General features: G+C 41.3%; 2 protein-coding genes across 2 annotated transcripts in view; both read right to left on the bottom strand.

Moving 5' to 3' along the window:
• The window catches only part of LOC147884082 (RING/U-box superfamily protein), a 3636-nt gene extending 874 nt beyond the window's left edge, over window positions 1-2762 (bottom strand). Inside the window, exons 1-8 of the mRNA XM_087399082.1 lie at window positions 2392-2762; window positions 1999-2173; window positions 1791-1880; window positions 1489-1590; window positions 1314-1396; window positions 1119-1235; window positions 853-955; window positions 1-648 (exon numbers count right to left, since the gene is read on the bottom strand). The exon at window positions 1-648 is cut by the window's left edge and continues 58 nt beyond it. Of these exons, the coding sequence (XP_087255208.1) occupies window positions 1-648; window positions 853-955; window positions 1119-1235; window positions 1314-1396; window positions 1489-1590; window positions 1791-1880; window positions 1999-2173; window positions 2392-2498 (1425 nt within the window). The 5' untranslated portion in view covers window positions 2499-2762. The remainder of the gene's footprint in view (window positions 649-852; window positions 956-1118; window positions 1236-1313; window positions 1397-1488; window positions 1591-1790; window positions 1881-1998; window positions 2174-2391) is intronic.
• Window positions 2763-26412: 23650 nt separating this feature from the next.
• On the bottom strand, window positions 26413-56908 carry LOC147884083 (carbon catabolite repressor protein 4 homolog 2-like). Its single transcript, XM_087398511.1, has 11 exons — window positions 56298-56908; window positions 37123-37867; window positions 36881-36967; window positions 36651-36734; window positions 35919-36005; window positions 35718-35810; window positions 30403-30456; window positions 30114-30205; window positions 29847-29961; window positions 27388-27538; window positions 26413-27276 (listed from the first exon to the last, which is right to left on the bottom strand). Exons 1-11 carry the CDS (start codon window positions 56453-56455, stop codon window positions 27134-27136), a joined length of 1809 nt encoding a protein of 602 aa, XP_087254637.1. The 5' UTR covers window positions 56456-56908; the 3' UTR covers window positions 26413-27133.
• Window positions 56909-72089: the final 15181 nt, after the last annotated feature.

The raw sequence follows: 72089 nt of genomic DNA on the forward strand, positions 1-72089 counted from the left end.
TATTGGAAAGGAACCTTCCCCAAGAATTTCTAAAGAGAGCGGACCATCTAATATGACTGAGACTGAAACCGGGCTCTCTGGACTCTCATGGTTATTCAATGTAACAGCCTGACAGGCCTGTCTATTTTGTGGTTCCTTGTGCACTGTAGAATTTCCCTCAAGATCTTGTAAAATCGTATCTAAATGCCCATCGATACGGACTCCATGCAAAGAGCCAGCGCCTGCCCTTTCATCCATGCAAATGTTCTGCTTCCCTGCAAGGTTTGAAGGCTGCATCACATCCTCTTTCTTTAAGGTGTGGTGGGATTCCCCGGTGATATCATGGTTGTCAACCTTATGTAGATTTACTTTTTCCTCATATGGATGAGAATTCTTCATCACTTTGTAATCATTTTCCAAGTCAAACACTTCATGGTCTGCCCAATTCTCATATTTAGAAAGGGTTGCAGTTTGAGGTAAAGGCTGTACAACAGAAGGCAGTTGTACATTAGCATTGGTTTCGCAGCTAATACCCACCTTATTCCTTGATTGGAACAAGTGATTTGATGGATCGCTATACCGTTTGCAGGAACATGAGCCTGCCTTAAGCAGGCGCAAGTCTGCATTCTCCTTATCTTCCAAACTCTTCTCTAGCTCCTGCACTCTTGCCTACTACACAATAAAGTGGAAAAGAAGACACATGCGGGTATTATGAGAGCATTCTTCAGCTGGCTTTCATATTAAAAAAAGATCTTCCAGATTCTTTAAAGAAAGAAAAGGAGTTGAATTCACAAACAAAAACTGTTTAGGTATCTTATTTTAGGTTTACTAAAGGTCATAGTGTAAAAAAAATTTGCAACCAACAAGATTCACCTTCAACCGTCTAATATGTTCATTAGCTTTATCAGACTTGCGAAGGGCTCTGCTTTCTCCCATTCCTAACTCATTACATTTCGCCATGAGTTCTTTATATGTCCTGTAGCCAAGTAAATCATGATGACTAATACATTAAGGACTATTCGTAGTAATACTTTCAGCTTGATGTAAATAACTCTGTAAAGTAGATTTGGTTCATCCTTATTCTCCAATAAAGGTGATCCTATAACAAGCGATGACAAAATCATGGAACTAGCACTAACCTGTTTCGTATTATAAGAGACCTAGTGAGGGTGACAATTACATCATCTTTGTTTGCTCCACGCCCGACATGAGCCAACTTTGCCACATCATCTTCATTCACATCCAAATTTTGAGCTCTGCACAAATAATCTTGTGAGATTTTCAATCCCAAAAGCAAAGCACAGGCAGGCTGTCATGCAAGTGAAGATTATTACAGTTGGTGAGCAGCAAGTTCTTTTGCAATACTAGTGTTCCTTTCAAGTAACTTGCTGCGTTCTAATGTTGACCTCTTCAGTTCCTGCATCACATCACCTTCGGATGAGATGATCTCTAAAATAACAAAAAAATGGAGCAAGGCATAATAAAAAAAGATTTGGGCCCTTGTATCACCTCTTGGATCCTTGAGAGTGCATCTTTCAAGTTGGCTCTCTCTCGATTAGATTCCGCTTGAGCAGACTCTGCTTTCTCTGCTCTAACCATACATGATGAAAGCTACAGGCAACATTTCCAAGTGATTGAGAAGGATGAGAAGGTGAAAGAATTGCAATGAATGATTAAGTCTCTCGATTAGATTCCGCTTGAGCAGACTCTGCGTTCTCTGCTCTAACCGTACATGATGAAAGCTACAGGCAACATTTCCAAGTGATAGAAGGATGGCAATGAATGTTTTAGTACGTTGCCATGGCATCTACCTGCCGATTCAACTCTTGCAGCTGCTCTTGATAAGCCGCTAAAGAAGTTTTCGTCACAGATAACTGCCCGGTAAGCTTCTGCACTGCTGCCTGACAAAAATGCCATTCTAGTTCGAGCAAAACTGCCATAAACGTGCTGAAATTAAATTTACTGGAGTTCAAGAAAATTGTTCAAGGAGCTCGGCGTTACTGCACCCCAAAAGCTTACCTCGAGAGCCTCCACGTTGCCGATAGCATTGGAGCGCGGGGAGCAATTCCCTTGAGTCGCTTCAGAAGCCGACTGGAAAAACAAACGGTGAACATCTTTCTGTGAGCAGTGCTGTTTACATAGGGGACAAGTGGGTTTCCTTCCACGAGGACAATATTCCAACCACTGCTGCAAACTGCACAACGGGAAAGAACAATTTAGGATAATAGCAACAATTCCCAAATGAAGAATCCGAACTCAGTGATATTGCCAACAAAAATGCGCAATGCAAGCCAATCCACAGTTGGTTGGGATGAAACAGAAATGGCAGCCATTGTCGATTTCAAGAACGGACTTTGTCCCATAAAGTGTCAAAGAATAAACGAGTTACGGTGGACGGATGACAGAACTAACCAGAGCTCGTGAAAGACATGGCCGCAGATAGAGATGGATTGGAGATCTTCGGATGCAAGCTTGGCCTCTTCGTAGCAGATGGCGCATATGAACTTGTTATTGCTCATTTTCTCGACGCCGCCTTACATTGCCGCCATACCATGCATTGCTTCGGCCAAATCCTTAATCCACAGCCAAAATAGAACTTTACCCTTCATCACTCCGTGCTCTTTTGGCTTTGCAATGCCTTGATTCAACGTCTTCTCGTCTTCGTTCCATAGTCCCTGTATTCCCCCATTTCTCTCGCGCTTGCGCTTGCATCTCTGGATTGATACCCGCTCATTGCTCGCTATCTCATTCTTGCACCTCTGAGTGAGCAGGGAGGTCTTAGCGGACGGGGCAGAAGATTGAAACAGGCAGCAGAAAGTGGGTTGGAGAGGAGATGTTGGCGAGAGAGAGACGATGATCTTGCAAAAAAATGGTGAAGATGTTGGCGAGAGAGACGATGAAGATGTTGGCGGGAAAACCTCTCTTTCAAAAATCCTCTCTTCAATTAATAATTACCCAACCAAGTGTCTCTTTGGCTCTAGAGGTAGAGGGAGGGAGGGCTTTCCCACCTGGCAAAGTCAAGAGTAGGTGCCTGCTACCCATCTGTGCAAAGCTCTGCAAGCTGGGGTCCATTGCCTCTCATGGAATGTAGACGAATCCAATTGGCTCTACTACATAGCCAAGCCCCTGAATGCCCGGGAAATTTTCCCCCGTCTCCAACGGGGCCTCAAAATGCTACCTTTGAGCATCGTGATTTTCGAGACTAAGGGTGCGAACGAGTCAGACGCAAGCATAAGGCAATGAAAATGCTGCGTTATGCCCACGCGGGAACATCCTCTCACACTCTTGATTTTATAGCCTTGACAAGGGCATCCCATCGGTGTGGCTGCTTCTCACACTCGCCCTTTCTCGCGTTTCCATTTTTGCCTCCACAAGACAGGAGTAGCACACCCCGCTCTTGTCTCATTGTGTATCATGGCAGAGCACATGTTACGCATCATGAAGCAATGGGGCCTCTAGGGAATAGACTTGTTGCTCCACCATGGTGCTTCAACTTTCTACCAGCTCGGCTTTAGTGTAGACAGATCAGGCAAAGATCAGGCAATGATCCATCTGGAACCAGAGGTGGAGCTCACGGACTCAACTTTCTGGACACTTCAGCAATTTGCCGACAAGTTTAGGACAGATGTATCCTTCACGATGCAGTGGGCATAGAAGGTTGGCATAGAGCCTATGATGCCCCTGGTACGCCAATGAACAAATACGGATTGCTCTGCTTCCAAGACTCCTTTGAAGTCACAAAAGTTTGAGGTCATGGTGCAAGCTTCTACTCATATGCGAAACCTATTCTCTCTATCCTCCTCCCCATGAGTGGTGAGTTGGAATGTGCATGGGCTTCACGAGCATGCGCGAAGTTAGCCACAACATCTGATACTTTGTTAGAGTAGGCCACATAAAGCGAGTGAATGAGGTGGTCTTGTTTTCTTACATGACACAAATAGGATGGTGGCTCTACATGGAGGCATCAGCATGGACTCCTTCAAGAGAGAGACATTAAGTTGAGCAGCACGTGCCCTAGGAGATCAGATCTAGATTCTAGATGAGATTGGTCTAGCCTGCAGCCACAAAAGATCTCTTACTTCTTCTAGTTGGTCGCGCATGGGGGTTTACCCATAGGCCCTTGGATGGGGCAAATGCGGGTGGATGGGCAATGCCATTGCTGCAGGCATGGAGTTTTGGAAAGGATCTTACGCTGCCTATGGAGTTGCCCTAGTGCTTGGAGGATCTGAGATCCCTACGTATTATGGCTCGAATGTAGAGGATCCAGCATGACTTCACTTGGGGCATGGCACTCTGGTTGATAGAGGGGGGCCATGCCTACAAGGTCTCCCCTACCTACAGAATACATGGCCAAAGCATTCACATGATTGAGCTACATGAGGTGATCCCACTTGCTTAGCGTCACCCCCTCTCTTCCCTAGAGGATGGCATGTGGGAGATAGTGGCTAGCATCATAGTGTGGAACATTTGGGTTGTGTGTTGCAGCCTAGTGATGGGCGAGCATCGTGTTCCACTCATGGCCACTCTTGTTGCCATCTGGTAGGATATCATCTACACCTTGCACGCTTTTGCAAGGTTTGGCTTCCAAGTATTTTTTACATTCTCACTCCACGAGGGATTCATCGGATCCTCTATAGTTGTTAGCTTCTGCTCCACGGATTCCCTATTTAGTGAGTCGAGTTCTCTAGAAACAAGCCGGTTTTCTTTCGGCTAATTTTCAATTTTGTTTCCCATGATCAACACCTTAGGGGCATTTGACTTGTATGGTTGATTTTTCCAAGCACTAAATAGAAAGTTCCTTTCTCTGGAAAAAAAATCCTCCAACATTGATACATACATCAACATCCCAACAACATTGATCATGGCCTACACAAGCAAAGCTGCATTCAATATAGGCGGCACAACGTGTCACTCAACATTACACCTTCCATTAGGTACACACACACACACCAGCAAACCTAACGGTTAAGAAACTAGACAATCTCAGTGCATTATTCAAGAACACAAATTTGGTAGTTTTTGACAAGCATCACTTATTGGGCAAAATGTGTTAAATTTAATTGATACTCACCTTCAATCAATCAAGCATAACCATATAAAAGATTTGGTGATCTAGATGACATATTTTGCATTGATCTTTGCCAAGCAAGCCCCATTAGAGACAACTAGATCGTCAACACCCCAACCACTCTCATTGAAGAGTCGTACTAGCAAAAATAAAATTTGATGCTGCAAACTAAAGACAAGAATGTGCTGACAAACTAAAGACCAAAGATGCGACAAAAAGACAACAAATTCATAGATGTCCTAGACAGATTTAGAATTAATCAACAAACTAATGAAGACCTAAACCACAGCAATGATAAATTCCATGCAAAGATGAACCCAAGCACTAAAGTTGCACACCGCTTCTTCACTGATGCTCAAAAAGAAAGTCAAAATCAATATGTATTCAACAAACTACTAGTTAACACCTCACATCATACAAGTAATTGACATAAACAAAATCAAGACACCTAAAGATGCACAAGCAATAGCTAGACTACATGGAACATTACCATTGAAGAAAGGAATGATAGTAGAACTATGTGGAGGTAATAGGATGTGCACAGTTTCTGAGCAAAAACCTACAAGCAGAAAAGTCTGAGTGATAGTTTTTGACACCAACCATGCTTGTATATTTCTCAAAAGAATATACAATTCTTTCTTAATTTCTCATTTATGGAACCATATACTTACTTATTTTTCATTATAACCCTCATTTTAGAGAACATCCTCTATATATGAACAAATAGTGAACACTTTAGAAACTCCTATAAATGCCTCCCTACCATACTGTCTTTTGAGTATTATGGTAATTCAATCAATTTAAAAGACTTTCCCTAATCTTTAGCAATCCCATATTTGAAGCTCTCATATAACAATGTATACCATATTCCTTGGATGAGTAGGAAAAAGATATTAGAAACCTCATACTTGAAGCCATTATAATCGATCATAAATTAATCTCTAATACATTATCAAATATGGGAAGGCAAGGTAGGGATTTTAAAAATATTCCCAATTCTCTAAACCTAGGTACTTTTAAGGTAATGTGGTCTCTACTGAACTCCTTCCTACCATAATATGAACTAGGGAGAAGTTGTAACTCTCATATACATCTTGAAATTTTTAATTTTTATCTTTTATAACTATAAAAAGTATAATTTTAAGCCTACCATTGCATAGATAATTAAATTTTGAACATTTTTCCTTTTCACAGCTCCTCAATCTGAGCTAAGGAGCAAAAGTTATAACCCCTTCTGCGTAGGCTCTCCAGGAATAGGGTTGGGGCAAGCTCTTCAAACCATATTCCTCTGGCAAAATACACTTAGAGGGTCTATTAAAAAGGTACTATTTATTTTTCTTAGGTCATCCCGAGGAACCGTAAAGAGGATATTTGCTCAAAATTTCATAATCCAAGCAATGGTGAAAGGAAAAGAATGGATTTTTGAAAGTCATAAAATAAGTCACCACTTGGACATTATATAAAGGTATATTTATATCTATATCTATTTATCAATGTTTCATATTTACTTACATATTCCTTGAAATAATTTGGAATTTTTTGCTCCCCAAAAATGACTTGAGCCTATATATTTTGACCCCTCCCACCTTTTGTCCACTCGTCACTCGGGGGTTTTTGCTCGGAAAATGGAAACCCCCAGAGGTAATATAGATATTATTGATGGACTCGACAATGGTGCTGATGGTGTATTCCAAATTGTGAGTGCCAATGAACAACTACTAAAGGTATGGATTCACTTCCAAGTACCTACTTAGGTTCAAAAGGTCGATATGAAAATCAACACTTACATGATGAAACAATACCACCAACATGGACACCACTACAAATAATATTCAAAGAATTGCAAATACGAAAAAAATCCCTAAATATAATCACATGAAAGAAATTTCCAATACAACCAGTCAATGTGAGAAGAATACATAGATCCCAATGACTAAAAATGCAAGTGTAGCATTTGATCCACAATACATTCAAAACCATGCACTCACATATACAATTCTTTATCAAGTTGCATTCATAGACCATTTATTTATACTCAACAAACTAGAAAATAGACTTGTCAAAGGTGATAGCAATGTTCTTGAAGAAATATCACACCTAGAAATAACAACAAGCTGAGAATGCATCCAAAAGAAAATACTGGCATACAAGAAATGTCACATAATCATTGAGTTCTTAAAATATTGTCTCAATCAATGCATGAAATAAGACACATTAGGTGGATAATAACGTCATGGTTGTTGACATTTTATGTTTACAAGAGACAAGAAAGAAATAAATGACATTGCCTCTCTTATCTCGCTTCAATGAACTATCTTCCTTCAACAATCGCGAACTTTTTTTTGGGGGGGGGGGGGGGGGGGAAAGAAATATTTGATTGTATTATAATCATATGATTTTATACAATGAAGTCCCTGCTGAACAAAATATTCTCCTCTAAAGAGGAAAATCTAGACTGAAGACAAAACTTCCACTGTTCAGAGGAAGAAAACAAAATTCTAGATTCACTAATCTAATCAATAGTGCTTTGGTAACATGCTCTGCCCCATTTGTTGGCATGAAAAGTTTCTTGCATCACCTACACAAAGAAAAAAACACTTGGTGTACTGCAGTCAACTTTCTGGTTCTTCTTTGACTGGAAAGAGAGAAGGGAGGATCTGGGTTTGCAGGTTCTAGCTAGAGTTGGTCCACCTTCCAACAGCTCTGATGTGCTCTTCCAGTTCCACTTGTAACTAAGAAATCTGATCATTAAAATTATGGATGTCTTGAGTCCCACCTCTACCCTCTTCATGAGATGTAAAAAATCGCACTCTTCTACTATCAATGCTTTTGAGTCTATTTAACAAGACATCATTAGTAATTTTAACTTCTTGTAGTGCAAGAAAAATTGGGGAAAGAGAGTTCCCTCTCAGCCAATTGGCTAATTCCTGACTCCTCAAAGGGTTAGTCAATCCACACACATTTAATGCGAGGAATGAAAATGGGCTACTTACCATTCTTGTTCTTCCCCTTTTTGGCCTTGGGGGCAGGGCTTTGGGAGGGGCACTCTGGCCTTTGACCTAGGAAATTCTTCTCTTATTTTGAACAATGGCTTGAGGTTTCACTGGCACCACAATACTCTTTTCCTACTTTTGAACCAAAGGAAGTTCCTCCTCTGAGTCATCTAACTCAAAGTCACTCATACTTGCATCTTGCTGGTTGACATCATCTTCAAATTCCTTTGACCATCCAGGCTTGCCTCATCCTCTTCCATTTTGGCTTCATGAATCCATTGCTTAGTTTCATGCTCTATCAAGGCTTCATAAGCATTATTAATAGCCAGAGGAAAAGTGACTCTGTCCACCCCTAAGTGTACCTTAGTGTTCTTCACTCCTTCTGACACTTTGACTGGTGCATTGCTGATTCTTTTATTTGCGATTAACCCCTTCCTGTGTTTGAGGTATCTGTTTGTCCTTAACAGCCCACTTGGGTTTAGAGGGTTCATTAGCATGTTGATGAGGATGTTCCCGTGGAGTCTTGGATTTGTTTCTTTTCAAGGGACAATTTTTAATTGTATGTGTAGATAACCCACAAAGGAAACAAGAATTAGGCGAATTCTTGTACACTAATGGTTGCTCCATGAATATACTTCCATTTGTATTGACAATCACACAGGTGTCAGGAAGGCCTTAACCACATCCAACTTGACACAAACTTAAGGATGCCCTCTAGGGTTGATAAATTGCTCTTTTTCTACATCAATAACCTGCCCTAGACTCCTATAGAGATTTGGAGCTTGGTTAACAAGAGAAAATGGAAGATCAGGGAGTTCAACCCACACTCGCACAAAGGTAGACCTAGGTTATCAGGGTTAAAGTCCTAAGACCAAAATTCTAGATATAAAGGCTGGTGCCTAATGGTCCAAAGACCATGGTGTAAAGCTTTCCAATCCATGTCTTCTATTCCAAATAGGAAGAAAAAGTAACCTTCTCTCAGAATTCTCACACTAGTGACAACTAGGCCTTTCCTAATCTAATTATCTCTAAGCCAGCTTTCAAGAAAAATTGCAGGACGTCTGGGGCCAAGAGGAAGAAAGCCTATCAATGCATGAGAAGAAAGCCAGTCAATGGACTGTTCTAGCTTATCTTCATCCAAAAAGGCAGCAACTTTACCTTTAGAATATGACTCCTCCTCATCCTCAGACTGAGGATCCTCTTGCTGATATGTGTGTGGACCTGCTGATGCATTGCATTGATCTAGGTAGCTGGGATTTGTTGACTTGGAGCCTCCATCTTCTCCCTCCTTGGGATCTCCTTCACCAAAACCGGTTCTGCCAACTGCATCGTCCCCTATTTTGTGCCCATTCCTTGCACTTGAGTCGGCGGAGCTCTTGGGGGTCTGCTGTTGGTCTAGCTCTGAAACTCATCCCTCCTCACGGAGCTTGGCATGGTGATGGTGGCTAGCTTTCATCCATTTTTGGACCCTTGTCCAGGCTCCCTTATAGCACTATGAAAGCCTCCACCTGTGGCTCACAACAAGGCTACAATAGAGACCTTTTGCACCTCTACGAGGCCTCCTTCTTTGGCATCGTTGGGAGCACTAAGAGAACTACACGTGAAAAGGGAGGGTGAAAATCCCTCCTCTGAACTCCTGCACCACCCCCACATAAGAGGGCCTTGCTGCCTTCTGGGAAGATCCACTGCCAGTATTTGGTGTTTGGGAGAAGGTGATTCGATTGCCTCACAGCTCATCTTCTTAAAAGGTAGTATTGTTGGTGCTGAGAAGAGGTGAAAAGTGGATGGAAGTGACCCGCACGTCATCTATCTTAAAGCTTGGCTTCCATGCATCCATCTCATGATGAGTGAACAACGAACCCTTAGAGTATCCATGCATGAAAGAGAGAGGTGTCACCTCATGTGTCAATTTTGAGATAGTTAGAGCTAGCTTAGGGGGATGATCCTTCCTCCCATATCAGTCCCCATCCTCCATTCATCCACAGCTACGGACTTTCACTTCTAATAAAGAAACAAACTGTCTAATTACAAGCACAACAACAGTAAACAAAGGCATAGAATTAATAAATGCCACCTTGTTAATTGCATGGGTTAATAGAGTCACATTGGTTAACAAAGGTGCCATGTTTTAGGTTCTCTTAAACTAAACATGCAGTTTTAAGATAGCTACCTAGGTTTGGGGATGCATTATACCATGTTTTCCCCCAAGTATCATACATAAGGGTAAAAAAACACGCTTCAAAATGGCTTATTCCAACATGTGAGTCTCACAATGGGCATAATACTTTGCAAGCCAGGATAACACAAGTGCCATTTACAGTACCTTCCCACGACTAGTAGCACGTGATCTTAGGCCTACAACGAGAAGGTATAGCATGGCATAATGCCATGATTATCTTGCCCGGTCATAATTGGGTATAACATAAGTGCCATTTACAATACTTAGGAAAGTAACAACGAAACCGAAGCCACAAGAAGCCCAAGACAAGAGAAAGAGAGTAACATCATGCCTTGCTGGATAGGCCCAAGAAAATTGTAAAGAGAGAGAATAGAGGGAGTGCAAGGATGTAAAGGGGCCTCCCTTCAAAAGGTGAGATGTATATAAGACCAAAAGTGACTTTTGGAATAGAACCTCACTTTCTTTCATTGAGTTGTGAAGGATTCTCTTGTTTCCTTGTTGTGCCTTTGTCATTGCCACTCCCCCTTCTTGTCTTACCCCTTCCCTTCCCTTCTCCCCATTCCCTCTCCCTTCCTCTCTTTTCACTCCCATCCCCCTCCCTCTTATGGAATCACATTGTAATGGTCCAAAATATGTTAGAGTGACACTAGCAGTTGACAAGCACTTGCATTGCTCCCAACCCCGAGCAAAGTGGAGTGGAGCTCAGTGGCGTATTGGCAACAACCCCACGGCACGTGAGTCACAACCCAAGATTATACATTTTTGGCATCGTTGCTAGGGAAAACTAGGTGCGCTTTTACATTGTGTCTTGTCTTCTTGTGTTTTCTACCCATTGGCCAATGCTTTCTAGCTTAACTAGGAGTGCTAGTTTTGGATAATAGGAAGTGGTTGTGAAGAAGAAGGAAGAAAAGCTATCTTTCTCCACTTTTAAAGAATTTGAGATGGTTGTGAGGTGTTTTTTGGTATTTGTTGCTATGAAGAAGGAAGAAGAAAGAAGAAAAGCTATCTTTCTCCACTTTTAAAGAATTTGAGGTGATTGTGACGTGTTTTTTGGTATTTGTTGCTATGAAATCTTAGTAGAAACTAGTTTAGAGGATCGCTAAGATGTTTGTTCAATCAAATCCCAAGAAAAATGCTGTGAAATGATGTCTTTGGGTGAATTTCGAGTTCTTGGGAAGGCCAAACTTGTCACTATGGGAGAGGAGAGCACACACAAAGGGTTAAGGAGACACCAAAAGTGGTGGAGCAAAAGCTACTCCAGCTTATTCCTCTATCATATATATATGAGTATACATGGGCACTGTACAAGTGGGTGGGCACACTGCCCTTTACCCCAACAACCTCCCACTTAAAGGCAGTGTGCCTTTAAGGGAGTATAGTACACATATAATACAATCAGCCATAGGCTGGAAAACAAGATGACCAGACCGTCATCCTATGCCCATCGGCACTTTACAATGTGCAAAGTGCATAGAGGATAAGCTGCTAGTAGACATAAGGTTTGCAGGATAGAAAATGACAAGCTGTAGATGCCTGTCAACCAAGATCTCATGCCAGATCTCACTGGGAGAGTGAACTCTCACCACCATGTGCTCCTGTGCTAAGTCCATAGCACCCGAACAATCACTGTGCAAAGAAAATGTTTCTGTACCACCTGTGACCATAAGCACATGACCTACAATAGACCTCTGTTGGTCTACCCAACTTGCATCACCTGCATGCTGCTCCTGGAAGCATAAGGACCTGATGTCCACAATCGCTTCCCTATTGCCAAAATCTGCCATAATCATGCTACTAACTCCCACTACAACGGAAGCAAGAACCGGAAGTGTAGCCCTAATGGCAAACATGTGAGAACCAAGTCTCAACACAGTCATGGATGCATGAAGTACTATGGCTACCATATCAACCATAACTTGCTGCTCAACTGATCTGTGATTGTCAAACCTACTGTATTTCAAGTATGGAGCCAATACAAACAATGGAGTACTCAGTAACTTCCCCCTCTCCATACTGAAATAACCAAGTATCTGACAAACATCATCAAGACCATGCAGCTCCGACTGCAAAGCATCCCTGTCCATAAGGAACCATATGGCAAGTAACCTCAGAAGGATAGCAACCTCCTGAATATTGAGACCATAACCTGTCTCACTGCACATCACATCCTGAGCTCTCATAACGGTATCAAAACTATGAAGCCAAGCTTGAGGGGATTGCTTCTGGCCATGGAGGCACTTACGAAGCAAACATATCAATGATTCCTGCCCATGCGCAATATGACTCAAGTCAATAACTACAGAAACCACATCTGTCCTAGCATAACCAACCAATGGATCATACCGGGCATCATTAGCCAAGGTATCCTCCTCACCATGCATAGCCTCATCCTCATCTGCAAGAGGCACTTCGCATCCTGGGAGTAAACTGTAACTGTCCATAGAAGATGCATCAACAATCTCCATAGGAGTATAAACCTGTGGAATACTCGAGACATCTGACCGTCTCTGACCAAAATCAGGAAGTAATCGTGGCTGTCCCAACTTTATAACCTGCTCACCGTGGGAAAAACCTCCCACTCCAAGGGATATGGGCTGCCCCTGCAAAGAATTCGGAGTAATCAGTGCACTTACACCCTCCTGGAACACCACTCTCCTGCTATCCATAGTCCTGGGCTGCTGTCTAAACATAGCATCCTCTCTGAAATAGACATTATGGCTACGTATCAACTCTCTAGTTGAAGAATCCCATAACCTGTAGTCCCTACTGGATTCACTATATCCAAGGAAGATACATCTCCTCGATCGGGAACCATGAGCATAAGCCTCGTAGCCAAACACACGTAAATGCTCATAACATGGTGCCCTACCTGTCAAGAAGTCAAATGGCACTCTACCATTCAGAGATCTCCTGGGTGACCTGTTAAACAAGTATGCAGCTGTCTTACATGCCTCAGCCCAATAGCATTCGGTAAGACCTGCATATCGTAGCATGCTACCAATCCTGTCCAATAGAATCTGATTTATGCCTTCTACCAAGGCATCGTGAGTAGAAAGATGAGGAGTAGTCAACACCCTCCTGATACCAAGTGTATCACATAGATGCTGAAATCTAGAAGAGGTAAACTCTGCATCACCATCAGTCATCAAGCTCAATAGCTTCTTTCCTAATTGATTTTCAGCATTACCCAAGAAGCGCTGAAATGTATCATATACATCATGCTTCTGCCGAATCGGATATACCCATATGTACTTTGTAGCAGCATCAATAAATGTCACAAAGTAAGAGGCGCCACCCAGCGAAACGGTAGGCATAGGCCCACAAATTGCTCTATGAACCAACTGCAATGGCTCAACATACCTCTCACTGACTGTCTTCCTCACAAAAGAGGATCCTGACTGCTGACCATCATCACAATCATGACGCAAAATTTGAGAGACATCCATAACAGGAATGTATCTCAATGTTGTAAGGGCTTCCATACTAGCAGTAGACATATGTCCAAGTCTGGCATACCATAAACTAACTAATGGCTGCTTACTAATCATAAGCGTCTTATCCTGGACACCTGATACATGTAATGCATAAGAGAATCCAACCTGTGATCCCCTAGCCATAACCAGATTGCCTCTAGCAATCTTCCATGCATGATCACCCAAAGAGACATGATAACCTACCTGCCTCAATCAACTGTCCAGTACTGATCTTGCTCGTAGCAAGTCCTGGTATATGTCTAACCCTCTGTAGAACAAGAATAGAGCCACTAGGCATAACAAGGTGGATATCCCCACAACCATAGACATCCATAGAATGATCAATGCCCATCAAACCACTCTCCACAATGCATTCCTGATATGCACTGAACCATGACCTGTGAGGGGTCATATGACATGAAGCACATGGATCTAACATCCAATCACCGAGAATGGGTACATCAGTGGCCACGAAGGAGGTGTCACACATAGACAAAAGAATGCCTTCATCACTGCTACAGTGGAAACCCTGGCATCCATGCCTTGAAGCTCAACATGCTTCTTCTCCTTCTTCCTATCATTCTTAACCTTGCTCTTCTTCTTGCATTTTCTTAGACATTTCCAGCAATACTTTTTCATGTGGCCATACTTTCCACAATAAAAACATCTAACACAAGTCTGAGAGCTAGACTTGCTCTTGGAATTCCCCCTTGAACATGACCTGTTTCTACCAATTGATCTACCTCTGGAGTGCATATCAAGGCTGTATTTCAGCACATCAGGGCATTTCAACCCATCATGTTGTAACATAACACTATCATGGTCATACATCCGGCATATACGAGTATAGAACTCATATGCATGGCAGTCTACACCCTGTACACCATCCTGTACTTGCAAGTAGACTGAATTTGAGAGTGATGACTGAATGATAGAGCATGCTTGCTCATCCATGTCATCCCAATCACTCTATTTAATGCTATTAGGCTTGACACCTTTGCATTGAATGGGCTTATGCTACCTCTTCTGCACTAACACATCATAAATCTGCTCTTTCCAATCCTAAAAGTTTGATCCATCCAACCTCTCAATATCAAAGAGGGCACTACCAACTGTAGATGCCATATCTGTGGCACAATAGCTCACAACCAAAGAGCAGTATAGTGCAATAGGCAACCCAAATGACCAAAAAATATAGTGTTGTCCAGACCAATCAGGTCTCCAAATAAATTGGCTGATCCAATGCTAAAAAACACTCAGCCATAAAGAGGCATAAATAAGAATATATGCAGCCCAGTAACCTGCCAATGCCTGGCAATCCAAGTAAGAAATGCACCGAACCAAATGAGCAATGCCTGCTCAACCAATGGCAATAGGAGCCCAGCTCAACTATCAGTGCGGCATCCACCAATGCAAATCTATAATGCATCGAAATGGCATTTATTGCATCACCAATGCATCACCTCAAGTGCGCAATCCTTTGGCAACAAAATCAAGCATTCACCACTTGCCAAAATGCCAATAATGCCCTTGGACTGAAGTGAGATTAAAATAGCCCAAAAGCACTGGCAAAACAGCCCCGAAATGTGCTCCAAACAATGGCAAGTCATTGACAATACATCCTCCTCAGCTGTTCAATGAACTTACATAAACACCACCATACATGTAGGTGTAAAACTGTCAAATTGTCCATTGAATCACTGCCAAAATGACCTCAAAGCATGTGTCCTCAGTCAACAAAAGTGTCTGCAATGGCCTCTGACAAGAGAACTCCTAACTTGAGTCTCTGTTAGCCTACTGTCACTCGGGGAGACCTACACCTGTCCCTGAGCCAAGCCAAGTCCAATTGAAAGAAACTGACGCTGTCTAATGCCCAGCACGGACAAGATGCAGCAAATTATGTCCAATAGGACCCAAATGCATGGGAAAACATGAGCTAACAAAGCTCAATTGCAACCGAAAGAAGTTGCACAGTGCACAAGCACATATCCCACACAATGTCCACAAGGCGTACTTCTATGCAACGGTTCTCTCCCAAACTCTTGGCCAACATAATTTTTGGAATTCTCTAGGTTTCTAGGGCTTTTGTGCAGTGTTTGGAGTGCTTGGGGACTAGTTTTCTAACTACTCTACCTACTAAACAACATAAAGCAAAAAAAAGGAACAAAAATAACAAAAAACAAGTAAGTATGGAGCAAAATGGAAGGTTTTCTTCCCAAAATGAACTGTTTGTCATTCCCTATACCTTGGAACTTCCACCCAATCACGACCATTTAGATTTTTTAAAAGGATGGGACTTCCTCCAAGGTTTAGCAATGATTCTAGCTACTCAATCCTAGATTTTCATAACCTTAATCCTTAAAATTCTACAAAAAATAGCTCGAATTTCTTCTTACCTTCCTCTCTCTCTCTTTCCTTCACTTTTTTAGCTCCTCCCTCAAAACACCAAAACTAAGCTCTTCGCAATGGGAGATAACGGAAGAAACATGTGCAAGCAAAAGCATACCTTGAACTCCCCAACAATGGTGTCAAAAATGTGTGGTCTTTGGTGGGGACTCACATGTCGTGGTGGGGGCCTTGAAGAGATGCCGAGGGAGCCTCTCCTCCTACTACTCATTTCGGGAGCAATGAAAGCACACGCGGTCCAAGAGTGTCAAACCAATGGCTTCTAGAGTTTTAGCAATGTGAATTCTCAAGATGAGAAGGGGAGAGAAGAGGGGGAAGAGGGAAGGGGGAGTGGGAGAGGAAGAGGAAGAGGGAAGGGGAAGAATAAAGCAAGAAGGGGAAAAGGGGGTGAGAGGCATCCACAAAGGCAAGAGTAAGAGAGACACAAACAACACTCCTTTGAAAAAGGAAGAGAGCTTCTATTCCTTAATCTTGCAAGTTTACAACCAAAGATTAAAGCCAAATTTTTAGCCTTTTATACATAGCACCTTTTGAAGGGTATTCCTCCTAACCACTCTCCGTCTTTCTCATTTTACAAGCATTTGGTCCATATGCCAAGGTAGAATTCCATTGTCTTCCTCTCACCCTTTCCTTCTTCAACACATCCTAGGAATTGGCTCCACTGTCCATGCATGCACGCACACGTGCGCACACACACACCTTGACAATTCTTGTCAAGAATTGAGGTAATGGTGTTTTTAGGCTTGGTTTTCTTGCCTACCTAAGCCAATTTAAAGGATTTTTTTTCCATCCAAACATGATGTGGAATAATCTGAATGAAGAAAGAGTTGCATCTTTCCACTGGATTGCGGAGAGGTCACCCCAATTATGGAAAAAAGGTTAAGTAAACTCACAATGGTATATTAAGGTAACTATTCCCATTAATAGCTATGTGGGAACGGTGAAAGATCATGATGTGTATACCCTACTCTGTTCTCTTTAAAACTCCAAAGGTGAGTAGAGGTAACATTGTGATAAAATCACCAAGCAATGTAAAGTCACCTCCATCTTATAAATGGCCAAGTCTATCATTCGACAGCTCGATAAGCATGAGTTGAAGAAGCTCCACTCAGCCTTTCAAGGTAAGACTCAATGACCACTAACAGCAACACTCAATTTATTTGTATGATCTTCTCCTTCAAAGCTTGGTTAGCTTAGCTCTTCTATAAATCTATGTGTATCATAGTGCCAAGCATGACATGCCACAAGGGCCATTGACACAATAGGGTATGGACACTATGTGATCTCCCCATCTTGATAGCCACTCAGTTCTCTTCTTTGCATACGACATTCTTTGGTATTCGTATGCCAGCCTGTCTATATGCTCATGATAGTTATGTATCGGCTAGAGATGCTCCCTAATAGACTCCTATGCTATGCATATAGACAGCAAAGTCTATGCGCCCTAGAGGCCTTTCACGGTATGCAGGGTTATCCTTGTTGCCAATGGAGTACCGCCCACTTTACCATGTTAATAGGCAATAGAATATCACCTATATTAACTGTGGCATCATGTACTACATCGCCTTTTGTCTACACAACGTTGGTAGCTACTAGCAGATTTTGCCATAGTAATGACTCATCTTGAATCCATTTCCAGCTTACGCTTCTCATGGAGTATCGAATTCCTTTGTAACCTCTGGATGAAGTCGCAACTTGACAGTAGTTGTCTTTACTATATGCAATCCTTGGCGATGGCAATTGCTACCTAAGGGCAACTATCACCCAAGCAGCCAAAGGGGCACTTAGAGAGTCAACCTCCTTGAAATCTTTTAGTCCTATTTTTGAAAATGGTTTGCTTGACCTCCAAACAAACCCCCTAAAGCTCACTTCCTCTTGCATATACTAGCTAGTTGGCCATTCATCTTTGACCTTATTTAATAAGATTAAACTAAACCTACTAATGTGGAGAGTGATTATTGGGAAAATGCCTGTGAGGGGAAGGATTGCTAAATGGAATCCAAACGTTGCTCCAGTATGCTTATTCTGCAAGATAGGAAAGGAGACCCATATGCACCTTTTTTGGGACTGCTTCTTCACAAAAGAGATTTGGAGGCAAATCAGCCTAAGTCTTGCTAAGGTTCAGATTCACTTGAAGATCAGATGGAAAATGGCTCTTTTTGGAGACAAGGGCAGCATGGCTGACCCCTTACATGAACTCTAGCAGTTGATCAGAGGTTTTGTGATCATGCATGTGTGGAAGTAGAGAAACGACTTGGTTCATTGCAGACCTCATCATGGAAGAGTGCTCGCTGTGGTCATAATAGAGGAAGTTAAAAGAGCGGTACGGTTTTTGGGCAAAAAAAATGAGAATCTTAGGATGATAGGGAGAATATGGAACTAAGATTCCTGCTTTTCTTCTTTACTTTGTATACCTTTATTTTTTCTTTAATGGAATGTTACTGAGTCTTTTACTACCAAAAAAAAAAAACTGTTACCTAAGGGCAATCTCTCTACTTGTATATTGGTCGGATGGCTAGTACGTGGGTGTTTATATCTTACAAGGCTCTTCATGTATTACCTTTACTTGTGCATACATATGAGTAAGAGCAATGGTACATTCAGATCAATGGTCCATTAAGACCAATGGTCCATTAAAATCAAGGGCAATGCTTAGTCAATATTTCCATTCAAATAGGGTGTCTTGCCTTGTGAGGTGATGGTGGGGTTCAGCTACGCTAGCGAGTTTTTTTGAAACAACTGTAGAAGCTCAAGAATACCATGAATGATAGAATTTGTGTGACATTGCTTGGTTCAATCATTTTTTGAAAGGCATAAATCTTTGACTTTTGATCATGATTCCTTTGCCTAAAATTATGTGCCTTAAGCACACTTGTAGGCATTGAGGGAGATTCGGGACTCCCAAAATTTTTGGCACACGTTCTATAGGCATTCCAAGTGTATTTGCTTCATGCTATAAATGGAAAAATCAACCAAGAATATGACAATGTGTTTTGTGTGGGCATGAAACATAGGATTTCATGCTACTACAATAGCACTTTAGTTGTTAGTGAGCATAGAAGTGGATGGATGCAAACCCCAATCTCTTGAGCCATACACACTTGATTGTAGTTATGACAACGACCCTATAATCAACCTCACATGAAGAGTTGGCCACAATGGGTTGTTTCTTGCTCAACCATGATATGCATGAGCTACCAAGGAAGAAACAATTTCCAGTGGTGGATTTTCCATCATCATACTCACCATCCCATTCTGAGTCATTGAATGCATGGGATTGAGAGTGACCCCCCTTGTATAAAGTGCCTTGCAATTATCTTAAAATGCATTTGATTGCATACCAGTAAGTGGCCTTTGGTAGTGCATATATCTACTCACCTATGACACTCCTTACTAAATGTCAAGAGGCGTGCTGCATAAGTAAATAAGGCAATGGAGTGTCCTCAAAAGGTTCACTACTATCATACTTGGATAACTTAAGCCTCAGTTCAATGGGAGTTGAAAATGGCTTACAATTCTACATGCCAAACCTACATAACAACCTTTACCTTCTTGTCAAGGCATCACAAATCGAGCACAAATCCAATGGAGTGACTTACATAAAGTTCATCTTGAATTACCCATTCCAAAAATCAATTTTATAGTCCAACTGATGTACTTTCTAGCCAGATCAGCAGCCAATGAAACAACACACCTGATGATGTTTACCCCTTATGCTGTAAATAGCCTTTGGCTACTAACCTTGCCTTGTATCTTTCAACAAACCTTTCCTTGTATCTTTCAACAGTGCCGTTTTATTTTCTCTTCACCTTGTAAACCCACTTTGTCCCAATAGACTTTTTGCCTAATGGGCAACTCCAAAAGATCCCGTGTTCTTCTTGTGAATTGAATCCAATTCAGCCTACATGGCTCTCATCTAATACTTACTTTCTTAAGCATCATCAAAGTTTTCAAGATCATCTACATCACAAAGGGCACTCAACCAGATCAAATAAACATAGTGTGCTTCTTCCAAACTTCTTAAACCTTCCCGTATTCAACCGAGAAGAGGAGCTAACAATTTACAGTCTTGATAAGTTTTCTTCAACCATTTGAGGACTGTTTGGCTTCTTGTAAGGATATTTCTCTTCTCTTTATGTATTATGGTCTATTCATGACCATGATTTGGAGCTTCCAAAGTTCGTTTTTAAGCCTATAAGTGCTGAATTTTTTATTGCTATAAACTACCATCTTCTATCCCTTATAAAGTACCATCAATTGGAAATGGGAGCAACCCTTGAAACACTTCTTATGAACTTGTAGAAAGCTGTCTTTCAAACTCATTCATGGACTAATCCAATTTTTAGCAGATACCACTGACAAAAATCCTCTGAGTGTGAGGATCTTGTAAAGATGATAACCCTTACTTCCACTACTATAGCCAACAAATATGTATTTCATGGCCTTATCATCCAATTTATCTCTCATCTACAAAGGTATATGTGCATATGCTATGCATCCAAACACCTTATGTAATCCACCTTGGGTTCCCTGTCATGCCAAGCCTCAAAGGGTGTGATGGTTTTGAAGGCTTTGGTTGGGCATCTATTCAAAATGTGTGCGGGGTACATAATGGCTTCCATCCAAAAAAATCAAAGTAGATTTCTACAATTTATCATACACCTGTCCATCTCCATCAAATATCTAATTCTTCAATGCAAGCAATACCATTTTGCTGAGGTGTGTATGGCACTTTATACTAGTGGGTAATGCCTTTTTCTTGCAAATGTGCCATAAAAGTATTTGACATGTATCCCCCCTTTATTTTTTTTTCAAAGTCTTTACCTTTTCCATGAAGGTCACAAAGTAAAAATACTTCCCGTTGGATGGTGTCCTCACGGACCACTGTGTATGAACTACAATTTTCTAACATCCCAAACAAATCCATCCCTTGGAAAGTCATCCTTATGCATCTTACCCAAAATGCATCCTTCACAGACATGTTTTGGATGAGTCTCTAGTGTTGGCCATTCAAGAACATATTACATTTCTATAGAAGGTGCAAATTGCCATAGTTTACATGGCCAAATCTACCATGCCACAATTCTGCATCTTTCATTACAAATGTAACTATTACCACACAACCATTTTGATTGCTAGCTATCAAGTGTATCCAAATAATACAAACCATAATAATCTTCCCAACTCCCTTTATAGGATATGAAAGTATTGTTTGCAATCAACACAATTTTGCCAATAGGAAGGTCACAAATCAAGAAATAAGTCTTTCATAGAAGTAATATGCCTAGATGCACCACCATCAAAATACCAAATTGCATTTAAAGTGTCACTCACATTTAGTGAACGTTCCTCATGATTGGGATCATACGTGCATACAAGAAAAGACCACTCTTCAACCACATAGTCCATTGAAGCATTGTCCTTGTTAGCATTTGAAGCAAGGCAGACATCCCAAATTCCCTATTTCTCCAATATTTTTCTACATTCATGGATATAGAATGACTTGGTTTCTCACAATAATGGCCTCTTGCCTTCTTCTTTGCTCTACCTACTACAACATCTTTTGCCTTGTTAATGGCTATCTTGAACTAGCCTTAAATTGTGGACCACCTTTAGCTTGCCCTTACTGCTATTTTGGATAGCAAGTGCTTGACCACTACTATGAAAAAAGGAAGACTTATCCTTCCTTGTCGGTTCTTCCTTTAATAACAAACCCACAAACTCTTCAACTATTAAAAGGCTAAGCATTGCCCCTCAAAGACAAGTGGAGAGACGTGTGGAGGCTTAGGTAGGACTCCACTATACTGATTACAGTGTCCTAGGGTCATTCTCTAAGATCTTGGACCTTAGTCAGCTGCTTTGACATATGATCACCCTCATGCATATTTGCTTCACAGGGAAATGACCCTTGCCTCACTCTTAGATTGATACATTGTCTATAAGACATGCTAGGCACACAAAGAGATCCTGCAAGACCCGATGTGAGGAATAATGAACCTTCTTTTATTAATTGAGAAATCAAGGTAAGAGCTTCAGCATCATTTGTAACCTCCAAATACTCCCTCAGAGTGAAGTAAATGCAATAAAACAAAAGAAGACAAATTGGTTATAAAAATGTATAGGAGACTGTAGATGGCAATTGAAAAATGTGATAAATTTATCATAATATATTATATAAATATTATGTACATATTATAATATTGTATTTATGCATGTATTATAGTAAAATCACATATGTGTGAGGGTTGAGGCACAAAGGAGTTGCACTTCCTCTGAACAAAATTGTATGAGTGAGATTTCATGAGCAATTCAAGATTAGCAATACACTCAAGGAATGTTTAGTAGAGAAACTACCTTGGAAATTCATTCTATCTCTTCTATATCTTCATTTTCATTCTGGAGTGTTTAGTAGAATGCAATTACTCAACTATTTCTAAAGTGTTTAAGAGTGTTTAATAGAACAAATTTCACAAGTTGTCTATTCTTTAAGTAAGCACAATTAGAAATCATAAAAAAACCAAGCCAAAAACATTGATCTAATAATTAAATACCGCACTTCCATCAAACCATAGCTTATTATACCTCCTCTCCATAGAATTTCCTTATCAATTTTTGTGGCTCTCATCAGAGGCTTTATCAATGAGAATCAATTATTATTTCACTAAGAATTGAAAATTCTACTAAGACTAAATATATATTATGAATATTTTTATACTCTTAAAATTTAAATTGATAATTTAAGACTCTAAATGATATAATTTATAGCTTATGATCATGTAGATGTGCTCAAATGGCCTTTTTCGATAAGTTTGAGTGGCTAAATGACTACATTTGGACATTGGATGTGAAAGGTATGACATTTTTTAAAAATGTTGTCGAAAATGAAGGCTTCCTACAAATGGCTTTCTTTGGAGAAACCCCCCATGAAGAGGGGTGATGAGAGCGTTTCTTCAAAGCCCAAGGTAGTTTCACAATGAAACTGCTTCCTTCAAATGAGTTTCTTTCTAAATACCCCCATGAAGAGGGGTTATGGGAGGTTTTCAAAAGTATACTCCCCTGTCAAATAGGAGTTATGAGGGGATTTTCTATGAGAATCCCACTCTATGCGTGGGTTTTTGCAAAATCCTTTCCATCCTAGTATCCACCATGCCTAACATCACTGTCATTCTTAGATGAAGTTCTCCATCTTTGTGCCAAGATCTATGCACACAATAGAAATTCTCATTTGAAGTAGAAATGTGCCCTTTTTGTATGTAACTATAAAGATATAGTTTCTCTAAGGTTTTAGCAACATACTGTAATATGCGTTTTTTTGAAGTAGAAATGTGAAATTTTTGTCCTTCACTCAAATGCTTAGAGGTTTTTACTAAGAAAAGGGCCACCCCCAGGCAAAAAACTTCCTTTCCATACACAAGGTTATCTAGAAGTTTGCATGATAGCATCAACTTTCAATTCATTTCTACACATTTAAACTCCTTAATATGTTAAAGGTTTATAAGCTAACTAAGTGATTAATCCATATTTCGTTTGAAATATTATTTTATTTTTCTTTATATTTTCTAGAGTTACGCTTGGTTACAGCTTGCCACAAAAACAAAGATCCTTGACTCTTATTATGTGCATTGACTTTGAGCGATGATTTGGTACTGGAAAATTCTATATTCATTTCCAAAACAAACGACTTATCAAATAAAAATTCAAAATTCCTACATATAACTTAAAATTTGATGATAGAATGCTTGTTCCTTGAATTGTCAATCTATGCTCTCGTTAACAATCTAAGATCCTATCGCCCTACATTACATTTGAGTCAACACCCAACCTTAAGAGGCTAAATTACATCATTGCCACCACATGAAATCACTTTGGGGCTCTATCGGGAAGGATTAGAATGATCAAGTCACGTAAAATTACAAGAATTCAAGTTGACTTGAAGAGACGTTACGTGTTCCAATATCAAGTTTTCATTATGCGGCAATCTTCAAATGTGCATGCTTTGCTTGAGATTTGGGACTTGAATCATATGCCAAGGCCAAGTTGAGAAAGAAAAAGAAAAGAAAAGACAAATGAGAGGAGCAGAAAAGAAATGTAAGATCACCCAAAAAAAGGTAGGAAATACTATAGAAATTAAGAACGAACTCAACATATTAACCTACTTATGAAAAGCACATGCTATTTTCCAAACAAAATCGAATCACTGAATGGTAATAGAACGAGATACTTGAAATAAAACCACTATCATAAATTTGATTAGCAATAACTGAAGAATCAACATAGACTACATCAACACCTTAATATCATTGGCACACTCGATGAATATGGACAATTCTCAACCAACTTGCATATTTTAGTTTTCCTTGTTGTGAACACTCTTCTAAAATGTATGTTTCCAAATTGTCATAAACAATGAATAAAAAGGGAGACAAGATACCACACACATGTAAATACTCTTCAAAATTGAAAAGAACGATCATTGGTTGAATACTTGAGGAGTTTCTATAACCAAAGGCAATGCACCTATGTGGGAGTCCATACTTTATAGTCAATGCATATAATAAGCAAAACCCTCCAATAACCATGCGAGAACTGTGTGGCCTCCATGAGTCCCCAAGCAAGCAGAGTTAAGATAACTACAAAGGGCGAACAAATTCAAAGTGATTAGATGTAATGACCTCTTTTTCTCAAGGTACTACATCATTATTAGTACATGATTCTATTTTCACAAGTCATGCTTTTCTTTGCTAAACACCCCACATACAATTACACATTTTTCAATAAAGCAATCCCCCATACTACATTCCTAGACAATTTACTACCCATTGCTTAGCAAATAAAAAATACGTCATAAGTTTGCTTTCATTAGGTTGTATGCAAGTTATAAAATTGAGTACGCTTTTGTAGCTTGAGTAGCTATTTATAAATTGTGATACTTTTCCTCGATAGTTGCCAAATTGTTTGAGCCAAAAGTATTAGAATGTGTGTTCCTTTAGCATTTATAAACATTAAAATTGAAATATGCACAAATATGCAAGTACGTTAAAAGTCAAATTACAATGTGAAGCCTCTCACACATACATCCATACATGATTTTTGCTTACCCAAGTCTCGAATTGTAGATTGAGTTTATTGTGTGTAATTTATTGTTCATGTTTTATGATTCTAGCATTAATTTTGGATTAGTTCAAATCCAAGTAGATGAGAAATCAAAGGTTTAAAAACAATGAAACTTGAATGTTGTTGCAATTGATATGTTGATTGTATGTTTATAGGTTCTTAGAATTTGCTGTCAATTTGTTCAGAGAATTAAGAGCTAACAATTGGTAGAAGTGGGTAGTAAATTATATAGGAATCTAGTGTATGCAAGATTTGAAGTTCATCTAAGTTGTCATGCTTTGCAAAATGGTATGGGAGTCAAGGGATTGAGACTAGCACAACTGCAATAATCAAAGGCAGTGGATAATCCATATTCATGCTACATTGGCTGCTTGTAGCTATGTGATGCCCAAAACAAAGGCAAAATCGTCAAGGCCCATTTGTATCGCACTCTAGTAGCTTGCACCAAGTCTCCAAATACTAGCTCTTTTAGGAAAATCTTTAATCCAAGACATTACAACATCTCATATAAGATTTTACAGCTCTGCAGATCTTCTCCTGGCTTCCCTCGAAATCTGTACAAGTGTGCTCCAACTATCATTGTTGACTGTAGCTTTGATGTGTCATCTTTCAAAGCTTTAATTGGATTCCAATTAGGCTTTACGAGTATTACATCTGAGGCAAATGAGCATAAATTATGAAGAATCAATTATACACTGAATTTAGTGTGAATTCTTAGAGTGTAAATTTAGTAAGGTTTCATATAGAAATGTAACATACTAAAGGTGTACTATATTTTTCGGAATGACTGGCAGCTAGAGAAAGCATCATCACTACTAAAAAGAAATCCACTTCAAAAAATAAAAGAGTTACACCCTCTACTCTTTTCGATAGTGAAGACCCAATCTAAAGGTATAGAAGGGAACATCCTGAGTTTAAACTTGCGCATTTACAATATCATGAGAAGGCTCCAAGCTTATTAGCTACTTGGTGCACCAAAGGCCAAACCAGCAGAGAGGACTAGTGAAGATTACAGAGCCGCATCACCCACCCTCCGCAGGTGAGTCTGCAATTAGCATCTCAATAGTCGGGATCAAGCAAGATAACAGCCAAAAAGTTCCACATTCCTGCAGATGTGCTAAAATTTGAGTAGTGTATGTGCTCACGTTATTCTCTCAAGTATGTATTTCATTATCTATAGCATTTAGACCTGTGTTTTAGGCAAGAAATAAAAAATCCTATTGCACAATTTCAATCAGGTCACTGAAACTAGTCACCTCCAGTCGTAATTCATTGAATGTGTACATTAAAAATTCCTGCAATTTACCGCTCACTGCTGTCCATTGCTATCTTAGCTCTTGATTCTTCTGCAAAAACTGACTGCTAGTTTTTTCAAAAAACTGAGAATGCAAAACATTACAACCCCTCAAGTGACATTTTACAAGTGTGCACATCTTCTCAATGGCTGCCTTTAACATCCATCAAGAGCTGAACAACAGCGGCATGCTTATAGCATATCTAGATTCCTGACTTTGAAAAAATCATGGAGACAAAATTAATACATTCTGTGTGCAACATGGTCATGGCAGCAAGGGAAGCCACCAGACATCCAATGACCTTGTCTGCCAATGGATGAAAACTGTAATTTGTATGATAAAGGCATTGATCAAATGAGATGTACATTGCCACTTCCTTAACATGATCCATCACAATGATGGCATGTATTTGGGTGAAAATGCCCAGAGTGCAAAGATTGTGCTCTCATGGGATCTGCTCATGTCAATAAGACATGGTATAGATGGAGCTCAGTTTACAAAGTCACAGGGAAAGGCATGAGTAATTGACCTGTTTTACAGAGGGTTGCCCCCACCCCTATTGCTCAAAATTATACCCAACAATTCTCGCCAGATTACAAGGCAAAGTTTTAGATGGGGTCATGAAATTATTGTAATCGATGCTTGATCCGGAAATTTCCTAGTAAAGCTATGTGGTCAGATGACCACTCTGGAGATGGAAGAGCCGTATCTTTGCGTAAGCTCTCTTCATCCAGCAGCTCCAGTAAGGCTTCTACCGACAGAGAATCAGCTGTGAAATTATGAAGATGTCACAAGAGCTTCTTAGTATACACAACTTGAGATGTCACAGAAAAATAGAAAATAATCACGAAGCTGAAAGCTACTAGCCAACGAAAACGACCTGTGTAGAAAATATAATCGAGTGTGCCAAGAAAATCCCTTGTACAGTTCGTGAAAAGTGGCTCATTCGTTCCCACATCCATCCTTCTTTGCTGCTGCTCATAACCTGCCTTGAGTGCAGCTATTTTTGCAAAAGCTGAATAAGCACTAACCTGCAGGCACAGTTTGAACGCAAGTATCATCTTTTGCCAATTGAAAATAGCAGTACAATCAAAACCAGTTCTTGAGGACATCATTGTTACAATTATCAGCTAGTACTTGATCAAGTTTCCGAAGAAGGAAAACCATAAGATCATGCTCTGGGAATCCTACCATATGTATCTAATGCATGCCCTAGCCCATTTCAAACGTTCACATGTGCTTCATTGCACACCAATGCATCCTACCACTAGATAGCACGTCAGATTCCACTCCTCTCGTGCACACAAGTAGATATAGAGTGACTTTTTTTCTTTTTTCTTTTTTTCTTTTTCCAAAGAAAGGAACCTTCTATTAATGCTTGAAAGATTTTCATACAAGACAGCAACCCCAAAGGTGCTGAGTATGGAAAAAAACCGGAAAAGGCTGAAAGAAAAATCGGCCTGTTCCAGAGAAACCCAGCTCACTGCCTAGGAGTCCGAGATCTCTGGAACTGGGGCTAACAACCAAGTGGGGGGACTATACAGCCAACGAATCCCTCGCGGAGTGAAGATGTAGAAAACACCTGCAGGCCAAGCCTTGCAGAAATGAGCACGCCTCTCGATAGTCGCCCTGGAGCCTGGAGTCCCGCGCTCCTGAGTGGACCGTAGAGTGTAAATGATATCCTGCCATATGGCAACTAGGGTAGCCATGGGTGGAACCGGGTGCTCAACCATCACAAGACTGCAACGAGCCACCCAAATGTTCCAAGCCGTGACGCTGGCTACCGCCTCCCAGACACTGTCCTCCTTAGGATAAGGAGGAGCTAGACTGTCAAGGGGGACTGCCTCGTGGAGTGTGATCCTCTGGATGCTCTGACCCTGTATCCGGTAGGCTAGGGAGATCTCGTCAATCTAAAACACGTGTCCTCCCTCTGTCAACCAAGCCACCATCCCCCAAGTGTAGTCTCGATGAAGACTCTGCATACGTGTCATGATCCTGAGGGCTCCCATCCAGATCCTCGCTGCACTACGACAGCTCCACAAGCAATGCGGGATAGTCTCCAGGGCACCAACGGAGCAACAATGGCACTGCCCGTTCACTCGCATCTGCTCCAACCACGGTCCGATGGGCAAGCCTCCGTAACCGGCCAGCCAGAGGAAGTAAGAGATCTTCCTCGACCGCAAGTTGGATCACAACCACGTCCAAAACCTCGAGCGCACATCCCGAGGCACTCTCTAGGTCACCCAATGTCTCTCCCTCGAAGGGGTCCACCTCGACGAGTCCATCTCAAGCCTCCTGCCAATCCGTGTGGTGTATACCACTGTGTCAGTTCCTAGGCCTCCAACTCTATCTCTCGGTTAGCTTCCATTGTGCATACCCTATGTTGTTCTCTAACACGTGTAGGCCGCGTGCTGGAGCTGCCTAGCCACCCTCTTCCCTTCTCTCAAAAGGTCCACCAAGGGGATTGTATGAGAGAGGGGGCTCTGGTGCATATATCCTTATGTGGGATTGCCCATCAACCTTACATTTGAGGTTCCAACACAAATGGACAACAATAGAATGACTAAGGTCAGCTCTGAGTCTTTGTTGTGCTTTAGACTATAGCACCCCTCGTTTATGGCTTGCACAATGCATCATGAATGTGGATTCATTAGGAGCCAAGACGTTCACTGCAGGAACAATTTCTCTGCTTTTCAATACATAGGTAGTACTATTTTTAAATCTCATATTGATAGAGACAAGTTTCTGATCTCAATTCAAATCATAATAATTTGATATCTCAGACAATGAAGACACATATACTAAGGATGCATGTCTTTTGAGAGCACTCAGTCGATGCTCTCAATGGAGGTGGAAACAATGGAGATGACGGGATGTGAAATTACACTGACATTCTACATAATAGAAATTAAATCCTTTGATGTAGCATTCTTGATTGTTCTCAGTAGAATGGACTAGACAATACAAGTAGGAGATAGGATGTTTAGAATAATCAGACACTAATCCTTCATTATTAATATGATTGACTCTAGGGGCAAAGGAAGTAAAATCAATATTGAAGAGGCATATCGATATATTGCAAAACTGATACATCAACAGCACAATATGATATAGTAAATGAGGGCCACAGACGATGATCATCATACTAATGGGGCTTGCAAACTAACAATAGGACTTAAGAACCAATCCTTGTAAAATGCATTAGGAACTTTCAATCACAGGTACTTGTATCCCCATTTTCCCTTAGTGCTGTTTTTCATACAGCTGACTTCAGTGAAATGAGAGAAATTTTCAAAGCCATTCAAAGAGATCAGATCTATCATGGGATTATTCAATTACCAAGGGAAGCTGGTGCGATAATTTGCTTGCAGGTCTAAGAATACCAAGAGGATCTGTAGCTAGATCCGGATGCAATGAATCAACCCTCCCATTTGCAAGCAGCAAGTGGGGTGCGCTGTTATCACAAACCAAAACAAGTCTGGAATGGTTTACTGCTGTGTATTTAATGATAAGAAATACTAAAACCTCTGAAAAATATAGCAAACAAGGGCAGACAAGCAAGTCCACCAAATAGAATCTTCAAATAGATCTAATGCAAGAACAAACCTTCCCGGGATGGAGTTGAAATCACCACAAACTAGCATAGGGATGTCTGCACTAGCTGCAATCTTCTCAAGTCCTTTCAACAGTGTGTTGACCTTTAACAAATGTAGAAACATGACAAGGCTAGCAATAAGAAACCATTCTTCAACAAAAGCATCAACACATTTTCTTCTTTTGGCTGTTCATATAGTATGTGCATGGATTGTTCAAGCCTTGTCCAAATCAAAACCTTCAAATCGTATCTGGAGGGATAAGGTCTTATATAGGACAAATCAAGAGCAGTTAAAATCACCTGCCAAAGTTTCACATCTTTCAACTCTGGATTAGCATTCAAATGCGTATTTGCCTGGAAAAGCAACGATTTTGTATCAGAACTCCCAAACTATAAGATCACAGTAACACATTTGCACTCTCAAAAATAGCATCTTAAAGTTACTTTAACGAGTTTAATTTCAATCAGACTTTCCCACTAAATTCAATCGAGCTGCTTTTGCGACATGCTATTTTTTCTACCCCGTTGCTAACAGGTTAATGAGTCGCACAAATGTGACAACAAAACAATTTCTTACATTGCACAGCAAACATCATTTATTGCTTACTAAGGCCACATGTGATGCGTGCCTGAAGGGACTTGTAATATATCTGTTGGGACCTTTGTTAGTTGGATGGAGTAAAGGATCCATGAGAACTATTATATTCACCAATATTTACTTCATGCACATAATCCCTAGTCATAGACATAGGACCAAAAGTGATTCTGAAATAAAACCCAGTGAAAAACTGCCATGCAATCAGTGCCACTTCATCAATATTTACCTTTCTTTGCAATTGTGAGAAGCAAAACAGGGGATGCAATCACAATCTTTAGAATTGAATTCAAGATGAGATTGAGATAAATAGAAAGCAAGCGACAAATACAAAGAGAGGGAGTTGATGGTGAAAATGAAGATAATGATAATGATGGTGATGGTGATGAGCAGTTTTAGCCTTGTAGCTCAAACCAAGGATTGCATTCAACTGTAGGAAGTGCAGCGGAAATGAACGGAAGAGAGAGAGAGAGAGAGAGAGAGAGAGAGAGAGCACACCTCACACACACACCACACTGAGACGGAGAGAAGGGAGAGAAAGGCATAAGAGAACTGCAAGTGATCTCTGGAGAAAACCCCGCTACAACTGGGGGGAAACCTCGGACAAACAGGCTACTCGAGAGCTCAACCGGACCGCTCAACAACCACGAGAACTGGAAGCACAAGGGAGTGGATGAACTGCTCCACTACCCTGCCCTAGAGCTGCTCAACAGGGCTAGCTATGCTGCTCCACAAAGCAGTGAACTGAACTGAACTGAGAAATGAGGGGAGGGGGGAGGCATATATACAGCCCAGCCTCCCCTAGTCGGCCAGGCCCTAGGGCACTAACCAGCCCATGAAAAGGGGGCCGACCCCATGCAGTCTGGGCCGACCCACCTATGGACTGCATACTGCCCTATAAAGAGGGCTCAAGCCCCCAGCCCATGGAGGACTGAAGCCAGCATGGTGGCCAACCTCCACCCTCCGCTCCACATCCCATAAATAGGGCTCTCAGAGGCACGTAAAGGGCAGCCCCACAGGGCATACCTGCCCACACACCTCCGTACCCCACCTGGGAACCTCCATGGCATCTGTGGCAATGCATGAGGCACTGGACAGCCACACTAACCTACTCTCATGGGGGGCGGGCAAACCCACAACACAGGCCCTCACTCTCTACACTACCCTTACTAAGCGGGCACACCCACAAACAAGGCCCTCTCTCTCTAGGTGACATCAAGAAATGTTGACCTCTAACACCCCCTCTCAACTCCTAGATGGAACAGAGACGCCAGGGAGCTGGGTGTGCCGCTGGAACAACTAGAGGAATCCATTGTGTGATACTCCACCGCTGAAGACTGCCACAAGTACTGCCGAAGAAGCCCCCTCTTGGCACGAACTGCCTCAGCACGATCACTTGGAAACCTAGAACTGTTGCTCCAAGGCCAAAGGTGCTAAGTACACTCCTCTGGTGTGGTAATGATACACTGGGTTATCTGGTACAACAATCCAACTATTGGTACTTGTACATGACTCCAACAGTAGGTACTGGAACAATAATCCAACTGATACTGCCACCGGTGCAAGGTTTGCTTCCCTGCAGGGGCACCTGTATCTTAGAGCTAGATAGCCCCCTCTGAAGCGCCCTCTCAAGTCCAAACTCGTATATTGTCGCCAGATCGATTAACCTCAGTGCTCAAATGACAACGGGCATATAGCAGCTCACAAGGATCAATTAACTGTGTCTGGGTTCCCAAACTGGCAATCTGCTGGCCCATCCAGATCTCCAGCAGCATCAAACAATAGCAGCAGAACAGTACGAGACCCCCTCTAGATCTGCCAAGTCATATCATCCAAACAAAATACAAACTGGTAACATACTGCCACACGAGTCAACGGGAACAACTCATCGTGGCGCCTGAAAGCCTACCTCGATAAATGACTCCCTGCTAGGCCCACTTGATCGACAAGTACGGCTGCCACAAACAAGCAAGCAATCCTCCATATGGATCCGGAAAGCCAGCTGGCAGTGCCTGTCAAGTGCTACTAAAAGGCTGAAGTAAACATGGTCGCAGCAGTAACACTATTGGCCGACTGGTTACTAGACCCCTCTGCATTCCGTTGGGGACACTAACGCCAATAATGACCTTTCTCGCCACATCGGTTACACATACGGGATGCCTTGAGAGCTTCTCGTTCCTCAACTGTCAACTGCTTTCTGCCTTTCTGATCAACTGTCAAAGCCTCATGCTGACTGCCATAGGTACGATCAACGAAGCACTCCTAGTCAAGCACCATGGGGACCAATTCCTCTCAAGTCAACTCATTCATCCTACCACTGGTGATCAAGGACGAATAAAAGGCCCCATACTGAGAGGATAACTAGGACAGAAGAGCTATGGCCATGTCCTCCGATGAAATCTGCTTCCCCGTTTGGAGGATCTCCTGCTGAAGTTTCTGTAACTTGTTGATGTGGTCCCGCATCGATAAAGACTTCTTGGGATCCAACAACCGCATTTGGACCTCTAGTGGAACCCTCTTCATGGGAGAGGTTCAATTGTACATGGATGCCAAATGCTCCCATATACTTTTGGCCACTGTCATGTGCTTCACAATGATTAATCACCCGAGGAGTACAATTAAGAAATATAAATCATCTTACCCTTGCATTGACATGGTCCTAGAGCTGAGACAAGGTCTCGGCCTCCTCCTACTCCAGAATGCCAAGGTCCTTCACAAGGGGATCTGGTCTGGCAACATCTATCAAGATGAAATCTACCAGGTCGTATGACTGTAACACAGACTCCATCATCACCAGCCAGACGCCGTAATTGAGCCCATCCAACTGCCGCTCAACCGGGAATGTGGACAACACTAGAATTCTTGTCGTGTTCTCTGCCATCTCGAACAAGGTCGCCATGTCGGAGTGAAGAGGAAGCTGAACTGAAAGAGAAGGTCGATGGGATAGAAGGGAGAGGGCTGGAGAAGAGGATGAAGGGGCTGACAGCCCAATGTACCCATGATGCTCTCATCTCATCAAGCCCCTCTCCCTCACCTTCACCGGCAGCCGACTCAGATGCATAGAAGTCCGTAACAAGTGTCTGTGATCTGTCGATCTCGATCTGTCACATCAGTATATCTCTCCGTCATCGCATCTCAATCAGACAGAGCCAAACACAAACCTGATCGGGAAAATGGATCAGCCGTGTAAGTGGACCAAAGCCATGCCCCTCCTAAAAGAGGTAGTGATATTGTCCTCAGATCTCATAATAGACTGGGCAGACACGTAGAAAGTGCTCCTCCGTCTCGATCTCCTTCATCTGCTCTCTGGGTATGCCTATAGCTCTCCCTGCCTCAATCGACAACTGGTGTGACGAGACTCGCAACTGACCAATGCGATCCTCAATGCATGCGAGACTCTCCTGTCCTCGAGATATTGAGGTCTAATGACAAGACCGTGCTCCGAGACCCTCAGAAAGTGGTCATGGTAGAACTGGATCTGGTGGAAAGCTCCTCCCACCCCCAAGCCCTAGATGTATGGAGCTGGAGGAGGTCCAACCGTATGATACGGTTGATCTCATCTCGAGAGAGCATCTCGGGTGGTGCATCCAAACTATACTGAAAGGGAGGAAGTCTATCCATCTGAATGCTGTGACTTTCAAACCACGTGGATACCCGTGCATACCATGCCGTATCAACACCTGTCATCCTGCTTCAAAATGTATCCACTTGCTTGGTATTATTTCTTTTTGTTTTTCAATAGTATGCTTAATAAGAAATGAAATGTTTTCTGGTCATCAAATCAGAATCTAGGAAGCAAACATCGGTAAGTTAGCTTTCCACACTGGGAAAGCGTAGTATGAGTTTAAGGAGATGCCCTTTGAATTCAAAGAGGTAGTGACACATTTAGCAGAATGATGGTGCAGGTCTTCAAAGACCTTATCGTCAGAGGTGTGCAAATTAGCATAAGCGCAATCAATATTTAATTTTTTTATATACCTTTGTAAGACTAGAATAAGTCCAATCATACAAATTTAGATTTTTTGTTGTTCTAAAGACCAAAAATCTACACAGAAAATAAAAGGGAAAATGAAAGAAAAGAAAAAAGAGGTAAACAAAAACTTTTATGAAAAACAAAAGGAAGACGTACTTAGCAAGCAAAGCAACACTCATGTCGTCATCAGTGCCCAAGCATAAGCAGCTATACTGGGTTTCTAAAGACCCGCCGAGTCTCTTGGGCAAACCCAATGCTTACTAAAATACGTCCAAAAAAAAACAAAAAACAAAAAAAAGCAAAACAAAAAACAAAAAACAAAAACAAAAAGCAAAACAAAAGAGAAAGAAAACAAGAAATAAAGAAGAAAGGAAGAAGGTGACTAAGCAAAAATAAACAAGCAAGTCAAGAAACAAAAAGCAAAATCTTCCAAAAAACTGGAATTAATGCTCTCTCTCTCTCTCTCTCTCTCTCTCTCTCTCTCTCTCTCTTATTTAAAACAAAAAAAAGCTAAATGGACCCTTTACACTTATGTATCGCTTCCTACAAAGAGGCAAAATTACATTCCTAACTTAGAAAGCACAAGCATACTCAATTTAATTTGTCCCCATGAAGATTTATTCCACATAAATAATATTCAATCACATAATTACCACATTAATAACCATAGAATTCCAATCTATCACAATACTAATACTACAAAAGAATGCATGATGCACATACACAATCAGTATTTATTGTATAACACACATTACCAGAGTAATACTAAAGTGGAGATTGTAGGTTGAAAAAATATGGCAAGTTGGCAAGTCAAGAAGGTGAGAGGGTATAAAGAAATAACAATCGGCTGTATAACTAACCGCCATGAAATAGAATAATGCACTTGAGATGCAACGAGTTCAAACAGTACATTCTTAGAATATATCATCTCTTCATCCCTACTGGATTATTGATGTTCCAAGTATTCTGCAATAACCTTCTTGCTTGTGAATTCATATAGATCCCATTCTTCTCATTATCAAAGGAGAAACACAGCTGGCTTCATACCACACATAGTAATTGCCGTTTACCAGGGGCAGAAGTTTCTGCTCCCTGATTAGCCTCCTTTGCCTCCAAAACAACAATCAAAGCCACATTATCCTGAAAGAAAGTTAAAGGGGACAATTAGGCTCACAGTATAAAAAGTAAAGGCAGGTCTTCATTGTGCTCTTGACCAAATTAAAGCAGCGAGCAGAAGAGGCCTTTCACCTTTAGAAGGCGAGAAAGAGTGGCTCTCTTCTGGGCTGGTGGAACCATCATCTCAGATAATGATTGTGCAGCTTTATTGAACTCAACCTGCAGATATTCAACCAATAATATCTTGAAAGCGTTACTCTGCCTCTTCCAAGGCACAAAACTCATATTGAAGTTCAAAGCTATAAAACCCCCTCTAGGCCCCACCAAGTCATCATGCACAAATAGCTATCTTTTCATTATTGAGAAGTGTGTGGCAGCAAATAATATCATTCATTTTAACAAATGGCTGAGCTTTCTTTTTTGCGAGAAAAAGTGACAGTATTTGAAATATAACCATGTCAAAATATCTCACTCAAAGACAAATTTCTCCTTGCAAGCCTACAGCAGCGACTTGTACAATTGAAAGTATTGAATAGTTATAATAGAGCATCCCTTTCAGTGATTGTTTTGGGCAATGGGATCCTACAATGAGGTTCCTTTTGGTTTCTTTTCTCGTGGTGAAAGTAAATCCATCCCGCCCCACCCAGAGATAGAAAAAGGGAAACACCTAGTAAAAAGGTTGTACTGGTTTCTGGTCTCACAGACCATGTTGAACTCCAAAAAATTATTAACACTTAACAAAAAAAACAAACAGCCTTGAAGGTATTATATAGCACACAACGCATCTCGAAATCGAACAAATAGTCAATTTCACAAACTCGTCAAACTACACACATGCAGATTTTGACCAGTGAAGTTAGCTACCTCATATTTCTTAACCAGCGAAAACCGATCCCGTCTAAAAAAGGTGGCACATCCATCGATTGCATAGGCTGTACCTGTATAAACCTACATACACAGATGGTCAAGAAAAGTCACGTGGGGAAATAGTAGTGCATCAAATTAGTGTAAGTGTAACATAAGCCCATGACCCAAAAGCCAACCCTATGTACAGCTCCCAGATAAAAGGTTTACTACTGAGAAAATGGAAACACCTCTGTGGTCTTCTTTTTGTAGACAGCTACGTATCCATGCTTCTCCAATTCAGGAGCAAAGAAGTCCTGGAAATGATCGCTTTGCACCTGAATTGACCAATCAAGACATGAATCTATATGTTATTACCAGAGAAACCAGGAACATTTGAAAAGCAAAACAACACTGGGAGAAACTTATCCCAGATCTCCAATATCTACAATGAAGAATTAGAAATCCCTATTTCAAAAAAATGCTACACCACCTCTTGAAGACAGATGATATCCGCTCTGTAGCCCGTAATCTCCCGCAAAAGATTCTGTCGACGATATGACCAAGACAGAGCCCAAGGAGGGCAATAGCTGTATACTTCATTAGTGGCATATAGGTCAGCAAGAATATTGTAAGAGAGCACAGTGAAGGCAGCTACAGAACTGCTCGTCTGTAAGGCCAAACCGTTCTGCAAATTAACTGGGATCATACACCTTGGAGTAGGTGATGGAGCTGGGATAACCCTTGCAGTCTTCAGAGTTTTTACAGCTGTCAACGGAACCCCTGTGATGGCATCCACTGTGACACACTCCAGCTTTAATTCATGGCCCACATCTTCTATTGTAGGAGTGTAAGTCTTGCATATACCAACCTCAAGCCATGGCTCCAGCATACTTCGGTCTTGATTCTGAGAGGAGCTCAGAGATGTGGAATTGTTAGACTGCTCAACATAACTTGCAGAAAAACTGGCTGACAGAGAATTTTTCCTAGCAGGAGATCCAGTGCTGTTAAAACGCTCAGAAGAATCATCATCATCGTTGCGGGTTTCCCTCACACTGGCAGTATATGCATGGATTGCACGATGTAGTCTCCAAGAATCTAAAAAGCACTGAGAAGAGCAGTGGTAACCCTTATTCCCTGGCAGCTTTAGCTTTGAGCACTCAATGCACTCTAACGTTGCTGGCTCTGTGGGATGGATACTGCAAGTTGCTACCCTCTTCTCAGCTTGACTTCGATACCTGCCCAGCACATCATGCACAGCTTCACTTGAGGGAAAGGAGCAAAATAAACATGAAACGATGCCTTTGATGATTTCAAGGAATACACAATCAATGCAAAAGGATCCAGCACTTCATAAATCAAATACATCTTTAAATGCTTATGTGTGCGCACACACCCCACATGCACACACATACATATATACCCTCATAAGTCTGGAATATATCAAATCTTGTACATTTATAATTCTGTTTGAAAAAACATACTTAAGGAAAAGAGAAAGAGAAAGACGGAGGGGGGAGAGAGAGAGAGAGAGAGAGAGAGAGAGAGAGAAAGAGAGAGAATACAAAACAAAACTCAAAAAAAGAGAATCAAAGCTACGCTTATATTCACATCAGTCAAGCAAACTTTACAAGAATAAGGGTATTTGAAAGAAACGAGAAAAATGTTCTTTCGCAAAGTTGCACTAGCAACCAAATAATACAACTAATGCAGTAATGCATCAATATTCCTCTCTAAAACCATGCAGCCTGTGGAAGTAATACACTACACAGCTCAACTGTGCCGAGAGAGAAAGGCATACATCAATGCATGCCTGAGTGCTGGCAGTGCTTATGCTCATGCCCTCAACTTTGAAGAACGTGACTCCAACAAGTGATCAGTGACTGACTCTCATTTCAAACCCTCCATGATGGACAAGATGAGATACTAGTGGTGCATAAATGCATACATGCCAAAATGCACATATGCACGAGAAAATAAACACAGAAGCCATTACAACTTCTGAAGATGAAGTATATTCAATCTGTTTATCAGCATTAACTTTGAAATAAATAGTGTGCAATGGCTAGATGCATATCTTAAGTTATACAGTAGGTATGCACCTGCCCATATCATGCATCCATGCATGCACACAGATACACAGAAAGAAAGCATCATAGTTACCGTTCCGGGGCTGTCCAGAAACAGAAACGGTGTTACTGTCCAGAAATGTTTCCCCAGGGGGAAATGATGTGCCTGGGGAAACGATGTGGGGAAATACACCATTACATTTCCCCCATGGATGAACAAGATATCTGATGTAGCCTTAAGGATTACAGCCCAAGCATTTTGGGTTTTGTACTTTTGACATCTTACAAATATGATATATCATAATTTTTATAGAGCAAGCGAAAGAATATATTATCCATTTGGCATTTTGCTACGTGTTTGAAGTTTAAGTCTTTTTCATTGATTTAGTGAATCTTCAATCATTTCAAATTTGAATTTTGTACTATGCACTATGTTTAAGTTGCAGGTAGTCTGTAGACTGTAACATTCTGAATGTGTGTGTGCTGAATGTAATCTCAAATGTGAGTATTAAACCCCCTTGCTAACATGCGATTCCCCGTTTTGGCGCTCCCAAAAAACCTCAAAACATTTTTGTTCCCCATTTCTCATTTCCATTTCCATTTTTGTTTCCCCTAAATATGAAAGACATAAGTGTGTGTCATATATGTGGTCAAAATATATACATGTACGTGCACGCACATGCATGAGTAGGTGTATAGACATGCATCTGTGACTGTGCACACATGTATATGGATTGCAAACACATGCACACACAGACGTGTCTGATTGCATTGTAAGCCTATGTACTACCTATCATGACCTCACAAGATCAAGCATCCATACGAAACTTGTAATGATAACATAGCTCAAGCACGTGAACTTCACGCCATCTGCAACTCCTGCATGAGCTGATCTCATCTAGACGTCAGAAAAGAACAGTTGACACCTAATGCCTAGATTAACAAATCATCCATTACAGATGGTGTCACTATTTCGAAAGATCCAGGAGGGTAGCGAAGGCCACCAACAAGGCAGTGTTAGAAACTAAGTGGTTCAATTCATCATTCACAGATGACACAGCCCTGTATGTGGAGGAATCAGCAACAAGCCTCGAGACAAGTAGAAAATCTTTAAGCTCAGTTTTCGGGCAGAATGGACTGCAGCAGTGCAGATTTGCAACCTCAATGTATGCCAAATCTCTTCTTTGGTAATAGACTTGGCTTCTTGCCTTCGACAATATATTCAGTCTCCTTCTTTGAATAACACATTGGAACCCAACCAGCTTTTGGATGATGCATTCATCATTTCTGGGGATACAAGTTCCAATGTTCCATTGGAACTTCCAATATTTCCATGCCAATTGTTTGGCTACCATAACACTCACCTTCATCCATGATAGCTACAGCTTTGCGACATAAGCAGAAATAAATGCCACCAAAGAATAGCTCAGGGCCCCAACTTATTACTTCATTGCACGAGAAGATTGTGATGGAACAGTCTGTCTCCACATCCCCCAAGAAAAGTGCGAAGAGCTCAAACAAGGTGGTGAAGGAGACATTCAAATCTCAAAGTGGCAAGGCAGCTAAAACCACCTTGCTTGGATGCACAACAGTTCTTTCTTATACCCCTATATAGCCCTGTCTCTCTGATGCAGAATAATCCAGAGCCACGTCTGCCATGAGCTACGTTAAACACACATAGAAAACCAGGGCAGTGTGAGGGAGCCGGTGCAAACCATTTCATTAAATAGCTTTGCTACGAATAGAGCTAAGGATGTGCAATGTACTGAGTGCATAGCCCCTCTTGATTTTTTTTTCCCCATACGCCACCTGTCTCTCTAGTCTAATAAAATAGGCTGACTCCCATGTGTCCTTCTTGTCCCCAGGTTTGTCTTTTCCCTTCTCTTTCTCCATCTCTCGAATTGGAAGGATAAAGTGGAGGAGAAAGTGTCCACTTACCAATGATCTGATGTCTAACTCATCATCCTACGGATGCAGCAAGGAGGGCAGTGAGGGAAAGAGGAGGGAGAGTGAATGGGCTGTGTTCCAGGCAAATGGAGAGGCGAACAGAGAAGGGGGGGTTGACAGACTGTGAGGGAGTGCAGAAGCCCCAAAACAGGCTATTTTCCAGATGGGAACAGGTCATGATGGAGGGGGAGGGGCAGATTGCAGTAGAGGGACAGGTTGCGATGGAGAGGCGTGGAGGAAAGAAGCTGCAGGCATGGAGGGGAGGTCCAATGGAGAGGCAGGGAGGGAGGGATCTCACACTGGCAGGGAGTAGCAGGTAGGGTAGGGAGGGTCATCACGGAGAGGCAAGCAGGAAGGGATGGAACTCAGGCAGGGCAGGAGCAGCAGATGGGGAGTAGCAGGCAGGGAGGTAACTCAGACTGGGAGGAGCAGAGAGAGCAGGAACCACACAAGGGGAAGAGCTGGGCTAGGAAGGTTGCACCAGTGGAAAGAAAGGCTGAGAGGGAGCTGCAAGAGGGGAGGCAGCAGGGCAGGAAGGGAGCTGCGGGAGGGCGAAGAGCAGGGCTGGGAGAGAGCAGGACTGAAAATAGCTGCACCATCTCTAGATGAGGCAAAGGGGGGGGAGAGAGAGACACACACACAGAAAGAGACAGAGAGAGAGAGAGAGAGAGAGAGAGAGAGAGAGAGAGAGAGATTGGAGTGGACATTTTATTGTCTATTATTTTGCCCCGTAGCGCACTATGCTAATATGAGCTTTAATAGTTATTCTAAAGTGGTTTCTTTAATAATGTGTTGGGGTAAAGGCACATTGCCACCCTTTAAAATGTTACGACCCCTATGACTGTCTTAAGACAGTCATAGGGTGAATACCTAATCCTAATAAAACCTTTGAGTTTGTGGTGTGGCTCAACACATTTTTTACACACCCACACTCCTTGTTTCGCTGTCTCCTAACGTTCCACTCCTCTCTTTCCCTCACAAGTGGTATCAGAGCCACCCTCTCCCTCTCACTCCGTCTACCCCTCCCTCTCCCCTCGGGCCTCGTGCCCTCTGTCAGCTTGCAGCTCCAAGGCGGGCGCAGCCAGCACGCGCAGCGCGCAGGAGCAGCCGCGCGCAGCAGGCCCGCGAGCAGCCATAGCTGCAGCAGCAGCTAGCTGCTGCTAGCTGCTACCAGCAACCGGCGGCCGCAGCCAGCGAGGCAGCCGCAGCCAGCAGCTGCAGCCAGCCGACCGGCTGCAAGGCAGCAGCCGACCAGCCAGTCGCAACCGCGACCAGCCGCGACAGGCAGCCATACCGGCTGTACGGACGCATGCACGTACAGGTACAGCCGTAGCGGCTGTACCCTCAGCCAAGGTTCGACTTTTTTTTGGGGATCCGTGCCCTCGCAAGTACAGGGTACAGCAGGTACACTGTGCAGGCACAGCAGGTACTTGCAGGTACAGCAGGCACATAAATTTTTTTCTTTTTGGGAAGAAGGAAAAAGGGAGAGCACTCTGCTCTTTTGCGTGGTACTTGCAAGTACACGCAGGTACAGAAGTACGAGTTTTTTTTTAATGCATTCCCGGAATTTTCAGTTTTAAAACTGTGTGCTTGAGGTACAGCAAGTACACTTGTGTCCCTCGTGCTTGAGGTGACTAGTGCCACAGTGTGTGGTGGTTGCACAGTTATTTTGTTTTGGGAAGGTCAGATGCCTTAATTTGCAGAGGGCTTTTATGCTTTTGCTGAGTGCAAATCTCAGTTTTCGGGTGACAAATCAAAGGGCTTTTGCCTGGAAGTGTATGCAGTATATGCCTTGAGGCAGTGTGGAGCCAGGGTGCCCACATTGGTCTCGTTTTCCGCATTGTATCAGCGACATTTCTTTGCAGGTCACAATTTGTGTACGGCACTTAGAAAATCTCAGTAGAGCCACGCTTGGCCAGGGCGCATCGAGTTTACTCGGTCCCTAACTGTCCATCGTTGACAGTGCTCAAAAGATTTTCTCTTCAGTGTTTGTACGTTGGGATCTGTGTTGTTACTGTGTACACAGGGCAGTTTATACATTACATTGTCAGGTGAAAGTGCCAGGAGAGTGCTGAATTTTGTATGCTACCTCATTGTTGAGGGTGTTTATCACTTGGTACAGGTGTCAAATCAAGGGGCTTTTGCCCAGATTTTGCTTGTGAGCACTTGAGTTACTGTTTGAGAACTTCAGATGCCTTTTATCCCCTTGGCAGAAGGGTGATTGGTTGGGATTTGTCCCATGCTTTGTTGCAGGTTTGTGACAGGCTGAGGTGTTTGGAGCTTTTTTCAGTGGACAAAACAGTGTATGCCAAGTGGTTTATGCATATAAAATCAGTGCAATACCTCATCTGAGGTGGGAGAAGTGATCAGGACATCAGTGCTTTGTGTTTCGTCAGATGATGATGCACTTGTAAAGCACTTGTGGAACAGCTGCAGCATTCTGAAGTTACTGTTTTATGCCTATTTGAGCACGGTACAGTGTGTCAGAAGGTACAGTGACTGGAGGGAAAATTTTCTGTTTTGCTGCAGATTTTTTGACAGTAAAAAAACAGCACTATTGTGAGTGCTCCTGGCTCTTGATAGAGCAGGTTTTCTGAGAAATCAGAATTTTATTTAGTCATTTTTTGACTTACAGGGAGTCAGACACTTTCCTTGTCTGATATGGCATCAGGGGGAAGTGAATCCTCAATATTGAACATAAAGAAATTGGAAGGGGCACACAATTATGCATTATGGGCAGAACAGTGTTTGAATGTACTTCTGCTAAAGAAGATTTCTAAGCCCATAAGGGTGAAGGGTGTCAAGCCATCTGGGTTGGCAGATGATGAGTGGGAGGAGCTTGATTTGTCCGCAAGGGCGGCTATCATGCTTACTCTCACTGATTCTCTTGTGTTCAATGTTCAGGCAGAAAAGACCTCTTATGGCCTATGGCAGAGGCTAGAAGAGTTGTATGCCCAAAAGAGTTCAGCCAGTAAGGTTTATTGGTTGAAGAAGCTTGTCGACCTTCGCATGAAGGAAGGTACAGCTATGACCTCACACTTGAGTGAGTTCAATGCCATCTTTACACAGCTTATCGCACAGGGATTAAACCTTGATGAGGAGTTCAAGGCTACTTTCTTGTTGTGTACCCTCCCTGAGAGTTGGGACACTTTCAAGACCACTCTGTCAAATTTAAATGTCACTCTTATGTATGCTGATGTGGAGAGCTCTCTCCTTATGGAGGAGATGAGCAGGAAGAATAATATGGGCAGCAAGTCTTCCAATGCTTTGCAGGTACAGGAAAGAGGTAGGACTCAGCAGAAGGGGAGATCTGCTGGCAAGTCCAAATCCCGCAGTCATTCCCGTGGCAAAAAGGATATTGAATGCTTTTACTGTGGCAACAAGGGACACGTGAAGTCTAAGTGCTTCAAGTTTATACGGGATCAGAAAGCCAAGAAGGCTGAGGCAAAGGATGCAGGCAGTGGAAGCAAAGGCAAAGGCAAGGCCAAGGCAGATGACTTGGATGCAGTGAATGTTGCAGCAGAGGACAGTGAAAGTGACAGACATGATGTATTATGTTCTTCTGCTGTAATTGCACATACTTTGGTTATTGATGGCCATGACATGCACACCTGGCTCTTGGATTCAGGTGCTTCTTTTCATGTTACGCCTCATAGGGAGTGGTTTACTTCCTACACAGGTACTCATGGAGTTGTTCACCTTGGGAACAACTATGCATGTCAGATTGCAGGGATTGGCAGTATACAGATAGTATTTCCTGACGGACGCATATTTATGCTTGATGGTATTCGCCATGTGCCGCAAATCAAGAAAAATCTGATTAGCACTGGCTTGTTGGATGACAGTGGTTACCACACCACATTTGGGGATTCCAAATGGGTGATTACTGATGGCCAGGTTGTAGTGGCTGAGGGTTATAAGAGTGATACCTTGTACCCTCTTTATGTTTCCAGTGTAGGTAATCATGTTGTTGCCATAACCGAGCTGCCGAAGGTTTCATTGTGGCATAGCCGATTGGGACACATGTCCGTTAAAGGAATGCAAGAACTGTCACGTTTGGGTTATCTGCCGTCTCTTTCATTTTCAGATTTGCCTACTTGTGATCATTGCATTTTTGGAAAGCATTCTATGACTCCTCATAAGAGGAGAACTCCCCAGAATAGAGCACCGCTTGATCTAGTGCACACTGATTTGTGTGAGATGCCACAGCTATCACTAGGGGGTGCAAAGTATTTCATTACTTTTATTGATGATGCCACACGCAAAGTGTGGGTCTATTTCTTGAAGCATAAGAGCGATGCCTTAGATGCTTTCAAGAAGTTTGTCGCTCAGGTTGAGAATCGGACAGGACGCAGGCTGAAATGCCTCAGATCCGATAATGGGGGTGAGTATGTGTCACATGCTTTTGTACAGTTATGCGAAGCTAAGGGCATTAAACAGGAACTCACAGCCCCTCATAATGCATCTCAAAATGGTGTGAGTGAGCGGATGAATCGAACTATTCAGGAGAAAGTTCGATGTATGTTGTCTTATGCTGCATTGCCCCATGGCTTTTGGGCAGAAGCCGTGCAAACAGCAGTTCACCTAATTAACAGGTCGCCGAACAAGGCTTTGGAGTTGAAAGTGCCAGAGGAGGTGTGGTCTGGCAAGCCACCTTCATATAAGCACTTACGTGTGTTTGGCTGCGAGTGCTTTGCTCATGTACGCAAAGAACTGCGCACCAAACTGGAGCCAAAGTCTTTCAAATGCATCTTCATGGGTTACGGTGACGAAGGTGAAATGGGGTACAGGTTATGGGATCCTGTCAAACGGAAGATTATACGCACCAATGACGTCATCTTTAAAGAGGATAGTGTACACAAAGTGGGTTTACAAAGTCAAAGTGGATTCAAATGCTTTACCGAGGTATAAGGCCAGATTGGTTGCCAAGGGATTTAAGCAGGAGAAGGGCATTGACTTTAATGAGATCTTTTCCCCTGTAGTCAAGATGACTACTTTGAGAGCAGTGTTAGCTCTTGTTGCTCATGAGGACATGGATTTATGTCAGATGGATGTGAAGACTGCTTTTCTTCACGGAGATCTCCATGATGAGATCTACATGAGTCAGCCAGAGGGATATGCTGTTAAAGGGAAAGAGCAGCTTGTGTGTAAGCTCAAGAGGAGCTTGTATGGACTCAAGCAGGCACCAAGGGAATGGTACAAGAAGTTTGATGCCTTCATGCAGTCCCAAGGGTATCATAGGTGTGAGACCGATCACTGCTTGTACACCAAACGGGCAAAGGATGGCAGTTTGATGCTACTCATTCTATATGTGGATGACATGCTGATTGCCAGCAAATCTCAGCAGGAGATTATTGCTTTGAAGAAGCAACTACATAAGTCTTTTGACATGAAAGACTTGGGTGATGCAAATCACATACTGGGTATGCGGATTACTCGTGACAGGTCTAAGGGACTTTTGTTTCTGTCACAGGAAGAGTACATTGGCAAAGTACTGCAGAGGTTTAAAATGGAGGGGGGAAAGTCTATTAGTACCCCGTTGCCTCCACATTTAAAACTCAGCCGTAAGGACAGCCCCAGATCAGATGATGATAAGGCTGAGATGGCCAAGGTTCCGTATGCATCTGCAGTTGGTTCTTTGATGTATGCCATGGTTGCCACTCGTCCGGATATTGCTTTTGCGGTGGGAGTCATCAGCAGGTATATGGCAAATCCAAGCAAGCGGCACTGGGAAGCAGTGAAAGGTGTCTTGAGGTATCTCAAGGGTACCAAAGACTTGTGCATATGCTATGGTAGGCAGGATGCATTGGTGCATGGTTTTACAGATTCAGACTATGCAGGAAATGCAGATAACCGGAAGTCTACTACCGGTTATATTTTCACATTTGCAGGAGGTCCTATATCATGGGTGTCTCGTTTGCAGAAATGCATTGCACTGTCAACCACTGAAGCTGAATATATTGCAGCCACTGAGGCTTGCAAGGAAGCAATATGGCTTACTCGGCTGGTGGGAGATTTGGGCATTACAGGAGATATGCCAGTTTTGCATTGTGATAGTCAGAGTGCTATCATGTTGGCAAAGAATCCGGTCTTTCATCAGAAGACCAAGCACATAGATGTGAAATACCATTTCATCAGGGAGGTACTGGAAGACAAGCGGCTTGAGCTTGTGAAGGTGCATACTGATGATAATCCTGCAGATTTGCTCACTAAGAGCTTGCCTACAGAGCGGTTTGCACATTGTCGCCGCATCATGGGATTAGGTTGAGACCATTCTTATTTTATGGTCTTGTATACAGTGACTGTATATTGCTGTAATTTTTATTCTTTTCTCCCCTTTAGGCACATTGGCCTTTAGGTGGGAGGTTGTTGGGGTAAAGGCACATTGCCACCCTTTAAAATGTTACGGCCCCTAAGACAGTCATAGGGTGAATACCTAATCCTAATAAAACCTTTGAGTTTGTGGTGTGGCTCAACACATTTTTTACACACCCACACTCCTTGTTTCGCTGTCTCCTAACGTTCCACTCCTCTCTTTCCCGCACATAATGAAATGCAAAAATATTCAAAATTAAATTTGGTGAGATATTTATAAGCCTTGAAAGAAAGCAAATAGCCTAAATGTGTAGAGCTTTTTATGCCATTTATTTAATATAATACGTGATTCCATTTGGATTTGTGGTTGAAAAGGTATGAAAGACTCCAAATATTTTGGCCATCAAATGGCTTACCACGGTTGATCGGCAGTTCTTTGCATCTTTTCTATTTACTCCTTGATGTAATGAAATTGATTTATTTCAATTCCAATGATAGCGAAAACTTCTCCCATTGCCATATTGAACATGTTTGTGACTGTTGTAACAAAAGTGTCTCCACCTCCGGCCCCCCCAATTTAATCATATGCTTTTCCTGTAAAGATGGTCAGCTCCTGTCTGTATATTAGGGAGAGCAGACTTGTATGTGGGTGTGCCCACCCAGGGAGAGCTGTAGTATTACTGTTCTTTCTCACTGTATTTCTGCAGGGTAGTTGGGCAGATTCAGCCATGCAGACAGGCAGATTTGGCCAACCAAACAGGTCGGGTGACCCGAACCAGTTGGGTCGGGTAAGACCGACCACCCCACCAGGGCCAGTCGGCCAGAGCAGACTTGTATGTGAGTGTGCCCACCCAGGGAGAGCTGTAGTATTACTGTTCTTTCTCACTGTATTTCTGCAGGGTAGTTGGGCAGATTCAGCCATGCAGACAGGCAGATTTGGCCAACCAAACAGGTCGGGTGACCCGAACCAGTTAGGTCGGGTAAGACCGACCACCCCACCAGGGCCAGTCGGCCAGGTCAGCAGGGCCCCCTATAAATAGGGCACTTGCATTTTTGTACTCAGCAGTTATTAGGCACAGTCTACAGCCTATTTCTGGTGTCATTTGAGGTTGCAGTTCAGCCTCAGTTTCCTGTCAACCAGACTCCAGAGGCACAGTTCAGCCCTGGAGTTGTGACCAAGTTTGTGGAGGTTTTCAGTCAAAAGGCAGAGTTTTTCCTGACGTTTGCTCGCAGTTCCATCTCTTTTGCATTCACATTTCTTGCTGTCTCGGTTCCATATCTGCTCTCTCTTCTCTGCTCACATATTCCGGTGCAGTTCACATTTCCATTTGCAAGATATTTGATACTTTTATCCACCTCCTCTGTGCTAAAGAAATACCCAATGCTAGGCAAGGAACTGACTGCTTGTTTCCTTCATCCATCTCCCTCTCATTACAAAGCTTTTCATTTTCTCCGAATTCACTCCCTGGTTTCAAGTTTTTTTGCAAGTAATTTTTCTAGAAACTTCTTTGATAGCTAAAGAAAAGCAGAGGAAAGCACCTCTGCCCAAAACATGTATAATGTTTTTTCTTGGAAAGAACAAGGGCAAGACTTTAGATGCAAGTAGCTCATTTGCTCCTTTAAGATCCGGAAAAAACCCATTGGCACATCTAATTACCTGTCAAAAGGGGGCATACGCACAAAAACAAGACATCCTTCTAAGCCAAAGTCATTTAATGAATCCTTGAGGATGAGGATTCACAAGAAGATGGGCAAGCATGGGGAAAAAAGGTAAATACAGGAAGAAAAACCGCAACCACTCCACCATCATCTCCAATGTCGGAAAAAGAAGTTTCTATACAGTGCTATTATCCAACTGTCAAAAAAGTTAACTAGTTATGTGATGGTATTTTCACACTGTCAATGGAAAGTTAACTAGTTATGTGATGGTATTTTCACACTGTCAATGGAGGTGGTGTGTGTCACAAGTGAGCAGGCAGCTTGAAGCTCAGCCTAAGATGCAAAGCGACCAGACAGCAGGTCAAGATTAGAAGCAAACAGACAGGTCTTGCATGAAATTTAGCACCCATGGCTTCCATCCTGAATGCATCAACTCCTTGGCTACAGAAAATGACCAATAGTGATAGAAATGAACAGAGAGCATTCCTGGTATGAATAGCGCCAAGGCTTGCACACCCAAGACCCTCTGATGAGCACTGAGCAGCCAGGTTTCAAAGTCCAAACGCCCTCCTGCCTAAGGCTGAAAATGATCACATGCTGAACCTTCACTTGTCTAGCTCAACACAACGTGAAGGCCATTCATCTGTTGTTGGTCATTCATCTGTCTTCTTTGCTTACACAAACGCACATACATCTGAACAAGTTGCAATCTTCATGTGCCAAGGCAGAAACAAATTGCAGTGTTCCCTCCCATCGTGGGCAATAATCTCATCAATATGAACCTATGAGATACCTAAAGGTAACCTTCCATGAACAAATTTCAGGGTGGAAAAACGATAGACTTATCTGAACTGTACAAAGTTGGCCTGTACCCACAACTATGAAAGACACCTACCCAGGGCCAGACTCACTCTGCCCATCGTCTCCAAGATGTCTACCAACACACGCACACTGTACAGGCTGTAGCAGCCTCCCTCAAGCTTCAAACACAATGAAGTAGCATGAGAGCACACAACGATAAGATGTCTCCCAAAAGCTTCAAGCGATTTAACTTCCAAAAAGCAGACAACCCACGTCCATACAGGAAATAAGGCAAAAGTTGAAGAATTGATCGTGACTTGCCCACAAGGACATACAAGTCTGAAAATCACATCGTGACTTGCCCATAAGGACATACAAGTCTGGAAATCACATTCTAAGCACACATAAACAACACTTTGGATATACAAGTTTTGATCAATTATTCGACAAACTGGCTTTGTTTCAAACCTAAAAGGCATTGGGTCAGGCGCTATCTGGAATATTTAGGGTTATTTTTTATAATCCAGCTAGAAATTGTATAATTGAAGTTTGCCAGCAAAAAAATATATTGTGTTGAAGGCACACCTTCATCATCTAAATATTACAATGGCTGCAAGTCAGACTCTACTGGTGAAAATGCCTCAACTTACATAATTAGGTCAATTTATATATTCAAATATATCGGATGAATCCACTAGTTCAGTCTCGACCTTGAAATGGCTGCCATAGATGTAGTGGTGCCACTGTTTGATTGCATGAAGTATTGCCAACATCTCTTGGTCATAAATGTGAAAACTTGACTCCTTGTCATCCAATTTCCGACTTTCAAAGGCAATAACTCCATGACTCTGCTTTAGGACAGCTCCAATGCCCCTTCCACTAGCATCAGCCTCAATTATAAAAGGTTGAGAGAAATCAGGACATACCAAGATAGGCGCTGAAGTTAATGCCTCCTTTATTGCTTCAAAGCTCTTATTGGCACTGTCAAACCATTGGAAAGCATTCTTTTTTAGGAGATCAGTGAGAGGAGCTGCCAATTTGGCAAAATGCCTTATAAACCTTCTATAAAATGATGCTAGACCAAGGAACCCTCTCAGCTGGGTGATATTCTGAGGTATAGGCCAATCCTTTACACACTTCACCTTGCTGGGATCCACCTTAATGCCAGTACTGCTGACAATATGGCCCAAATATTCCACTTCTTCAGCCATGAAAGTGCATTTACTTGATTTGGCATACAACTGGTGTGTCCTCAATACTTCCAATACTTGCTGGACATGCAATAAATACTCTTCTTTTGTTTTGCTGTAGATCAATATATCATCAAAGAATACCAACACAATTTTATAGAGGTAAGGCTGCAATACCTTGTTCATTAGGGCCTGGAAAGTTGCAGGTGCATTGGTTAGACCAAATGCCATCACTTTAAATTGATAAAGCCCACGTTCTGTCCTGAAGGCAGTTTTATATTCATCTCCCTCCTTCATCCTTATTTGATGATAGCCTGACCTTAAGTCAATCTTTGTAAAGTACTTTGCCCCTCTAAGCTCATCCAGTAGATCATCAATTCTAGGGATAGGAAACCTATTCTTAACTGTCATTTTGTTCAAATCCCTGCAATCAATACACATTCTAAATGAGCCATCCTTCTTCTTGACCAATAACACAGGAGAGGCAAAGGGTGATTGACTGTGTGTAATAAATTCCTTGTCAAGGAGTTCCTTTATTTGCCTTGCCACCTCTTCCGATGGTTAGGAAGATCAGCAAATACATCAGAGTATTGCTGTAATAGGGACTGCATGTCTTTATCCTCCACTAACAACCCATTACCTTCTTGAGACTTGGTCAACTGAATAGCATAGACTCCACAAACACTTTTGAGGTCTATGGCCATTCTTCTTGCAGAAATTAAGGACAATTTAGGAGATTGGTGACCCATCAAAGTGATGTGCTTACCTTCATGCATAAACTTCATATATAGCCTGCCAAGGTCCATAGAGAATTCTCCCAAGGTTCTCAACCATTCACAACCAAGGACAATGTTAATAGGTTCCATTTCCAAGACAAATAGATCTCCATGAAAAGTATAGTCTTGAGAAAGTTGCACTTGAGCAGCCTGACAATATTGCTTCCTGTGGGAATGCCGACCATTAGCCACCTCAACTTTGATCCCATGATCCAAAGTGGATGGGCATAACCTCACTGTTTGAAGTGTCTTTGCATTAATGAAGTTATGAGTGCTCCCACTGTCAACCAAAATGTGGACTGGTCTGTTATTGATTGTTCCTTTTAACCTAAGGGTTTGAGAGTCCTTGCAGCCCATAAAAACATCAGGAGATATGCTGTACACAACTGATTGTGTATCCCAATACACTTCATCATCATCAACAGCATCATTTCCATCAGAATTTCTGATCTCATCCTCATAATCTTCAACAACTTCAATGTTCCATTGTCTAGATCTATTTGAGCACCTTGGTAAACTATCATCCCTAAGCATGGTGTCAAACATGGATAACCCACCTGGATCAAAGGGAAAGGTGGTTCCCTTTTTGGAACTATGATCCTCATCATCATCAAGGCCTTCATTCACACAGTCCTGATATTCATCAAATTCAGATTCTGCTGCAGATGTATTAGGAGATAAATCCTCATCAATCTCTAGAATCAAGCTCAACTTTGCTCCTGTTTTTGCTTTGCACACATTCCTATGTTCAGGGGTCCACTTCTCACCACAAAGGTAGCACAAATTCTTCCTTTTCCTATCATCAATAATTGCTTGAGATAACTGCTTAACCAACTTGTTTCTTTTATCACTCAAATCATACTTTGGAGTGGGTTTAAAGGATGACTTTACATCTGTAGCCTTGTAAGCCTTAGGTTGTCCCATGCCACTGCCATATACTGTGGGGAACCTAGAAATAGAAGAAGTTGTAGCAGGTGCAGGAAGTTTGCTTTCATCATTGGAAACCCCTTTGACCATAGGCTTAAATCCAAAGTGACCAATACCCAAAGTCTTCTCCTTCCCATTGTATTTGGGTTCATAAAGCTCTGCCAACTGCATGGCCTCTTTAAGAGAATTGGGCTTTTGAGCTGCAACATCTGAAGCAATACTAGGGTGCAGACCATGGATGAACTTGAGCATTCTAACTCTTTCATCAATACCATGAACAAACAGAGCTAATTTCCAAAACTGTTTGATATAATTTTTCACTGATCCTTGCTGAGTAAGATCATACCACTTACAAATATATTGATCCCTAGTAAAAGGAGATATAAAAGTTTTAAGCATTTCAGCCTTGAATTCATCACAAGCATTAAAAGTTAACCCTTTTTGCTGTAGATGCCTCTACCAAGAGTGGGCATAATCTTCCATATGAAGAACAGAAAATCTGATTTTACCTTGATCACCCTTTGGATATAGAAGGAAGTAGTCATCCATCTTGCTGAGCCATTCCTCCAATTCCTCAGGATAGGTAGAATCACCTTTGAACTTTGGAAGTGTAATCTTGTCTTTTATATCTTTGTCTTGATGAACATGTCCTTTTGGTTCAATAGATTTAACTGTTTGTATATATTGCTAGAATGTCATTGCTGCCCTAAGGTCTGCTCGTAGCAACTTATATTCATGGAATTTTTGACATAACTCTTCAGCTGCTGAACTGTTATTATTAGGAGTCTTACCATGTGCTGAATCCTTATCCATATGAGCTGTAACTCCACTAGAGTGATAGGTCCTTCGGGCAGAAGCCATAAAACCAACCGGTTCAGTTACATGTATAGGATGATCGTCATCATCATCTGAACCTGAGTCTCCATCAATTTGGGGATCCACAAGTCTCTTCCCATCATAAATTTGGCTTCTCTTGAACTAGTCCAACCTTTTATTAAAAGTGACAGACATGTTCTGCATCCTTTGGTCAATCCTCTGATTATTGGTCTTAATCTCATTAGTTAGCTCCTTGAATATCTGTAGCATTGGGTCCATACAATTCTTTATGATATGCTCTTGGTTAAGGGATGTTTGTACTTGAGGAGTTGCTGCCAAATCCCCTTGAACATTGCCAACATGAGGATCATTGGGTTCAGAAACTACAGTTTGATCATCAATTGCTTCCTTCTCTGAGATGGAATCAAGGATACCCATTGTCTGCTTACTAGCTTGACCTGTAGACCTCTTTACAGGCATCTTTAATGACTCGAATCAAGAGTAAATGCACTGTCTAAAGCCCTGATCAAAAACCAATACCAAAAGCCCAAATGTTAGTTTTGCCCTAATTTCGCAGGTCAAATTTTTGAGAAAAAACTTGAAATTTCCCACTTGATGAGGCGATCCTTATGCTAAGAATGAACCATAGAGCCAATCAGAAGTAGAAAATCGTAACATTGCACCTGGATTGCAAGAAATTGCTAGAACATTTGGCAAATAACTGTCTTGCGCTAGCTGTTGCAACTGAACTTCGAGTTTCTCAGTAACAAAAAATCAGATCACTATCAAACTTTATCAGCTGCATCCATGGAGCTAGGCGACCATATGCACTAAGGCTGACCCAAAATGGAGTTATAAATCTGAATTTTCGCAGCATTTCTTCTGTTCCAGCCAGTCGAATTTGCTCATAGCTCCTTCAAATAGTCTCAGATCACCACCAGACTTAGGGAGCAGCCTTATGAGGTTAGGGCGAACAGAACAAGCCAAGAATGTACAACCTTCTTCACTTTCTTGCGTCAGAGAGAAAAAAACGTCAATGTTGACTTAACCCTCCTTCCTTTTAGGAATCTCACGCATAGAAATGATCAGGGAAGCAAGGGCTTTCCACTGATGTAAGAAGCCCCAAATTCTGAGCATTCCGAAAATCAGGGTTTCTCAGAGCCTGCCATGTGGCAGCTCACAACAGAGAGCACTTCTGGCGCTGAATTTTTGCAGAGAGGTAGGCTCTAAGCTCAAGAGTAGATGCTCCAAATTTCAAAGTGATTGGACAAAGAATTTCCCACCAATTCCCACGAAAAGAGCTCTGATACCAATGCAACAGGACTGCTCCTAACTGATAGTAAACACACCCAAATTTGGTAGAATATGCAGGAAGGTTAGAATAGAGTAGTACCTTATGTTTTAGGAAAAACGTAGAGGTGGAAGGTCATGGGCTGGACCTGCAACACAGACTTGTGAGGGGCTGCACAAGGACAGGAGGAAGTCATTCCTTTTTAGAATTCAGCTGAGTGTTGGAACTCTTGCTGTGTATTCTATTTCAGTAATGAAGTACAAGTCATGAATTGCCTTGCCAAGTACAACTAGAGCCTTTATATAGGTATGGCCCAGGGCAGCACAAAGCAGTATTGCTTATGGGATTACCTCCTAGGATGCCACGTGGCAACTTATGGTATCCCCTTTTAAAAAAAAGAACACTTACAAGGCAATAAAGGCCTTCAAATAACTTTTAGCCTAAGTAAAAAGTAACCATCTGTTACACACTGAGCAGCCAGGTTTCAAAGTCCAAACGCCCTCCTGCCCCTAAGGCTGAAAATGATCACATGCTGACCCTTCACTTGTCTAGCTCAACACAACGTGAAGGCCATTCATCTGTTGTTGGTCGTTCATCTGTCTTCTTTGCTTACACAAACGCACATACATCTGAACAAGTTGCAATCTTCATGTGCCAAGGCAGAAACAAATTGCAGTGTTCCATCCCATCATGGGCAATAATCTCATCAATATGAACCTATGAGATACCTAAAGGTAACCTTCCATGAACAAATTTCAGGGTGGAAAAACGATAGACTTACCTGAACTGTACAAAGTCGGCCTGTACCCACAACTATGAAAGACACCTACCCTTAGCAGCCTCACTCAAGCTTCAAACACAATGAAGTAGCATGAGAGCACACAACAATAAGATGTCTCCCAAAAGCTTCAAGCGATTTAACTTCCAAAAAGCAGACAACCCACGCCCATACAGGAAATAAGGCAAAAGTTGAAGAATTGATCGTGACTTGCCCACAAGGACATACAAGTCTGAAAATCACATCGTGACTTGCCCACAAGGACATACAAGTCTGAAAATCACATTCTAAGCACACATAAACAACACTTTGGATGTACAAGTTTTGATCAATTATTCGACAAACTGGCTTTGTTTCAAACCTAAAAGGCATTGGGTCAGGCGCTATATGGAATATTTAGGGTTATTTTTTATAATCCAGCTAGAAATTGTATGATTGAAGTTTGCCAGCAAAAAAATATATTGTGTTGAAGGCACACGTTCATCATCTAAATATTACAATGGCTGCAAGTCAGACTCTACTGGTGAAAATGCCTCTCCTTTTGTAGCAAAGCTTATAGAAATTCTTGCCTGAATGATCAAAAGTATGCTTCTCAAGTTTTCCCTTCCAGCTAAAGTAGCCACATGCTTGAGCCAAATGAGAAATGATTGAGAACCTAAACTGTCATTGAAACGCCATCACTTTGAGGAACAAGCATCGCAAATGTGTGGGCTCACACCGTGGCATCATATTGTCCCACTGCCTAGATAGTCGAACAACGCCAGTCCAGATATTCCAGGTATCAACAGCTGTGTTCTAATTATATCTACCCAGAATTCCAGTTGCTGCAGATAATTTATTTTTAACGATGCGCTTCTTCAATTTAGTTTGTGTTTTCACTTTCTTTTCTAAGGATGCGCTCTTTTCTTCTGTCACATGTTTCCTCGAAAGCTTGGCAAAGCGCTGTCAAAGATGTAAGCCCTCTCCAGTCTCAATCGTCAGGACCACACGTCCCTTTATCCAGCCCACCTCGGTGAACGATAATGATCTGACCATTTCAATCGGACTTCTACAATTGCAAAACATCCAAAAGTCCCTGAGAAGAAGAACATCAACTCACCATCGGCACCTCAGATACTGGCCATCGACGGGGGCAAACTCGACGACATCATCGGCAGTGAAGGAGGAATCGGCACGGCGCAGGAGGACGTAAGGGGACAGCTCGCAGCCTACGATCGGGATATCGGATGGCAGGTGCACTCGGAACACGTGAAGCATGCTTTCAGGCGATCCACAGAGGCTAAGTTGGCGATGTCTCTGCTGATGGGCGATGAGCTAAGCTGGAGAGGGGGGGAGAGGGAGAAGAACCCACAAAGATTTGGGCGGATCGGCCATGAATCAATGCTCAGAAAAGCGTGGACGCCGTAGCAATAAGCTGTATGATAAGAAGAGCAAGGACTCCATAGCCAAAGCTATATGTACTCAGAGGAAAGCTTGGAAGCCATAGTCATAGACATGAAGAATGCTTGTGCTGTGGATGATTCTGGGTCTGTGCAGACGCCATAGCCATAGCCAATTTGAAGCTTTGTAAATGCAGAGAACAAAGCCTTTACAAAAAGTAGCAATCCATCTAAGTCTTGGGGAAGAAGACGTAATCCATCTAAATCTTGGGGAAGAAGACCACCCAAATTTTGTTGTTTTTAATCCATCATCAAAAACCGAGCATTTCTATATTTTCAAGAGTCTCCCCATATGAACCCCCCCCCCCTCTCTTGGAGAGCATTCCCCCATAGCCTCACATATACAAGAGGAAAGCACACGAGGAGTCGTCGCAACAATACAACATTGAAAGTCTGACAATGCACTGTTCCCTCGAGTCGGGAAATTTTTCGGGTGACTTCAACCTTCACCATTGGCTAGCTGAGGACAAAAGAGGCGAGCATCCTACTATTGCGGCTAACATCAACGAAATTCCCAATGTTAGTGCTCACCTTCTGCAACCTGGTGAACAAGGCGATTTTCCTGCCATCAGCCTATTTTTTGGTTGCCTACAAATTTCGCCCCTACAAAGCTCCTTCATGGAAATGCCCTCTTAGGGTTAATACAAACTACTGGACCACCCAACGTTGGTGGGCATGCCCACAAATCATGGACGAGCAAGATTGCCCCATGTCCATCCCACAACCCTAGGTGCACATGGGCAGGTAACACCTTGAGAGCACTTTCACACATGCCCCCCTCTCCTGATTGACGAGGCCCCCATTTCACCCTTGACTACATGCCACGGTCACAAGCAAAGTTAGGCTGCCCCTTACTGCCGCACTCAAAATTAGATTGTGGGGCCAAAACCGATCAGCAGTCCTACTGCTCAAACCTTTGCCTCGCACATCACGTACTTCTTTACATTATGTACAATCAAAGGATTGGCAATTGCTTCTACTAGAGACATGGCGGCTCAACCCCTAGTCCTCAGTCACTATCCCTTGGCCCCCGTTGGGGCTATCTGGCTCCATCCTCAGCCATTGTCATATCTAATCTAACTCGCCACCTGCTATAGCTGCCAATTAAAAGCGCGTGTATCCCCAAAGTAAGGGCCATTTTGACTTGCTCATAACCTAGTTTAGCCCATGTTAACATGCACTAAGCCGGGTTTAGGTAGCATATGAAGGGAAAATGTAGAAATCAAACTCTCTGTGAGAAGGAACCCAACAAAAATTATTTTAGAATCCCAACTCAAACGGCCACCTAATAATAGAGCATCGCTATCCCTATGAGTGGAATACAGGAAGACCTTGAGGCAACCTTTCACCCACAAGCCATGGAACCTTTGGGGAAGGACAATCAAAGACTTGTTGCTTGCGTCAAGCTCAAGGGACGAGGGCTATTAGGTAACAACACAACAAGGCTAGAGCATTAAATGAGACTAGAGGTGGCACTTGAACAGCACAAGAGCATCAAACGTGATGCCATGGCATCATTTGAGCCTCTTGCCTCTAAAAAAGGAATTCCATCCAGTTTTTCAAGATTTATATGCTAAGGTGATGGAGGAGAAACTCGATAATCCTACTGTACTCAAACTTAGGAGTTGACTTGTAAGTAGCTTAGAGGGGACATAATAGCATGAGTTCATGCAAGCAATGATGGTTTGGGTTCTTATCCTTTGACTTGTGAAGAGGGATGCATCATACGTACATCACCACAATTGTCAATGATTTGAGGTTGGGTCAAACAATTCCATCCTCCTTGCTAAGTGGGAGGATCAAAGTATGAGCAAACTATGTTCCCATTGATAAGCTATGGTGGAAGGCCCTAGTACGACATACTTCCTCCTTTAAGGTAGTGTTAGATTCCACTCCTCGATGCTCTTTTCTTGCCCTTGGATTCAAATTAAAATGTCAATTCAAGATAGAGAAACATTTGCCATGGAAAACAACAATTTGCACATTTCTTGCATCAGGATCTCATATGGACCAAGCATTGTGGTGGAGAGCTTATGGTCCCATCCAATGGTGGTAGCCTCTATGGCAAAGCATAATAGGAAGGCCCTAGTAATGCATATGACCTCTATGGCAAAGCATGATAGGAAGGCCCTAGTAAGGCATATGACCTCCTCAAGTCAAGATTAGGTAATAGACATCTTTGGATCAAAATAGTTGTGAGTGGCAAAAACATTACCCATGAGCAAATTTATGCATCCTCAGATGGGCAAGCCTCATGGAGTGCTTGAATTAGGACCAACAATGCTATCTTTTTTTGCCACTACGAGAAACTAGAGATGAAGTGTGGCTGGCAATGATAGGAATCCTACTTGAGCATAGCATCTAGGACCTTGCAACTATTTCTATTGTGACGTACTTCATAGAGGACTTCATTAAGTAGTGTTGGCATACTCGAAAGCTATCTTGTTACAAAAAGTTTCATCCATGGCCCTATAGCATGTCAATCCAATTATAGAATTGAATAGATGGAAGAGGAATACTTGAAAGCTTTCTTGATACAAAAAGTTCCATCCATGGCACTATGGCATGTTAATCCAACCATAGAATTGAATAGATGGAAGTAGTGTTGTCATACTTGACAACTATCTTGATACAAAAAATTCCATCCATGACACCATAGGATGTCAATCCAACTATATAATTGAATAGATGGAAGTAGTGCTGGCAAACTGAGGGCAAACTTGAAAGCTAGCTTGATACAAGAAGTTCCTTCAATTCGACTATAGCATGTCAATCCAACTATAGGATTGAAGTGGTGGATTGAAGGGAGATTGAAGGTGTTGCTTGCATCACCTTTAGTAATGCAAAGGGCTAAACATTCTCATCTTTGATTTATACTTGCAATTTCTTGGCAACTCGTGTGTATAACTCAATCCAAAATAGATGGTGCCACTACAACAATCAATAATGTTTAGCTTTTGAACTATTTAAACCATTATATTATAGTAAGACTTGTTGTAATTTAGTCCTTTAAGGTCTTCAAGTTAGTATTACTTCCTTAAACATAAGATTATATATTAAGTTAGAGCAATTGATCTCCATTTTCACCTCAATTGCATCACTTGTCTGGTGTCATTTTTCCACATGTAACTTGCATGGCTTCTCTTCACATGTCGCATTGCTCCTTATACGGTATTTGTAGATGACTTAAAAACTTTTAATACTTCTTCGAGATCATTTTGGTATCATGTTGGCTTTTCTAGATCAATCGCGAGTCGAAACATGATTAGGGCACTGATGTGTCTTGAGCTGATTCTGAATGCCATTAATATAAATCTCGTAGTATTCTCCGATTTCTTTGACAATGAACAAATGAAGGGGGAAATCTTTTCAATATCCTTAAACCTCCTTTCCATTTTACATGGGACCACCCACCACTCTCTTTCCAATTTAATGTATGACAATTGACACATACTTATTTGCAAGTAATTCTCAACTCTCTTCAAATTATTCACACTTAAAATTTTTAGATGGTTCCCATTCTAGAATCTATTGCTCACTGCACATGATTTTTTATTGATGCAACAATTTTGTTTGGTTGATGATGTGAATTAATCACAAATTTATGATTCTTCTTCTTCTTCTTCTTCTTCTTTTTCTTCTTTTGTTGTTCTTACTATGGCTATTGATGTTCCTCCACCTTGACTACTATCATTGTTGTTGTTATTGTTTTTGCTAATCCTCCTCCTCCAATCGCATTACTATAGTAGCAATGGCCACTCTCACTCCCACTAACAATGCCAACACCAATACCACTATCACTATGGCTGTTGCTACTTTGTACATATACCACTACCCCCACTCCTCCTCTTTCTCCTATTTGCTATTGTTGCTACTATGGCCACTGCTATTGTTTCTATAGCTACTACTTCTTCTTTCCAAGCAGAAGTTCATGATCAATATATTCTTCCTTATAGTGCCTACTTTTATTTTTCAAACATTGTCCTAATTATCATGATCATGATGGACTATGGTATTTTGCAAATAACTTCTTGTGAGTTTTGCAAGGATTCCTAGTTTAAGACAACTTCTAAAGTCAACATGTGCCATGCTACACTTTGCAACTAATTGAATGGATTATCCAAAATGAGCAAATATTCAAAAACCTAGCAAGAAATAAAATATTACAACTGCATAAAGCTTCTCATGCCATGTGATTTGATACGTCATTAAACTTTAAGAGCTTAAAATATTCTAAAATGTTATTTCCACGTGTAACATGCCATGTTTCCTATATCTTGAGGTTGAAAAACTCTTGAAAACAACGTGAAAAATGCCAAAAGTCAATCGGAGAGATGCCATCAATGGGCTTTTGGTATCACTATCCTAATGACAAAAACCTACATCTTAGTCAAATTTTACACATTATAATTACTAATACTTTTCCTCATTACTTGCTTTACCATATTGAACCCTTACTTCCACTCGTCTACACTCTCCTCTAATCTTTGTGTGCATTCCATGCTTTATCCTAATGGAGATAGTTAATTCTGATTTTTCTAGTTGCCACACATGTTAAATGCCTCCTACTTAAAAATCAATTAAATTGTTCATCTACGTTACAACCCTTTGATGCTATTTTTCTTTGTGTATCAATAGATTGGCACAACTTTTCAAATTCTATATAAATATGAATATCAATAGCTTTTATACAACTGACAAACATTTAGATTGACATCTTTAATAACTTTCTAACAAGAGTGCACAACAACCATCCCCATTGAAGCATGCCGACGAGTTGGAATAACAAAAAGTAGAAGCGAGATGATGAAGACAAGGAAGGCATGGGTGGCATAGACAAGCTAATAGAAAATGATGAAAATGAGCTAGATGAGCACATGCTCACTTCTAGTTGAGGACATTTGCATGGCAGGTAGGACAAGACCTGAGGAATACCTATAATTAAATAGTTTGTCATTCCATGAACACCTGATCTTGCTGATCGAGGCACCACACCAATCTAGATCAAAGAGGTTAACACCTCCTTCTTAACTGGAAAAGGGCACTGGAGACCATTTTAGTAATTTTGGGACAATCACAAGTCCCACTTTTATTTATATAATAGAATCCAAATTTTAGCTGCTTTTATACATAGATTTCTTCATCTAGGAGTCAAGTATTTTATAAGTTCTTGTATTGATGTATTCTTTATAGACTACTTGATTGAATATTTAGGAGTTTTATATGATAGAATTCTTCATTTAGGGGCTTTTAAATGATAATTTGGGCCTCAACCATTATATTAAGAGACAGTGTCCATGCACTCTCACTCTACATCAAGAGCAACATGCCATATAACTTTTTCATGGAAAGAGATTCAAATGTCTAAATTTCATTACACTCAAATATAAATTTTTTTGAACAATATATTATTTCATTAACAACAATGTCTTTACAAATACATGAAAATGCCTCTTCCATATTTTGTCCATAAGACATTTACATCTAGACAACAAACCATTCTTAGATCCTTATCTTTAAGCTTGTAATGGCTATAAATATCTCTTACCTACATGTCCAGTTACGTATGATCTATTATAAACAAGTCCTAATGCTTTAAGTATAGCTTCCATGTCACTCATTCGCTAAAGAGGTCTCATTTCTCTCAATATTCTAATTTGCATTTCTGTCAATTGTACTATTGGATCAAGTTTCTGACTCCTTTGTTGCTCTGCAATGGGTACCTTAGTGCTCTTTGTTTGAATTCTTGTGTACAACATTGTTGGCTCTTGGGATCCTTGACATGCTCCCTATTGTATATCTTATGTCAATTGTATTGGTGGATCGAGTTTCTCATTCTTTGTTGCTCAGCTATGGGTACTTCAGTGCTCTTCGTTGGACTTCTTGTGTATATCGCTATCGGCTCTTGGGATCTTCGACATGCTCCCAAGTGTTGTTCTTTTTGGAATTTTATTGCAATGTTCGGACTCTTCCATTCCATGTAGTTGAGTGCCAGGAGTCTGCTTTTGATGGACTTTCAGTACTTGTGCTATCTGACTGCATCCTTATGACATGTTCAAAGTGTTCCCAAAATGGATGACCTGGTATCATAGGTTGTTGCCCATATCTTGTTGATTCGATGATGCCTAACATCACGAAATTGTTTCGATTTCAATAGATAGGGTAAAAGCCTTGTCATGAACTCATCATTTGCGATTGCACCTCTAAATGAAATTGGGAACAAGCAATTTCTTAGATCATTGAGGGACCCCTTGTATGGAATATGCTCTATAAGGATGATGTTTCTCTTTTTACAAATATTTGAATATTGTGCACTTGAGATAGGGGCTTAAAGTGTGCTTCCACATAATGATTGTTCCATAAGAAACAAGGAAATGAATCCTTTACACAATCTTCTTGTTCCCAAATCATGAATAAATAAAATAGTTTTCTTGTTACGTGCTCCAAACGCTTGATCATTGGTAGAACCTTCCACTTCAAAGCACATGACCACACTCCAACATTAAAGTTACTGCACATAGCACTTACGAATTCAATGCAACCTACATGCAACACAACCCTTTCTTGCCCAACAACATATGTTTTAAGGCTAGTTAAACTGGTAGATTTACACATCAAGAGCCCATCAAGATCTATTATGATTGTGTGCGTGTATTCATACACCTTCTCAATCAGCAACTCTTCCATGGAATCTTCCTGGATGTCCATTGAACTTGGAAATTCAATGCATTCCTTGATCATAATCAATAAACTCAACTTCTTTTTCATATGTATTTCCTATGACAAGATTTGTACATAACATCGGTAGCCAAACTTTTTGATTAGTAAGCACACATGCAAAATTATTGTTCACATAGCAAACACCTAACAACCTCACATGGTGAATGTCTAAGTAGTTTATATCCCCAAAAACACGTGTTTGTATCAAGATTACATAAACTTATATTAATTTTCACCTTGTTGTGGTTGCTCCTAGTCATCAATTACATGGTGTGTCACACCACACTCTGCATTTTCCAATTGAATTTTTTTCCAAAGTTCACCCACTTGCCCAACAAGATTGTTAACATCTGCAGCATCCGTGATAGCGAGCGAAATATGAACATCTCCTAATGATTGTATAGGCATTGCACATTTCACACTTGAAACTAAGCTAGTGATGGATTTATCTCAATTAGTCGAGCCACAGTTCCTCCAAGGAAGCAAACCGATTGGAATTTGCCCATCAAATCTCACGGCAACATTTGCCACCCTCTCAAGATGTGGTGCGATAGTAACAATTATCCAAGGGTAGTTGTTGGTGTCTGAGAGAATCCTTTAGCCTTCATGTGCAAGTGCACTTGCACTAGAATCGTATTAAAGGTGGCACCGTTTTTCTTATGAATCTATCGTATCTATGTTGGCATGCTACAAAACCTTATCCTTCTCCTACCACTTTTAATTGTTTTCTGCAAAGAATTATATTCTCCTCATTAACGTAGTCAAAATAGAGAAATTTGAGACATTTGAAAGGAGAATGGGTGTTTCACTTGCTCAATTGACAAGACCTAGATATAAGCAGCCATGGAGGTGTTAGAGTATGAATACGTGTGAAGCACATGTGTGCTCAGGAGAGGAGAGGGAGTGATCAAGGAGAGTGACAAGCTGAGGAAAAGAAGACATTGAGTATATATCGATAAACAATTATAATATAAGATATTGATAATCAACCCACACAAAAAAATATATATAAACTCCCGACTTGCCCAGAGAGCTCTCTATAGCAAGCGAACGACAGATCGAATGGTCATTCTATTGCATTGTCACATATATCATTACACACTATGCTCACAAATTGCTTACGCTCTTCAGTAGCCTTATATGCCCACAACAACTCCTCCTTGTTCTTCTTGCTTTTCTCATCCTTCCCTTGTGCCTCGATACACCTTCTAGCATCCACCATCTCCTGCACAAAAACTTGTGTCATAATAAGCATAAATTAAATTCTTCAGACTCCTCTTCTTAAATGGGAAGAGAGTTCAAAGAAGCCAACCTTCAAATTGTGTGCATTCGTGCATGCATGTATGCATGCATGGATGTATGCAATATGCTATACACACACACACACACACACAAATTTATTTGATCCCTACAATGTCACGATGCCTCATTGTCTAGATACAATTGTGTATATATATATATGCGCGCGTGTGTGTGTGTATTATATATATATATAATATTCATGTCCAAGACAAAATATCCAACTTTTCTCCCTCGAGAAAGGTTTGACATGTAATATTATGAAGAAGAGCTTTTGGAATGATTTTGTTCCAATTACAAAGGATTCTTTGTGCTTGTATGTCAATAATTTGACATTGTAATAAAAAATCAACTTGTGTTTCGAAGTCTCCTTGTGAATGCTTCAAATCTCCTTCAAGGCAATTCACCTTGGTGATTATTTCCACACACCTTCTTTCACCACAACATTGAAAGTGGCATATTAAGCTTGACATGGGATTAAGGCAACAAAGAGCAAGTTTTTAGGAATGAATCTGGAATTCCTTGCTTGTCTTGTGTAGTTGTGAGTATATTACATATATGAAGAGATGCATGAAGGAGAGGATTGGATTGCTACTGAGATAGATAGAACTAATAGGCATGTCTTCCTAATAGCACAAGTTTGTAAGAAATCCATGTGTGTGGTATGTGAATTTGTCGTGCATGCATTCATGCATGGATGTATATAATTGGATATATATATATATATATATATATATATATATTGATCCATTTTCTCTTTTATATATCAAAATACATGTCATGGTCTCTATGTCATGCATATGAAAGGTAAAATCAATATTGGTCATCATTTGCTTTAAAATCCTAATCAGTACACATTGTGTAGATATTATGATCACGATCTTAGATGTCATGACTCTCATTCCTCACACATGCGAAAGGTAAAATCAATCTTGGTCATTAAGTATAGCTTTAATAAAATCATGATCCCTATAATGTCATGATGCCTAAGTGTATAGATACTATGATATATAATTGTGTGTATGTGTGTGTAATATTAATGTCCAAGACAAAATATCCAACTTTTCTCCCTCAAGAAAGGTTTTGTTGAAACCAAGCCATAGTTGGTCTTGAGGGGGGCTGGTCAATCTGCCATGTGGACTTCTTCATGCATGGACACCTATATGCAGAGTTTAGGGCGGCTTCTAGATGTTGGTGGTGGTGACATCTTCTCATGGGAGTTCTCACCAAGATTCATGATCAATCTAGCTCTCTACTTTATATGGCTTGTGTGCTTGCGCACTCTTGCTCTCTCTCCTTATGCATCAACGGTTGGGAGTCTTATGTATGCTATGATAGCTACTAGACCAGACATTGCATTTGTAGTGGGAGTTGTTAGCCGGTACATGGTTAATCCATAAGTGCATCATGAGGTACATGAAGGGTACCAAGGAGATGTGTATCTTCTTTGGCAGAGGAGAGATACGTGTACTTCGGTACATAGATTCAGACTATGCAGGGCATGTGGATAGCAAGAGATCCACTTCTAGTTATGTGTGCACCTTTCCTCTTGCCTCTGTCCGGGGAAAACTATGGGTAAAAGATGATTACAAGGGCAAAAGTTGGTAGGAAATAAGAAGGGAGATTAGGCTTTCTAATCAAGAGCAAATTCTAGTTAAGGGCACGATTGACCTTTGGGTAGGGAACACTCAATGAAAGAAGGTTCTACTTTGGTTTATATGGAAGAGATTAGTTGAGTAGGGGCTTCTTACCTCTTACCAAATCCCTCCCCTTTAATTGATTTGAAGTCTGTGGGGTGCTTAATATAAGATGGAACATTGTTGACAAAATTTTAAATGGTAAGAGTAGGTTTACTCAAATCTAGGATAAAAGGTAACTTGAGAAGATGTCAACTTTTCTATGGTTGATATTGTACAAGGCTGTGTGGACTAACAATAGAGGAGAGGCAATTGGCAAAGGTGATGGCAAGTGTGAAAGATGCTCTGGCCCAAAAGGAAGACTTTCATTTTTAAACGCCTTACCCCATTACTAGGAAAGTTTTGAAGACTATTCCAATACAATTGGGTGAGGCAATAAACTAGAAGTCCATAATGTTGGGAGATGCTTTTCGAGTCAAGCACTAGTGTGTGTACCGGTCAATGCACATGCACTTCGGTTTATATGGATCTCTAGGAATAATTTGCTCTTTATTGATGTTATCATCAATGCCCAAGAAGCATATGTGAAGTGGTTTAGCAAGAAAATTAGTTCCTTTTACAATCTAGCTAATCAAAATGCAAGGCTGCTAATAGGAAACTCGTACTATAATAGGCTTAGGAGTAGCTAGAGCTGACATGCTAAACTTCAATGGGTCTTCTTCTAGTTATTACCAAAAGACAAAGAAGAGCATGACAATACGTTGGGTCAATTCCACATTTCTCAATAGGATCTTCAGGGTAATAGCCACCTAGGCTATTTTAAAGTCAAAGAGGAAGAGCGGTGCCTTTGCTATTGATTACATGTCTGATGCGGTGATGGTCATTTTTAATAGTGTTTTTACTCTCCCCGCATCAAGATGAGATGTTATATGAAACTCCAATGTAATATCCTTTTTGGAATTAATATATGCAAAGGTACTTTATGCAACCCTTTCCAAAAAGTAAATATCTATGAAAATGCTTGGCAATATCAATGAAGTAACTCAACAAATCAAATATGAAAATGCTTGGCGATTTCAATGAAGTAACTCAGCAAATATAATGTGAAACACAACCTCCAATTTAACAAAGGTGTGAAGTTGGTAGAGTTGATGAATAAAGCTTGTTTTGGTGCTGTATATTATTTTAGTAGGTTGTAGTTATGATTGAAGAAGTGTTTAACAGTTGGTATCAAAGAATCCTTGTGAATGCTTTAAATCTACTTTAGGGCAATTCACCTTGGTGATCATTACCACACACCTTCTCTCACCACAACATTGAGAGCATCATATTAAGCTTGACATGGGATCAAGGCAACAAATAACAAGTTTGTAGGAATGAATCTTGAATTCCTTGCTTGTCTTGTGTAGTTCTGAATATATTACATATGAAGAGGGGATTGGGTTGCTACTCAGATAGACATAACTAATATGCATGTCTTCCCTTATTATTCTCATGAATTTTAAAGGCTTAATCATTGAGTGTAGAGAGAGACATAGGGCCATATATTAATGTAAAGTTTATTCAATCCATTTCAATGCTCTTTCATATTATTATTATCAAAATATACATGTCTCAAAATGTAAAATAGATCAATAGAATGGTCAATGTATGATTGAATTATACAAGAAGCATGCATGCATGTATGTATGTAATATGCTATATATTTATTTATTTATTTGATTTTATTTTTCTACTTTATATACCGAAATGCATGTCATGGTCTCTTTTATATCAACGTCACACATATGAAAGGTAAAATCAATCTTGGTTATCATAAGCTTTACATGTGTAGATATTATGATCATGATCTCTAACTTGTGTATAAATTTAGTGTGTATATATTTATATTATATGTATATATATAAAATTTATCAATCAATCTTTTACTACTAAGATGTCATGACTCAGATTCCTCACACATGCAAAAGGGAAAATCAGTCTTGGTCACCAAGTCTAACTTTAAGAAAATCCAGATCCCTACAATATCATGATGCCTAAGTGTCTAGATACTATGATATATAATTGTGTGTGTGTGTGTGTATACAAGAAAGGTTTTGTTGGTGACCCTTAGATGATGCTTACAGAAACAAAAGTCAAGAATCCATGTGAGACAATTGAGAATCTCAAGAATTCAAAGAATGATTTGGAGAGGGTGTTAGTGACAAAAGTCATATATGTTTGCTTAATATGAGGCTAGACAAGTGCGTTCTCAAAGGAGCATGCTCAAACTTAAGTTTGAGCATAAGACAGTTACTACACTAGCTTTTGTCATTAGAATGTGCTTTGACCATGAGCTTCTTTTATCACTCACAACATCTTTGTCAATTTGACTCCAAAATGCTCGAGGAGTTTGAGGTTCTACCTGCAGGATCTTCCTTGAACATGACCAGATGTGATTACTGACATCTTTTTAAATTTGGTTGGATCATGCTCGAGTTCGAACATGTGATCATTGGATCTATCTACAGGTTGTTTTTTGGTTCAAATGCTGCACTTTCTAAAAAGACTACTACTAATTCCACCGTTAAGCTTTTGCAAAACCCATAAAAGCTCTATACATTCGGTTTAACATACTGAATATTACAACTCCAGTAAGTTAGTGATAATTTTATTGGTGGGGCATTTGAATCGACTTCATTGTATTAGGTTATATAGTAAGGTAGTTACTGTACTAGAACTTTTGAAGTTTATCATTTGTATTGACATCTTTGTGAAGTATCTAGGAGAATGCTCGAACTTAAGTTCGAGCATGTGGTAACATGAGGGATGTGGAGGGGGGATGTGAGTGAGAAACATGCGTGCCTCAGGATCTATGGAGTACTCTAAGGTGGATGGAACCTATGTGGAAACATGATGAAGAGAGTGCTCATGACATGTACCTCAAGTCAATTAGGTTTCAAGATAGATTAGCTTGGACTCATAAACTGAATCTTGAGTGAGTGTGTGCATTTCTCTTCTCAACAATACATGATAGGCCTCTTATATAGAGAGTGCCCTTTGAATAGTCAACACTTGTGAAATCCTCTCATCCATATCTCTCCTTGTGGATATCCTTGATCCACATCTCCACATCATGTAGTCCACATCCTAGGGTGGCTACTTTAATCCTTTCCTATACCATACCTTAGCCTCTAATATGTGCTCATGGCACCATATCTCAACACCTCCCCTTGGTACCATGATCCATTGGCTATCGCAAGGTGGTCATATGTGAGTTTACATTCCATCACCTCCCCTTAGTGCATACCTTACTACCTAAGGTGGTCAAGTGTGGTTTTTACATGTCAATACCTCCCTTGAGTGCTTACATGGCTACTTGTAGGTGGTCAGGCTTGATTTACAAGAATATAGGCTAAAGGTGGAAAGGCTTTTGCTTTTCAATACATGTCATTGATGACGTTTTCTTCTTTGCTTGATGTAGCATGATGCGTGATGCTTTGTTCATCCTGTTCTTTCAATGCTTTATGTGTGGATGCCATGTTCTATGCTATGGTCATCTCATGCACTTGTGCTTCCGGCATGCTTTTTGCATTCATGCGTCGCTTTGTCATTTATTGCAAAGGTCTTACCAATTGATTTCTTTCAATACTGGCAATGTCTAATTGCATGAAATTATTCTAATCTAATAGGCACGTAAAGCTCGAAAAGATGATCACTTTTCCTTTTTGGAGCGTGCGCAAATTCCTCCTGGATTGCAAGTTATGCCTTGTCCAAGTTTTTGTGAAGAAGAAGGGCCTTTAATGATGTGGCTTGGCTGTTCACATGGTGCTTGCAGGACTATGCTTGGGTGGCACTGCTGACTGTGCATGCTTATGTTGCATTGAGCTAACCTTAGCCCTAACCATGGTGGGTTGAGTTGACTAGACTGGGTCCTATGTGCCACGTGTCACTTTGCAGACCACAATGACTAACCCTTAGTTATTGGAACCAGCCCTTGGTTACCTCCAATCTGCCATGTGTCAAGCAGTGAGAACCTTAGGATTTCTGAGGTAAGGTACGGCGATGTCTCTTCTTAGGCTTCTTAGAATTTTCATCGCATCTCTCCTCTGAATGTCGATGAAGGCTTCTCAGCTGAGGCGCATAGGGTTTGAGGCTGAATGTTGATGGTGTCGCTCTTGTTTTAGGCTGATTGTTGATTGTTGACGGGAGTTGTTGGAGTCGAGGCTGATTTTGTATGCACGGACGAGAGTAGTTGGAGCTCTATAGTAGGCTGTAGGCAGGCATTGTCGACTGCCTGTAGGGAGCTTCTGGAGAAGGCGCAATAAGGCACTTGAGGCTTGCTGAGGGCTAGGTTGCTAGTCGTAGGAGTCCGTTGTGGAAGCCGTGAGCCACTGCTCGTTGGCGTCAGCTAAGTTGGCCATTGTTTGTTGTTATAATCTTTCTCTACACCAATGTTATAGAGTGGGCATGCAAGTGTTGTGAGGTTGTGCAAGCACAGCGTGTTGGAGAGCCATGGTGGATGTGCATTGAGATGGCTGCTACTCGTAGATGGAGTTGCTTCGTAGTTCATGGAGGTGTGCCTGTAGGCGCTAAGTTGAGACGCTGTTGATGCCTTCTTTGTTATCCTGAGCCCATGCCAAGGACTGTTGCTTGCAAATGCCGTTGGCTGAGACTAAGGAGCCTTTGCTGGAGAGCCTTTGATATAGCTCTCTCGGCTATCAGTGTTAGAACTTTGGCTGATATGACTTTGGAGGAGCTGTGAGCAAGGGGTAGCTTATTGTAGACTCGTATGCACTACCAGCCCTCCGAGCCTGAAGGTCACTGAAATGGTTAAGTCCTCCTTTGTTGTTAGCTATGCAGACACTTGAGCTTTGAAGACTCAAGAGTCGTTATTGTAGATGGTTTTCAAAAACTCTTTGAAAAGAAAACTCTCACAATGGAAATGAACCCAAGGAATCTCTCTATCAAAACTAGAAGCGAGAAACTCTCGATACCTAAAACTCTGAAACTAATCTAGGAATGGGAGCAATCCTAGTGAACTACTAATGAGCTAAACTAGGAGAGCTAAACCTATGCTCTAATACCATGAGAAAACATGCGTGCCTCAGGATCTATGGAGCGCTCTAAGGTGGATGGAACCTATGTGGAAACATGATGAAGAGAGTGCTCATGACATGTACCTCAAGTCAATTAGGTTCCAAGATAGATTAGCTTGGGCTCATAAACCGAATCTTGAGAAATTGTGTGCATTTCTCTTCTCAACAATACATGATAGGCCTCTTATATAGAGAGTCCCCTTTGAATAGTCAACACTTGTGGGATCCTCTCATCCACATCTCTCCTTGTGGATATCCATGATCCACATCTCCACATCATGTAGTCCACATCCTAGGGTGGCTACTTTAATTCTTTCCTATACCATACCTTAGCCTCTAATATGTGCTCATGGCACCATATCTCAACAGTGAGCGTCATCCTTGGTGACATCTTTTGCCTCAACACTTTCTGGATATAATAAGCCCAAACTTAAGTTCGAGCATGCCCTTGTTGAGAGTAATAATTTTGTAACCATTGTGAGATGATGAATTTGTAGTTGAGTGTCGGCAGTGATATCTTTGTGAATTCGACTTGAGAATGCTGCAACTTATCTGTAAGCATCTGCTTATAAAATGTTTTGCCATCTACTTTTCAACATCGCATGCATTCTTGCTTGCAACATAGTACGTCCAAGGTCTCAATTCATGAAGTGGGTGGTGAAAGGGGGGCTTGACTATATGTGGTTGTAGCATGCTTAAACTTAAGTTCAAGCATGCA

The sequence above is a fragment of the Dipteris shenzhenensis genome, chromosome 27 (genome assembly GCF_047967505.1).
Source record: "Dipteris shenzhenensis isolate YYH24624 ecotype China chromosome 27, Dip_SZ_1.0, whole genome shotgun sequence".
Lineage (NCBI taxonomy): Eukaryota > Viridiplantae > Streptophyta > Polypodiopsida > Gleicheniales > Dipteridaceae > Dipteris > Dipteris shenzhenensis.

Bases quoted from the DNA above. Each gene is read 5' to 3' on its own strand.
- LOC147884083 (XM_087398511.1), bottom strand. From the start codon at position 56,455: ATGCTTCACGTGTTCCGAGTGCACCTGCCATCCGATATCCCGATCGTA. The intron at 36,968-37,122 runs GTGGTGTAGCAT...TGGTCAATTCAG, and splicing joins ATATCATCTGTCTTCAAGAG to GTGCAAAGCGATCATTTCCA. The intron at 36,735-36,880 runs GTGTTTCCATTT...CTGTGTATGTAG, and splicing joins ACAAAAAGAAGACCACAGAG to GTTTATACAGGTACAGCCTA.